The sequence below is a fragment of the Parus major genome, chromosome 5 (assembly GCF_001522545.3).
Source record: "Parus major isolate Abel chromosome 5, Parus_major1.1, whole genome shotgun sequence".
Taxonomy (NCBI): domain Eukaryota; kingdom Metazoa; phylum Chordata; class Aves; order Passeriformes; family Paridae; genus Parus; species Parus major.
The window spans coordinates 57,778,736-57,849,243 of NC_031774.1; the positions used below are offsets into that span (position 1 = coordinate 57,778,736).

General features: G+C 42.4%; 2 protein-coding genes and 1 long non-coding RNA gene across 7 annotated transcripts; 1 reads left to right on the forward strand and 2 right to left on the reverse strand.

Moving 5' to 3' along the window:
- Positions 1-13,988: 13,988 nt before the first annotated feature.
- AP5M1 (adaptor related protein complex 5 subunit mu 1) lies at positions 13,989-25,982 on the reverse strand. Of its 3 annotated transcripts, none has more exons than XM_015632304.3 (8): positions 25,827-25,981; positions 21,490-22,135; positions 19,937-20,164; positions 19,325-19,464; positions 18,505-18,590; positions 18,287-18,402; positions 17,211-17,307; positions 13,989-16,143 (listed from the first exon to the last, which is right to left on the reverse strand). In XM_015632304.3, exons 1-8 carry the CDS (start codon positions 25,892-25,894, stop codon positions 16,070-16,072), a joined length of 1,455 nt encoding a protein of 484 aa, XP_015487790.1. In that variant the 5' UTR covers positions 25,895-25,981; the 3' UTR covers positions 13,989-16,069. The 3 variants fall into 3 exon arrangements, with proteins under 3 accessions (XP_015487790.1, XP_015487789.1, XP_015487791.1); XM_015632303.3 differs by lacking the exon at positions 13,989-16,143 and adding an exon at positions 16,332-16,526 and having other exon boundaries at positions 25,827-25,980; XM_015632305.3 differs by lacking the exon at positions 13,989-16,143 and having other exon boundaries at positions 17,216-17,307; positions 18,287-18,421; positions 25,827-25,982.
- Positions 25,983-26,051: 69 nt separating this feature from the next.
- Positions 26,052-52,252, forward strand: EXOC5 (exocyst complex component 5). 2 transcript variants are annotated; one of them, XM_015631810.2, is made up of 19 exons: positions 26,052-26,179; positions 30,706-30,797; positions 33,067-33,214; positions 33,602-33,796; positions 37,904-37,968; positions 38,411-38,439; positions 38,586-38,695; positions 39,169-39,213; positions 39,322-39,462; positions 40,545-40,627; positions 41,075-41,284; positions 41,534-41,569; positions 42,451-42,598; positions 44,788-44,896; positions 45,579-45,699; positions 46,121-46,207; positions 48,468-48,576; positions 49,513-49,728; positions 49,878-52,252. In XM_015631810.2, the coding sequence occupies exons 1-19, from the start codon at positions 26,153-26,155 to the stop codon at positions 50,064-50,066; spliced, it is 2,160 nt and encodes a 719-aa protein (XP_015487296.1). In that variant the 5' UTR covers positions 26,052-26,152; the 3' UTR covers positions 50,067-52,252. The 2 variants fall into 2 exon arrangements, with proteins under 2 accessions (XP_015487296.1, XP_015487297.1); XM_015631811.3 differs by lacking the exon at positions 41,534-41,569.
- Positions 35,066-37,577, reverse strand: LOC117244529. Of its 2 annotated transcripts, XR_004497811.1 has the most exons (4): positions 36,993-37,577; positions 36,626-36,734; positions 35,730-35,833; positions 35,066-35,565 (listed from the first exon to the last, which is right to left on the reverse strand). It is a non-coding gene; the product is annotated as an uncharacterized LOC117244529 (long non-coding RNA). The 2 variants fall into 2 exon arrangements; XR_004497810.1 differs by having other exon boundaries at positions 36,626-37,577.
- Positions 52,253-70,508: the final 18,256 nt, after the last annotated feature.

Sequence of the window (70,508 nt, forward strand, 5' to 3'; positions counted from 1 at the left end):
GCACAAAGTGGCATTTGCAGGTGACAATGAAGGTTTGTCACCACTGAGGCCTGGGAAGTGCCACGGGTGCTGCGGATTTGGTGTTAAAATGTAAAAAAAGGGCTCTTGGGAGCTCTGGGGTGAGGAGAAACCATGTGGAGATGGCTTAAACCCCCTCTATTTAACACAGAGGAAAGAGTTACTGCTGCATTTCCTCATTAGCCCGAGGAAAGGATGGAATTCTCTGGTGTCCAGGCCTGGTGAGAGCCCCAGAGGAGAAAAAAGAAGAAAGATGGACTTTGGGAGTAGCAATAGGAAATACAAAAAATATCTTGCTGGATTGATATTGGCAAAAGGACAACCTGAGCCTGGCTGACAACACCCACTGGCCATGCCAAGAGCTGCTTCATTTCTCCTGGGGTGGTTTGGTCAGTGCAGCCCAGTATTTACCAAGGTTTCCTGGAATATTGCTGTTCCCAGGACTTTTTAAGGGAAGAGAAAGACTGATATCTTGAAAACCTGCCCAGAGCAAGCATTAGGTATTCTGATGTTTGATGGTGGCTCCTGAGGTGTGTTGCAAAGACACAGATCAAGTTTCAGATCAAAAGTTCTGGACTAAAATTCCAAACCCACGCTAGCAGGGACCCAGGCCTGCTCTTCAAACTCCTCATTTCTGCTGTTGCCTCTGTGTCAAGTTGATACGAGCTTGAGGATCACAGTCAGGAGCCAGATTGGCATCTGGCTGGGGGATTTGGCCTGGGATGGGAATTGGCTTTATTTCCACACCCCATAAAATGTGAGAAGGGAAAAATCTGTTTTCAGACCTCACACAGACTCGTGTTGTTGGAGTATCTCAACATCGCTCGGGCTGTAACAGAATTATCCTCAAAAAGCCCTTCTGTAGGGGATGTCAGGACCTTCTGGGGATCACTTACAGATCCCTCCCTCAGGGGAGCACCAGCTACACCTTTCCTGAGGGGCTCCTGCCAGGCAGATTTGGTCTGGAAGCCACACCCTGGAGCAGGAGCAAGGGCAGGGGCAGGAGCAGAACAAGGAGCAGGGGCAGGAGAAGGAGCAGGAACAGGGACAGGGACAGGGGCAGGAACAGGGACAGGAACAGGAACAGGAGCAGGGACAGGAGCAGGAGCAGGAACAGGGACAGGAGCAGGAGCAGGGGCAGGAGAAGGAGAAGGAGAAGGAGCAGGAACAGGGACAGGAGCAGGAGAAGGAGAAGGAGCAGGGGCAGGAGAAGGAGCAGGAACAGGAACAGGGACAGGAGCAGGAGCAGGAGCAGGGGCAGGAGAAGGAGAAGGAGAAGGAGCAGGAACAGGGACAGGAGCAGGAGCAGGAGCAGGAGCAGGGGCAGGAGAAGGAGCAGGAACAGGGACAGGAGCAGGAGCAGGAGAAGGAGCAGGGGCAGGAGAAGGAGAAGGAGCAGGGGCAGGAGAAGGAGCAGGAACAGGGACAGGAACAGGGACAGGAGCAGGAGCAGGAGCAGGGGCAGGAGAAGGAGCAGGAGCAGGGGCAGGAATGCCCATATCCATACACTTGTTTTGGGGTTATGGGGTGTTCTCTCTGCAGCTGCCCCTGTTCCATCTGTGCAGGACTATGTGCACCTGCCCCACATCCCAGGAGGGTTTGTAGCACCGTCCCAGCACACATTTTTAAGCTGGGAGGGTCAGCTGAACCATCCCATCTCTGCCATAGGAGGGGCTGTAAAGGCAGGAAAAGGAGCCCCTTGTGCTTGAGCTGGGCATGGTTCCCAAGGATCCCGTGGTTCCCAAGGATCCCTGGAGTCTCCCTGTGGGACCCTGGGGCCCCTTCAGTTCCATCCAGGGACTGGGATGTGCAGATCCAACCTCTTCCTCTCCAGGGTTGAGGAGCTCCCCCGAGATGGCTCCTGCCTTGCCATTCTGGGGAGCAGCCATGGACTAAGCCGTGCTAATTCCCTTGTACAGCTTTAGATCATCCTCCCTCAAGCTGCACTGGACCACACTTTTCCAAACTTGCTGCTCAGCAAAAGGGCAAAAAGCAGGTTTTGCCATGCCTACAAACACAAAAAGGCTCTCCATCCCTCTCCTTGCCTTTCCCACTGCGAGCTCTCTGCCTTCTGAGATGTCACTCATCACTGCCACAGATTTACTTTATGTTCAGTAACTCGTTTCTGAGTCTCAAAAGGAACTTGGCATCCATTTATTTGTGTGGCATTGGGAATGAGAAGCAGGGTGGGAGTCTCAAAGCCACCAGGGAGGTTTGGAAGCACAAAGGAATGATGGCTAAATCCTAATTACCTGCTCAGAGAGGGTGTCCTGGCACAGCCCCTGGATGATTTATTGCCACAGTGATGCTGGGGCAGGAGGAAGATGATGGCTCTGAGCTCTCCAGAGAATCCTTTCCCTGAGTTAGAGGTGGTGGGGCTAAAAACTTCACTGCTCTGAGTGATTTGTGTGGTAATTTCAGAGCTGACATGCACTACATGGCAAATCTGATTTCTACTTTTAGCCCTGTTAAGAGATAAGGAACAGTGATTATTATAATTACGATGTGGTTACTTTATTGGTTAAATTAACATTTCGTTGTTGGGGTTGCTGTGCAATATACAATATTATTTTACCTACTGTGCCTTCAAAGTCATCTTGTCACAGCAACAGCATGGCAGCATGGAAAAAGCCTTTTAACAAGTAGGTAAATACATGCCTTTGGGGGAGGCAGAGCGATAATTATGTCAGCTTCAATACATTTGAGAGTGGAAAAAAAACCCCAAAAAACTAAAAATAAGTTGCATCAAAAATGAGAGAAAATATTGAATGCTTGAAGTAAGGCCACTGGAATTAAAAAGGTGCAAAGTATTTAATACAGTGGCCTTGCTCTTTGGATCAGGTGTCAGTAGTCCAACTACTCAGAGTGCTGGGTTGCTTTAGGTTTACAAGGGTGTGTAAAGAGATCCTACAGCCCTTCTCTGGGGATAAAGGAAGATTTATTGGAAATCCCACCTAGAATTGAACAGGTATAGAATCACAGAATGGTTTGGACAGGGACACCTTCCACTGTCCCAGGTTGCTCCAATCCCCATCCAACCTGGCCTTGGACAATTCCAGGGATGGGGCAGCCACAGCTGCTCTGGGCAACCTGTGCCAGGGCCTCACCACCCTCACAGGGAAGAATTTGTTTTGTATATTTGACTTAAATTTCTCCTTTTTCAGTCTTAACCCATTTCTCCTACAGTTCCTGGCAGGAGTCCCTCTCCAGTGAGCTCATTTTGTTCCATACGTGGTCATGAATAAAAGAAAACCAGGGGACACCTTTCCTCTCCATCCTTTCTTAGTGCATGATGATGCTCCAAGTTTTCCTGCAGAGTTCAATGCAGCTGGGCAGGGACAGGAGCAGATTTTCACTTGAGCAAGTTGTTTAAGGTGGGGCTTTTGTGGAATTCGATGGCAGCACTGTGCCAGACACAAAGCAAAGATGGGGAAGAGATAACTTGGGAGGAAAATGACAGAAAGGATGTTTCATGGAAGTTTTTTGCTTTCAGGAGGAAAACAAAGCAATATTTCTCTGTAGGCACATGAGTGTTGCAGCAGAAGCTTTGCTGGCTGGAGTGGCCTCGTTGCAACTCAAGCTGGTGCAGCTTTGGAGATCAAATGGACCTTGGTCATCATCCAAGGGCTGGCTGGGTGTGGCACCAACCCCCCAGCATGGGCTGGAGTTGTTATGGTTCATTCTTTTCTTCCTGGGAAGAGCCAGAGTGAAGATCCAGAGTTTGCTGCAGGGCTCACCTTGCTGTGTGCTTGGGATTTACCCTCCTGCTGCTTCTGGAGTGTGGGGCAGGAGAGATTTCGTGGCCCATGGAATGCTCCAGTTTGGGATCTACAGGCAAAAGATCATCCCCAAAAAGCTCTTGCCTTTCTAGAGAGAGGTGGCCAAGAGCAGTCAGCACACAAATCCTACCCCTGGGACCAACACTCTCCTTGCTGATGGTCTCCCTGGTCTTTCCTTCCACTCCACCCCTAAATACCAAAGGGAAGAGAAGGAAAACACTGAAAAAAATAGGAAAATTCTTTCTGTGAACAAGCACTCCCTCAGCTCTTGTCTGTGGGCCAGCAGGCACGAGCAGCAGCAGAGAGTAAAGGGATTTGGGGCTTAGCTTTCCCAAATAATTGACAAGGACAGAGCTGGATTTGAGGTCGTTACTGTGGAAAGCATCAACACCAGCCCTGCTCTCTGCTGTGTCACACGAGAGCCAAGGAGGACAGGATTGTCCCCTTGGATCAGCTGCCCCAAGACTTTCAGGGCAGAGTTCTGGAGGACAGGATTGTCCCCTTGGATCAGCTGCCCCAAGACTTTCAGGGCAGAGCTCTGGAGATGGTGCACCCCACTGGGACATCCCCAGACACAGGAGCCTCCGTGGGACCAGCACTGCCAAGAGAGGAACTCGATCACTGGGATTGTTCTTCCAGTTCAAACCATTCACTCAGGTCCCAGCTGGGCATTTGCCCCTTTCTTTTCCCCAGCATTTTATCCTACAGGTACATTGGTGCTTTTTTATCTATTTTATTTATTATAAAATAAAGTCTGGGGCATAATTCATCAGAAGGATGTCTCATGATGTTCTTATGATTTCTTGCTTGTGTCCATTCCCCCAGCACAAATTCCTCTCCCTCTCCTTCTCCACAGCTCATTGAAAGTCAAAAAGGTTTGGTGAAATTGCAGCTGTGAACTTGGAATTATTCTTTGTACAAACTAATGAGTTTTCCACCAATATGGGGCTACAATACCACACACAATTAAACAATGCCCACGGACAAGTTTGCATCTGTACAAAATTGGGCATTTTTATATCTGGACAATATTGGACAAAATAATTTGAATGAATTATTTTCCATGAAGGAAAGCAGCAGGACTTTTGCATGAAGCACATGGCAAGTCAGGCATATACCTAAAATGACATTGTTTTTGAAGATAACTTAATCTGGAATCAGAAAAAATCCCCCATAATGGGCTTTTTTTTCTTAAAAAGGGGTCCTTGGGGACAAAAGCTTTCTCCTGAAGGTAATCTTCAAAATCTGACTATCCTTTCCTTAGGCTGGGAGCAGGAAATATGATTTTATTGTTTTTTTTCCCCCACAATAAAATGCTTGTTCCCACTACTCTCCTCTCTAAACGATGCAGCCCATCCCGAGCAGCCGAAGATGAGACTAATCTACCTCCAATACACCAATAAATAAAATGTAAATGTTTGTCATAAGAATGCCTCCATTGTCAGCACCATCCCAGGATTTTCCAACCTTTGACTCCCAGCAGTGACCGGCTGAGTAGCAACAGCCGAGTGCTGAAAGAATTTTTCAACAGCAATTTGCTTGTTCCAATTTGCTTTTCAGGGCTGCTGCTCAGGATTGCTGGCTGGGGCTGTAAAAGGATCTCGTCCTATTAATTTGGCCCAGCTTCCCCTCTTGTTCTCGTCATATTCAGTTTCTCTGGGAGTTCCAGTGAGTAAGTTAATTGAATTGGAAGTGCCACCAGGCGCTGGCCGGCGGATCTACGGTTTCATGTAGGAAAAGCAGCTCCCGCCGGCCACAGAAACAGATACGGGCACCTGTTGAGGAGGTGAAGAAATGTCTGGAGATGATTTATTCCCATGGCAATCCCCACTTCTGCTCTCAGACTGGTCAGACAATACAACTCCCTTCATCTGGCATGGTTCATTCTCCAGCCTGATCCCTGGACAAGCACGGAGGAGGCTGAGGAGCAGGGTGGATGTGTTGGTGCAGGGATTGGGAGCGCAGTGATTTTGTAGGGAAGGGCTGATGTCCGCTGCATTCTGCCTGTTCTCTCGGTGGCTCCAAGCCAAATGTGACTATTTTAGCAATGCAAAGTGTTATTTTTCCTAATTGCCCAGTCTGCAATCCCAGCTCACCCTCTGGATTTGATAAATACAACCAGCCTGACAATGATTCTACAGGCATCCAGTAAAGCTCAGGGATAAGTGTGGACACACTTTTCCTGCCAGGAAGTAGAAAAATGGAAGCAAAAATCAGTTCATGATTGCTATAGCACTTTTAGTGAGGTTTAGGGGTGAAAGGTGCATAATATTGCACTCCCAAATCAATATTGCACTCCCAAGCCTTGCAATTGGGAAAATTCTTCCGAAAACTGGAAGAAGCCTGGGAGAAGTTCCTTCAGTGGCAAAGTGATTCTGCAGAAATTTGTGAATCTAATCCTGAGTCTATTTCCAACCTTTGTTCAGATTGTTGTAGCCACTGGAGGTTTTCCCAGAGTGAGGCACCTGTGCTCCCCTGGGCCATCCCAGGGAGCTGCCGTGGCCTGGGATGAGGCTGGATCTGCTCCAGGCTCGGAGGAGACAGGAGCTGCTGTGGCAATGACCCTAAATTCTTGTGAAGGCCAAGCTGGGATTACAAAGTTATTCCCAACCTTCTCCCATCCCCAGAATGAAGCCAGACTCTGAGAAGTGTCTGCCTGGATGAGAAGCACATGAGAGAATAAAATAAAAGTGGGTGAGACCGAGGCTGGCTGAGCTGGAGGAGCAGAGTGAAGATGTTTGCAGTGCTCACGCCATGGAAGATTGCAGCAAACCCATCACACCAGCAAATCACAGAATCACAAGAAGGGACATTAAAGCTCATCCAGTTCCAACCCCTGCCATGGGCAGGGACACCTTCCACTATCCCAGGTTGCTCCAAACCCCATCCAACCTGGCCTGGAACTCTTCCAGGGATGGGGCAGCCACAGCTCCTCTGGGCACCCTGTGCCAGGGCCTCAGCACCTCACAGGGAAGAATTCCTTCCCAATATCCCACCCATCCCTGCCCTCTGCCAGTCTGAATCCATCCCCTCTTACCCTGTCACTCCAAACCCTTTGTAAAATGTCCTTCCCCTCAAAATGAAGTGACCTGGTGACCCTCAGGCAGCCCAGACCCCACAGCAATAAATGTCAGCTCCATCCCCATCCCTTGCTGGGGGCAGGTTTGGGGCTGCAGCTCTGGTTTGGTGCCACCACAGGGGGGCAGGAACGGCCTTTGGAGAGCATCAGCCTTTCCTGGGAATCTGCAGCAGCGCTGGAGCCAGGAAAGTTCCGCATTTATTAATGTATCCCTGCCCTTTATTGAAATTGGGAGGTTGACCTGCTGCACACTGCGTTTAAAGCAGAGCTCTGGGAGGTGGTTTGGGGAATTTCTCCTCTAGAAATAGGAGAAATTATATAGGAGAAATAGAAATATTTTTCAGCTGAGGGCTGAAAAATAGAAATTATCCATATTTCAGAGGTGTTGGAGATGCCTTCTAGTTTTGAACAAAACCCTGTTTATTAAGCAATTAACCATCAAATTACTATAACTAATAAGTAAACAGTTTTTAATGTAATCATCATAGAATATCATCCTATATTATGTATTTGATGATTTTTTTTTATTGCTCAAGTTGGGAAAAACAGCCAACAAAACTGATAAATGCCATTCAGCTGTTTTGCCTTATTTCCCATCTTATTTATGTACTTTTGTATGTATTTATTGTATAGACATGAAAACAGACTCACACAAATATCACAAAGCAGCAACACCCCCTCCCCACTTTTCTTTTTGCTTTAAACAGGAGAGAACATTTTCTGAATCTCATAGAGATACAACCCGTTTTTCTAAATGCTTTAATGCAAATGAAATTTTCTAAAATTATTTTCCAAATGATTTAATTTAGCTAAACCAAGTCATCAATTATCTGTCACTGATGAGGCACTACAGAGACCAGCATGAGGTTTGTGGCTCTTTGCTTTGCCTGCTTGCAGTCCCCCCATATTTATTATGCAGACAACAATTTGGGTTTATTTTCAAATATAAATTTCTTTCCCTCACTGGCTCATTGCAGAGTTCATGTAGTCAAGAAAGCAAATACAGAAAATATTTTAAAACCTTCCCATCTTATTTTTTTCCTGACTTGTTAAGTGGGTAAACTTCCCTTGGAAAGCACATGTAACATTATATTTGCCAGAAAGACCCTAAAGCCTTACAGACTATCACGTTACTCCAGAGTCTGGCATTTCTTAAAAGGGATTTCTTTCTTAAAGCCACTACACTGTAATGGCTCTTGAGAAGCTGTTACTGTCTTGAGTGCAAATCCTTCTTAGTTTGTGTATTATTGACCTGATCAAGTGTGATGGGGGCCTTCGATGAGCCTTCGGGGGGATTTGGAGGCTGTGGAATCCCACGAGGAAATTTTCATTGGAAATTAAAATGTCCCTGCCCGTGGCTGGCAGGGGGTTGGGACTGGATGATCCTTAAGGTCTCTTCCAACCCAAAGCATTCCAGGATTCTGTGATTCTATAAAATGGGAATAAATGAGAAGGGGATGCAGCTGGGATGGGGGGACCCCAGGGCAGGCTCCAGCCCCTTCGTGTGGAAGAGCTCACCCTGCAGAGCAGCTTTTAAAAAATTCCAACTATTTCACATAAGGGAGTAAAAAAATAACAGCACAAAGGAAGGATGGTTTACAATTCACCAGTGGAGTGGAGAAATCCCCAAATACAGCCCCACCTCTGCAAGGACTAATGAGCACGGTTATGCTTTAGGAAGTTGATTTTAACAGATCCTACTGACGAGGAATTTGTTTAAACAACTGCCTGATATCTCAGGATGGGTAAAAGTGGAACAAGATCATTTTCCTCCCCTCTCTCAACCCTATTTCCATACAAACAACCCCCCTAAAATGGACGAGTTCTGAGTGGAAATCCCGGCAGCCACTTTCACCACGGGGAGAATCCCACAAATGATATTGTTCCGCCTTTCCCCTCGGAGAGGGAAACGCAGCTTTGTGCCCAATCCCGTAATCAGCTTCTCACGGGCTGACCCAGCTAAGCCCCGGATCAGGACCGCGCTCCCGCGGTCGCTGCAGCGTTTTTGGAGTTGATGCTGCTACAAAATGATGTCATAATTCAGCAAAAAGGGAAAACGTATCGGTGAATGAACAAGCAGAGTAAAAAATGCTTTATTTCAGATGGCAGGCAGCCACAGAGTAGTTAACTGATTTTTTTTTTATTTTAGGGGATGATTCTGTCATCTGTAGTGATGTATTTTCCTTCATGAATAGGTTTTGGCACAAAAATTTTACACCACGCCTACTGGTGGTATAAATATGTGTCCAGCCATGTAAATCTGTCCCAAAATGATCCCAAAGAGCCCTGGGAATGGCAGCAGGGAAGACCTGGTGTCCCTAAGACAAAGGTCAAATAAAAAAGGGGTGATAATAAACAGCCCTCCAGTTAAAAATGAGGGGTTTTGGGTTTTTTTTTAAAGATTACATCTTAAATTCTAACAAATCAAGTTTAGGAGTAACTGAAAGTGAGGCTGGTCCATCCCTCAGCAAAACTTCATTGTTCTGATGTAATTTGGGTGGTTGGATCTATTATCAGTTTTCAAAATATATGCATTTATTATAAATGTAATGTTCATTTATCTATTATATCTATTATAAATGAATAAATATATATACACGCTGGAGAAGTGCAAAAGGGTTTTTTTTTTAGCAAAAATGAAGAAACAATAGCTCAAAATTGGGAAATACCCTCTTTTCCCAAAAGCAAAGGTCTTTTCCACAGTGCCCCACGCCGATCAGAAATAACGAGGCAGCTCTGGAAGAGTGAAAACCTGGCTGAAAGCGGGGTCAGAACAAAAAATATCCCAAGGAACGGGAAAATCTGGGGTCGGGAGCTGCCGCTCGCTCAGGACCAAGCCCCACTTGGTATTCAATTGACTTTCTAACTCGGGAGACAGGACTTTCCATCTTCAAATAGTGGGAATAGATTGCATTCCTGGCCCTTCCCTTTGAACGGCTGGGGAGAATAAACGCACACCCCGGCCGTGTTCTGGTGATCTCCCTAATCTCGGTTGCACTTTGTCAGGACGAGGTAACTGGTAGTTAAGTGAAATACCTTAGATCAAAGGGGGATTAATCGCCAACTGAATCCTTGCTGAATAAACCTGTCATTCAAGAAAATTATTTCCACTGAACTTAGCAGAGGATTGAAGGTATTTGCATAACAGGGACCCCACCGTACTTCAGCCAGGTTAAAAGGTTCAGAATTCAGGCAGTGTTTAGCTTTTTGGCTCCTTTTCCTTTCAGCGGCCCTGTACAATGGTTTTTAATCTGATAATGCAGCTAACTATCTAAATGATGTCAGAACAGGAAAGTATTGCAAAGTTTGGCTGAGGGATGGATCAATTTCACTTTCAGTAACTCCTAAATCTGATTTGTTGGAATTTAAGATGTAATCCTTAAAAAAAAAAAAAAAAAAAAAGGAAGGAAAAAAGTCCCTTTAAACTGGAGGGCTGTTTATTAACATCTTTTTTTTATTTGACCTTTGTCTTAGGAACACCAGCTCTCGCCTGCTGCCGTTCTGGGGCTCTTTGGGATCATTTTGGGCAGGTTTAGACCATCAGTGATGCCCAAAAATCCGTGTGCCAGAGATCAGGTGGATCTGGGCAAACACACAAACAGATTTTCAGGCTTTTTGCTTTTTTTTTTTTCCTTTCTAAGCCCATCTTTTGGAGGTCATGCTGAATTTGAATGTAAGTGAGAGGGAGATAATTAAATAACGGGACCCAATAGGCTCCCATCATTTTCTAGGATCAGCCCTCAGAGATTTAAACACCACAGCCTCGCTCGGGGTTTGTTGTGGGGTTGTGGCAATAATTTTAAACCTCATGAATTACCCCTGTTTTATGGCAGCTGCTTTTGGCTGTGACTTTTCATTGGGAATTCATTTCTCCAAGAGTGAAGAGGGGCCCTTCCAGGACTGGAAGGCAATGGCTTTTTAATCTGTGCTATAAAAATTGGGGAAAACTGTTAAAAAAGATATCTATTTCTGGAGAATGCTTTATGCCATCTCCCTCCCTCCTAGGGTTCATTTGCAAGAGCTTCCACCTGTCCTTCCTTTGGGGCATGTGGAATGATGTCAAGCTACATGGAGGACATCAGGTTTCATAATCAGATTTTGACAATAAATGGAATTTAGGCACTTCTGCATCCAGCCCGAGCCTGACACCATTCATTCTTTCGGTGGGCGCAGTTCATATTCATCACAAACTCAAAGCATCTTTCAAGTTAAAAAAATCACAAAGAATGGTTATCAAAGAAAATGAATAAAATCCATATTGAGATAATTTTTTAGAAAATGATTGAAGTTTTAACCCAAGAAAGGACTCTTAGAGTTTCTTATAGCTTAGAATAAGAACATGTCAATCACGATTAAGCTTCTGGAATTGGAATCCCTTTGAAATGCAGCTGTTTCTTCTTTAATTGTGGCAGCGGACTCAAAAGAAAAGAAAGGTCCAGCCTTAAAGATGAGTAAGGAATACAAAATAGCTCAGGATTAGTTGTGGAGTTCAAAGGTCGCTAATTACACTAAGGAGTTCCCAGACACAGGGAAAACATTAAACAGGTCACCTACCAAACGGGAAACAGACTTTGACTTCAAAAAAATAAAGAAAAAGGAAAAATAAAGGTCCTGAAGAGATAGGTTTCTAGAGAAAATCAAAAGCGACCAGCTGATCTCATTGGGGAGAAAATGGGTTGGGTTTAGTTCTCTGCTCTTACGTGTTTCTACAAATGGCATCAGGCTATAAAAAATTACCTAGAACTCCACCAGGTTTCTTGGAGGCCTGGTAAAAGCAAGAGGGAGAAAAGGGGGCAGGCCTGTGGCTTAAAATATCTGATTTTCAGTTGCACTGTGGGTCAGGAATCCTTAGGAAAAAATCATCCCTGAGGGCTGAGAGCTCCCTGTAGCATCTGGCTTGATTTGTTGAGGGTGTGGCATCCTGGGGGACAGGTGGATCTTTATGGGGAGCCTTTGGGAGAGCCCCCCGGCCCCTTTGAGGGCAGTGGGGTTTGTTGGGGGAGCAATGGGCCATCCCAACCCCTGGGAGAAGCACAGCTCCTCTGTTTTCCAGCTCCTTCCTGGCCCCCTTGGCTTGGGATAGGCTGTGGCACTGCTGTCCTCCCACACATGCAGCATTCCAGTTCCAAGGATGCTGGTTTCCTTGGAAAGCCTCTTGGGAATACTGGCTGGGTGTCCTGCCTGCTGCAGGGCTGCAGTAAGCAATGACCCTGTGGTCCTTCAGATCTGGGTGTGGGTGAAGAGACAATGCTCTAACACAAGAGAGAGAATCCCCATTTTTAGGGGAAAAGAGCCTTTTTTTCTCTCAGGTCCTGCTCCCCTGCAGGGAGAATTACCACCTTATTAAATTACCACCTTATTAAATTACCACCTTATTAAATTACCACCTCATTAAATTACCACCTCATTCCTCCAAAAATCAGCAAATTGGTGCATCTTGGTGCAACACAAGATTTGGGGGAATAAGGAAGAGGAATTTTAGGTGGTCAATGAGTGGCACCTCTCCCCATGCTGGGGTCCTTCTTGTGCCCCAGGATGTCCAGGGTAGTCACAGCCAGAGTTAAATCACTGTTCTCTGCACCTGAATTGTTGCATTGGGTTTGTGTGGCAAGATTTTGGTAACAAGAGGGGGATAGAGGCATGGGATTGAAATTTAGAAGCAACCCCAAGGTGCCCCTGTGGGATTCCCACTGACAGCCATACAGAGCTACAGCAGCTCTCCCAGAGAAGCTTGTACTTCCCAAATTAGGATCTACAAAATTCTCATTTAATGCCTCCTTCGGGATCGAGGGCTGCAGAGATTTTCCACCGTCTCAGAATGCATTCAGCTTTGTGTGGGCTTGGCTTTCCCCTCTGTAAAAGGTGTTGGAAGTATCTTTTATTTTGTCTGTCCCCTAAGGATGAGAGAACAGGGAGGTGGTGGTGAGGGAGTCAGCAGAAGTAGAGAGGGACAAACATGGACTTACAAACTCCCTCCTGGCTTAAATCTCAGCAGGGCTTGTACAAACAGCACAAAGTGTGGCCAGTTCCTAGGACAGCAGGAATAAACAGGGGACAACCATGGAATGTTTAATGCCTTGTTGTTTCAGTGTTTACTGGTTACAAATGGCCACAGCAGCTAACCCTGGTAAAAACAGCAAAAAAATGCAGAGGTGGCAAGGGCTGAATTATGTGAAAAAAGTGACTGCTTCCAAATTACCTGAAGGAACAGGATTTACCCCAAAGATCTTGAGGAACTGGTATAAACCATCTTGGAGCTGTCACCAAATACCTTGGTGGGAGGAAAGGGCTTCCAGAAAATTGGAAAAGCATCAAATTGCTGAGTAGTGCTCAGTGACAGACTTGACAACGTGGAACTGTGTTAGGGGGACTCGTTCCCTTCTGTGCTGAGAGGAACAGGAATTGCAGCTTCTCAGCCTCTGGGAACCTCGGTGTAAATTCCACATTTCCTTCCACACCTTCCACAAGCGTTAAACAAAACAGCTGGGCTCTGAAACATGTTTAATGAGGGTTCCCTAACACCACTGGATTGAGAAATCTCAGCCATTTTTGCTGTGTTTAGTGGGTTATACATGGGTTTTGCATTGTTTTAATTTCTTAGAGGTCTGTTACATCAATTCTCATTGTCAATTAATGTTCAGTCTCACCTCAAAAGCTTTGATTGTGTGCATTTGCTTTAAATTAATTTTAATTGCTGTTTCTTACACTACTCCCAAATTTTAATGAAATGAAACAAATTAATTTCATTAATGAAGTGAGTTCCATATTAACACTTCAATATTTATACCCAGTATTTTTTTTTTGTGAGTGGGGGGGAAAATGTCAGGTTTGCAACCCATTATTTAAGTCCTTACATTTATTGTTTTCAGTTCTTTGCATCTTTGTTTTCTCCTGGCCCTCTGAAACACAACACAAAGTCTGGAGAACTCTTTGGCCACTTCTTTAGGAAAATCTTTGTGCAAAGTTACCTTCACAAAGATATAATCCATGCCTGTGACAAAATTACAAATAGAAGCACTTCAAGCAGCAAACACTCTGGTAGAAGAAACAGCACTCTGTACCAAAAGACAATTTTTGTTTTTTTTCCCTTTAACACGTTTTTAAAGAAACTGTTGGATTAAAAACTTGTTTATTTTATTAAAGAGTTAAAGGAACACCACTGAACTTGATCACCTTTAGAGCTCACCAGAACCTCTCTTAGGTACCAGCTCTGCCCTGGGAGTCCTCAGGCTCATGTGAGCTCTACATCAGATCTTCCTGATTTAGGTTTTGAAGGGCTTTTCTCCTTTCAGAAAACAGGACAAGTGGTCAGAGCACATAAAGAAACAGTGAAATTATCTGGCCAACTAGAGCAAACAGAGAAATACAGAAAATTTTGTCATTTGTCACTCCTTGAACTCTTCCAGTGTTATCTACCCAGAGTCCCCTAATTTAGTGAGTTTACTACTAAGCTTACTACTTAATAACTTATTAATATTTATGGAGGATCCATGAGCATGGGCCCTTCCAAAGGCCAGGAGAAGCTCTCCCTCTGGCTTCTCCCCCAGCCTGGGTGTCCCACAGGGGTTGCACAAGGCTGGCTGAAGCTGTGTGCTGGTGTGTTTTTCTGCCTTCCCTGTTCCTGGTGCTTTCCAAAGAACAAGGTGTGCTGCACACTCACATCTGCAGAGAGATCTCAGCCACTCTTAAAAAAGGCAGACAGGGCTCCTTCCCCCACTTTTCTCACTGCAGAGCTGTCCCTGAGCAGAGCACTGCAGCAATTATGGAGCAAACCTTGATAACAAATCAAAACAGGTGATGGCTGATGTGAGGTTGTGAAAAACTGCTCAGGGCTAGAAGGGAAATGTCACCTCCCCCTCCCTCCCTCCAAACCTGCCCTTCTGGGTGTGTGCAAAACAGTTCATACATCCAGTTCATCATTTCAATTCACAGCTTCTGTAAAATAAATGGCATTTTTAGCTTATCAAAGCCAGAGCCCTCCATTTCTGAGCACCACAACTCATGAAATTTTCAACCATGAAAGAGTCAGACATGGGCAAGAGGAAACAAAGGATCAGGATTTAGAAGAATTCCCTTCTATTAAGTGCAAAGGATCTCCTAAGATACCATGAATTTAGGTAGTGCCATTGCTTCCCAGAATTTACTGGGGGGTATTTGAGTAAAAAAATCCACTCCTGCAGAGTGCTGCTGTGCAGAGCAGAGCTCCCACCTTTCTCATGGGTAGGTGGAAGCCAAACACCGTGGCCTGGTGTCCAGAACATGCTCTAAACCCTTCCTGCAGAGAGAGCTCCTCTTCCCACTCACACTGTGGTGTCCAGGCACGTGGACAACTCCAGCAGGGAGGGGCTGGGTCCTGGGCAAAATCACAAACTCCCCTTTTGCTGCTGAACAGAACAGACACATCACCTGTGTGAAACTGGGCACAGAGCATAGCTCTGTTTGCTAAGTTTGCACAGCAGTTTCAGCTCAGCTGTGTTTCACAGGAACAAATCCACCCTCTAGAACACTTAACTAACCCATCAGATTACTCTGATGATCAATTTAAGTATTTTTCAGATTATAGCTTAAAACTCCCCTCCTTGCACAATCCCTAATCTGATTTACCCCACAGAGCACAGTGAAACACGAGGCAGGGCAGGAGCAGCTCTGTTAGGACTCAGCATCCTCTGCTTTTGTGCTGCTCTCCAGGTTCTGGCAGCTCCTCACCAGCCCTTCAGAATCTGCACATTTCCTGATAACTTTCCTAAAGTCCATTTCCTGTGTTCCTGCAGATTTCAAAATCCAAGGTTTGCATCTGTAAATTGAAACTTTTTCCGCCAACTTTTCCTGGAAAAACTCATTGATGGTTTCTGGAATCTCCTCAAGCTTGGCTGATTTTGTCTCCTCAGAACTGGTCTTGTGAGCTGAAAAACACAGTTCACACCTCTGCTTTCACAGCAAGCAGTTCACAGACATGTCTGCAAGGTAACTCACCACTTCTACTGGCAGAAGCAATAAAGATTCCTTAATTAAACTTGCCTCCACTTTCAGAAGTGCTGCTCATGCCAGACTCATCCTCTTGGAAGTCCTTGTAAACTATTGACTGGTGTGTATTCTGTATACATCTTGTACAAATAAAGAATTTCTGCTTTGAACTGGTCTCTGAATCTGGAGCTGGATGAGATTCTTGTCACTTCAGGACAGGAATAGGATGCTAAAACCTTTCCCATCCTGCAATGGGAAACCAGTGAAGTAACTGGGAGTAACTGGAGATCTCAATGTCTGTACCTGTCACACCAGGGACATTATTTTGTACCAGTTAAATTTAGAAGAGAAAGTAAAACCAGCCACAGCAAGTACATTTCAAATTGTCCTCTCTAGGCTGTGAGCCAGAACTCAACAATTTAAACCCAACTCATGTTTTTAAGACAAGTGACCTCTTGTTTTCCATCAACAGAAATTTTTAAGAACACATAGAAAGCAAAAGTGCTGAAGAATATTTATTTTACTGTATCATTACATAAATCTCATTAACACTGTGCTTTGTTTAAATATAAAAATTATTAGTACATTAATGTACTATGTGCATTAGTCAAGTAAGGGTTTGTACACCATAGGTGCTGGTGCTTTGGAATTCCAGATATAGTAATCAGAAGAAATCAGTTCCCGGGCTAAAGGGAAAAAAACAGGCAAGAAAAATAAGCATTACAGGGTGCCTTACAATCAGACATTCCTTCATCCAAGTTAAGTGACTACTAATCCATCCTTACCAGTTTACAGAAAAGGTATAATGGCTCTTTAAACTGTAAGACTCTTACTATTATTTGAAAATCGTTTCTGATAATGAGACATTTAAAGTCTCAGCTTCAATTACCTTTACTAATGTATCAGTCATGAGCTTAAAATTCAAACAGAGGTTAAGTCAAAAGCAGGTGGATGGCTTGGAATTTGTTCAATGAATATAAATTGCATGCTCAATATAAAACATTAAAAAGCTGTTTTTTCTGTGTTACAATTTAGGGCTGAGTGTAACCTGTCACAAAATTAACAGTGTAGACCCAAAATGTCTATGACAAAAGTGTCCTAAACAAGGGGCCAGATTAGAGAGGATCATTCCCTGTGTCACCCAAAAAAAGTTCTGCCATTATGGAGAGCATAGGAACCAGCACAGGGCAGAGGGGGGAGCCCCAGAGAGAGGCTGACTTGGTAAGAGATCTCATCTCAAAGGGAGAGGCCAGTCCCTACTCCAGGGATGCTCTAAACATCACAAAAAAAACCCCAACTCAAAAGCAGAGAACCAAAGTCCAACTTCAGTTAGGTAATTTCATAATTTCAATTCAATTTTAGCAACTCACATGCAGTAATTTTGGGCTTCCCTGGAACAAAGATCTGAACAGAATGCTGGTCTACGTAACATCCAGTAAGTGTAAAGTCTGGGATCCTAAAATACAGCTGAAAAAAGAGAGGGAAAACACAATCAGATACATATTGTCACCCTTGCTGTGCAAATCCTGGCAATCTAGGTGTACAAGGGTGTTGGAGTCTGAAACACAGAGCTTGTGCACTTGTCTCTAATGCCTGGCTCTGAGATCCAGAAGAACACTGAATTTCATATAACATGAAATTTATGAGCATGTTTTCATGGTGTTACATGGAAACAACTGTTAAAGTTAGATACAATAAAAGTGTAAGTGTGTAGATTAGAAAGTTTTCTTAAGTCACTGGGTGAAAAAGTTAGTTTAAAGTTAGCTTAGAAAGCAGAAGACAAGATGGAGGATTTAGAATATTGTTTCTTTTCCTTCTTTCTTCTTCATGTTCTTCTTCTAGAGGTTTTGGGTAATAATAGGTGATTGGATAGAAAATGTTGCAGTGCAGTACACAGAGAATGGGTCATTGAGTCATTAAGAAAAATAATATACGTGTCTATTATTAATTGGATACAAATGAATATAAAGATAAAAGAACTGCGTAGTTCAGGGCCATTTTAGACCATCAGAACAAAATGAGCCAGATTGCAGTGAACTGAACTTGTGTAGAAAGTCTGGAGAGACCTGCCAAGTTTTGTGATAACATCCTAATAAATACAAGAAACAAGATCCTAACAAGCTTTAGAGTTTTTGTCCTAACCTGCAGAACTGAAATAAGTGGGACTCCCCGTGAAGGAATATCCCCAAAGAGCTCAGCTCAGAGAAGCTGAGAAATCCAAGAGTGAAGAGAAGTGCAGAAAAAGCACAGCAGAATCAAGAGAAAAAAGAAACAAGAATTAAAAAGAGTTATACGAGGGTACTCCAAAGTGACAGGATGTCAAATCCTCTAGGAAGGAAAGCAAAAGTCCATGGTGAGAATATGAGATTTTAGATCAATGTATCTCCAATTGAAGACAATAAAAAAGTGACTACTAAGGCCTCTTTTCCCAGAACCTGTGACTTACTTTTACATAAGCAGTGTTCCCAGTGCACACGTAATCAGTCGGGTGCTCTTTGCCTGCGGTGCCAAAAGACACAGTTCCAGTCAGGGAAACTTCCAAAGACTTGGGGAACTTCTGTCCTAAAGGCAGAGACAGCATCTGTAAGAAGTGACACAGCTGTGCCCAGGCTGCAGAGAAGGGGCTGGGGGAGATAGGGGCAGTCACAGGGGTGAGGTCCTTACCAATGACCCAAACCAGGAGGCTCTTTTCCCGGGATAAATCCAGTTGGCCATAACTAACTTTGGACTCTAACTGAGCAATGGGGCCCCTGCGTGTGAGAGAGGAGAAATAAAACCACTGGAATTACTATCATTCAGCACTTGTTAATGCCTGTTTTGTTACAGAAAGCCAGGAAATGCACACAGACATTATTTGTGCACATACAGACAAATCACACCTATCTGAGCTCACTGCTAATTTATGAGAAGAAATTACAGAGCAGGAGGAAATTACCATGCTGTCAGCCAGGTAATCACAAAGACGTTGTTGATGTTTTAGTTCACTGATAGTGTTTTACTAACACTGTGATCAGCATCAGTAACTTTGTATCATTCCATCTTTGAATTTTCATGATAATTACATGGCAGCATGGTTGTGGCAGCACTGTCATGGCAGATGTCAGAGAGGCTTAGATGAAAACTATTGTTTTAATTTGAAATAACTGTATTTTTGATAAGCTGATCTGTAGCTAGGATTAGCAGTCTTAAGGAACAGGTAACCCTGGGTTGGGAGTGATCTCCAGCTTAATCCACCTGGGGGATTGTGGCAGTATTTCACATGAGAAAATACCACAGGGAAACAGGATGAGCAACATAAGTGTTTGGAATGTTACCAAATATTCTAGCATAATTCTATATTCTGGAAATTAAAGGAATTCCAATGTTGGTGTTAACTGGTAGCACCCTGATGGAGCACAATTTGTTATAATGATTCCTGACAAGTTCATTTTGGGAAGACAACAGAGAAATGGAAGAAACTGATTTAGGCTTTCCTTAGTCTTACCTGTTGAAGAAAGGTATACGAGCTTCACAGTACTCAAAAGAATTCTTTATGCTTTCATGGAGCTTTAAATTAACCGTTATTTTTATCTGTGATCCCTCTTCAACGAGTTGGTAACATCCCAAAATTGGTGGAACAGGAACCTGGAAAAAACTATATTCATTCTCAAGCTGTATTAACACCATCATCACAAGATCAGTTATATACTGTTTTCATTGTTAAAGCACTTTAAAATAGACCACAGACATATATTAATTACTTAGTGACTGTGCTAAACTTTTCAGGCTCCTTGTGATGCAGAGACTGGCCACGGGGGCCATTGGGGGGCATGCACTTGACATCTCAGCCTGGATATATTTTGTCTAATTCAAGCACTTGAGGGGATGACTTAAAGTAAGAACAGTGTTGCCAAACAAAGATACAGTAATTTCCGAATGTGACTCAGACAACTCAAGTCCTTAAGTGCCTTCCAAGCAGATTATTATATAAAAACCATTATATAAAATCTTTTATTATCTATATTGGACTCAAACTCACTCCAGCATGCCCAGCAACACAGGTGTTTTTATTTCTGTTTGAACACTCAAAACCAGCAAGGGTCAGGGGTGTTGTTACCTGGGAAGTGTAGTAACAGAGGTTGAAGGAATCTGAAGGAGGAATGAAAGGGAATTTGTAAGGCCCATTGTAGACAGAATCATGCAGAGGCTCGACACTGGTGGACATCAGCATGGCAGGGTCCACAGAAGTCACACAGTGATGGACCACGATGTCTTGGAGCGGGGGCGCGTTTGTGGGGAGGGTCAGGCTGAGGGTGACGTTTGGTGCAGATCCCTCTATGTCACACTTGGGAAAAGGAAGTCAAGACATTATCCTAAAATATCTGAACCAATTCACAGTGAGATGTTAAAAAATAAAACACACTTATAGCAATAAAAATAAATAAAATCGCTACCAATTTTCAGTTGGCTTCCATCATTAGTACTAACCACCAGTACTAAGACATCAGACTCACACACAATTTAATTAATTAGGTTGCTTTTACAACATCCACTTAATGGATTCCAGCATGCTCTGGATGGCTTCTGTGATCCCATACCAGCTCTGTCACAGCAGAGTGTCCTTTGTTTTGACCCTCCCTGTGCCAGTTCAGCAGGCCATGTTCTCACCTGGGCTTTCTTCTTGTGTAAGGCCAACCACCTACCCTGCAGAACACCCTGGGAATTGTCCCTCTGAGAGCAGGAAGCTGCTCACCCACACAGTCCCTACCAGCATGGCAGGTGGGAAATGACCCAGGCTTTGCAAATGCAGCATTTAGGTCAGCCTCCTTTGGACATGAGTATCCCACTTCACGCAAATAATTAAATTACCACTTTATTAGCAGGTCTCTCTCCTTGTAAAACACTGGCAGTAGTTACAAATGCAGTGTGCCAAGATAATATTGTGTGCTTCCTAAGCATAATTCAGAGCAAAGAATAAATTATAGTACAAATTACAGTTACAAATCTTAATATATTTCATAATTATTACGGATGTATTTGGTCAATAGTCCTCAGTTTGCAATATTAAACAATGAGATATTTTAATATTAAACAATGCCCAGGGAAGCCCATCCCTGGAAGTGTTCAAGGCCTGGCTGGACAGGGTTTAGAGCAACCTGGTCTAGTGGAAGGAATCCCTTCCTATGGCAGGGCGTTGGAATGAGATGAGCTTTGAGGTCCCTTCCAACCCAAACCACTCTGGGATTCTACAGTGAAAACCACTGTCACATTCAAACCATCAAAAAAAATTATATATCCAGTTTCTTTCACCAGGTTCTTTATCAACTACTCTTATGTTATGGAACACCAGCATTTGTGGGATCAAAACGTTGTAGAACCATAAGGAAGAAGATTAAACTTTCATTTGGCAGGAAAAATAATTAAAAATGCTCAGGTAGACACTTGTAGAAGACATTTAGACATCTCAGCCTGGACATATTTTGTCAAATTCAGGCATTTCAGTGGTTCATTTAGAGTAAGGGCCACGTGGCCAAGCAGTCAAAAGTACCAGTAACCTCTGAACGTGACTCAGAAGACAAAATCAGGAGAATTTTCAGCTCAGTATATCATTTTACATCGAATGAGCACTGATTTTGCACAGAAACTACTTTGCACATCAAACGCTCTCACCTTGCAGTTCACAGTTCCATAAACTTGCCACGTGTCCACCACATCCCTCTGGTCATACTGCATACACTTGACCTTCTCAGTGATGCAGACATTAACCTGAGGTTTGCCCTTGTAGGTGCTGGATCTCCAGGCTGGCTGATCCTTATCCGCAGGCATCTCCTGGATGTCCTCGAAGGAGCTGCTCAGGCTGCGGATGTTGGTGTTCAGGGGGGTGCCCAGGGGACAGGCCTGGACCAGCAGATTTCGGAGCTGCCCGATCTTTGCGTTCAGCTCAGCCTCGTTTTTCCGGCTGGGAGAGACGTAGTCCACGATGCCCAACAACAGAGCCAGTCCCTGCGAGAGCCCGCTGACGGTGAGGAGGGGTGGCCGTGGCTCCAGGGTCCCCTCCACCAGCGGGACACAGGCGTAGATGAGGCCGCTCTTGTGGAAGGCCAGCACGGGCCACAGCTCCCCCGCGGCGGTGGACACGGAATGCACGCAGGAATGGTTGATCCGGGTGCAGGTGTCCCGCTGCTCCACGAAAACGTGCTCGTCCACCAGCCTCAGCTCGAAGAGCAGGGCCTTGAGGAAGGCGCTGTCCGAGGGGACAGGGACGTGTGTGGAGCCGTTGAAGGTCTCGGCGCGCAGCTCAACCGTGGGGTAGCGCCTGCGGGGAGGGAACGGGAACAGCTCAGTGCCACCTGAAATATCATCCCAAAACAGAGCTTCCAGGGACAGAACCACCCAAGCCCTCTCCTGGCTGCAAAAGCATTATGAAAATCTTTGGATTATTGATATTGAGTTTCTCTTCATTATTCAAACAGCTCCCCAAAGCCCACTGGGCCTAAAAATAACCTCGTGTACATGGAAGCCTTGACAGAAGCAGTGCTGGGATCAGAACAAAAAACACTGCCAAAAAAACATTTCATGAGCAGTTAGGATTCTTTCTAGCGAATCTAAAATTTGAGTAAATACATTCTCATGAGTAAATACATATTTTTTATAACAAAATGTGGATCTGCCCTTCTGTGCTGGCTGTCACACAAAGGTACAGGATGTTTGTACCACACTAAGGAATGACTCCCACCAGTGCAGAACTTTCAAATATTTTTAAGATGTTAGATTATACTGAAGACAGGTTCTCAGATATTTACAAAAATGGATGTTCTATGTGATAAAATGCAACTACAACAGCTTTTTGCCTGGATAGAGCATACTAGTGCTACAGCTTTGCTGCTATAACTACAATAACAATAATAATAACAATAACAACAACAAAACAACAACAACAATAATTCCAATAATAATAATAATTCCACACTGCACATGCAATATATGTGACTTAAAGCTTTTATGACTTTTTCATCATTTCATTTTATCAAGTATTTAAGATGTAACGGTAATGTCATAGACAGAGGTTTTGTACAATTTAGAATTGCTATGTTGTACCAATACATATAATTAATTCCAAATTTTCTAGAGATAATATTTGAGGAATATCATATTAACTGTTTAAAACTAAATCTGGGATTTTTTGTCCTGCAGCAGTATTGTTTTTTTAAAGGGAAGTGGGACAAATTTCAAGGTAACCTAAATCCATCAGGAGGAATTGTCATTTAATATATAGCTGAGAAAATAAAAAAATATTACTTCCATTAATGCACTGATTTTGCCCTGCTTTGGAACTGTAGACTCCCCTGAGTGTCTCTTACATGAAGTTTGCTGACAGCCTGCCCTTCCCACATTCTGTTTTGTGGATTTCCTTAGTAGTTATCCACAGACCCTCAAAGTGCCCATCGCCGGTCACACACGCAAAATTAAAATCACTTTATGGATCATCTTGAAGCAGATGTTCTCAGATGTTTGTTTTGCACTCAGATCCATGCTTGCACACCAACATGGGAGAAAAAAAAAATGCAGAGATATATAAATGTCCTCATTTGGTGTCCTTTTTACACCATCTTTTTAAGGACACATTGACAGCTTGCTTCTTAAATTACCATCCCAGAAAGGTGAGACTTTGTTATATCTATGACCTCCATCTGTAGCACTTCCCTCCTGCTCCTGAGCACTTCCATGGATCTTATCCGTTGCCTCTAAGTCCCACCTACATCATCTTTTCTTAACTGAGTAGCTGGAGACAGCTACACTTCCTCAGGCTTATTTTCAGTGACTGTGCTTTTTTTCCTTTGATTCTTAATCAGGCATCCAGGGCTTTTGGGGTTGGGTTTTTTTTTGGTAAGGGAAAAGCAAACACAGAGCAAAGCCAGGCTGCAAAATTTGTAAACAGGATACAGATGACAGCAAAACACCTCCCCCTGTGGTCTCACATTTTATTCTGAAGGGCAAAGAAACAAAGTAGGTTTACAGCTCTAAAATTTATGAGGCTTTGCAGAGCCAGGGTGTTGATAAGAGGCATGTGCAACCTTGTTGAACAGCTCTTATTTTTGGCCAACATTTCCAAAACAAGGGAAGAGGAGATATTTCAGTCTGGTTCTATCTTAGTCCCAGTCTCTCTGCTCCATTTGCTGAAGCTGTCCCCACACCACAGCAGCCTCCTCCTCCTCCCACTGAATTTTACCAGCTGGGTCATTAGATCATTAGTCAGCCCTTCAGAGCCCAGTTTTTCAGTATTCCCTTCTAGAAAGTGATGCAAACTTAAAAAAAAAAAAAAAAAACCAAGATGAAAGTTTTCAGGGATGAATGAGCTTTGGTGACTCAAGAGATAGACCATCCTTGTTGCCTGAATTAAGTTATGATTAGCTAAAAAAAGAAAGGTGGGGGGGAATGCTTTGATGTCCCCGATGTCTTCCCTGAGGTTAAAGATCAGGGCTCACGTATCTCCAGCTGAGTGCCTAAGTCCTGAAACCAACAGTTTCCATGTGATCCGGGCATTCTTTATATTGTCTGCGCGCTTTGTTGAATTTAAGGTCAGTTAGGAGGATAAATTTGGGGCTTCCACAGCCCTATTATTTCCTCTGGGAACTTGAAAGATCTAAGTCTGGAAATCACTTGAAGCATCAAGGATAGTTTGCCCTTTTCAAAGGAGTGCTACTCCTTGTCTCTGCCGCTCACTGTGTGACAAGTCACTTCAGACATCCCTGTCACCAGCCCCCCCTGCTCCGTGGTGATTACACTCTCCGAGGTTTTGGGACAAGGCTTTCTCTTTATCTGTGTTTGTAGAGGGGAGGCCTCATCTCTAGTCCTGTAGGTAATACAAGGACCATAATACTAATCCTAAAACAATCAGAGGAGTGTCCAATGGAGAGATCTGTCTGCACCTGAAGATGGAAGATAGTCTACTTATTTTTTTGGTTTTGTTTTTTTTTTTACTACTAGGTTCTCTTTTGGTTTTACTGAATTCAGACTAGGGCTGTATGTCACTTTTATTTTTCTTCTCATTGTCTGGATTTCTCTGAAGCCACAGAAGAAAAAAAAAAAATAGGTAACAAATCTTGCCAGCTCAACAAAAGTAACCTGCCTATCCCAAAGTCTTACTTTATACCTGCAAGAATTCAGAATAAAAACTCTCCCTCTGGAGGACTCTTAAGTGTCCAATAACTTAAAAGTCCTGCAATAACTTTAGAAAAGGGTATTTATATGCAAAAATTAGCATGAAATAGAAAGCTGAATTTCTGTCTGAAAGTACTCTAATTTTTGTACAGCTACAGAACAACATGAAAAGAGTATAAGTAAAATACAAGAAATAATATATGCTTTCTACTCTGTCCATTTTGTTAATCTGACAGTATTGCACAATCACTGCCCTGTCCTTTTCCATGTTAGGATGGAGAGGAGCTGGGCAAAATGCTTACAGTGACACACAAGAAAGAGGAACAGAGCTAGGAAACTCAACTGCAAAATGCAGAAGCTGTGAAAAAGCCCCCATATTTAGTTAAAAGCACATTTCGTGAACGTGATTCTGAACTTTTGGAAATCGGGGTCAGAAACGCACAGCATCCAGCGCCGCTAGGCCGAGATGAGGGATTTATTCACAGTCAGACGGTTTTGGTGTTTTTACATCTGTTCTGGGGGCCGAAGCCCGGCCCCACAGGGCAGCAGTGTCCCCCAGGACACCCAGACCCCTCAGGGCACCAGGATTTCCTCCAGGGCATCCAGACCCCCTCAGGAACATCCGCGCCCCCTGAGGGCATCCGCTCCCCCCATGGCGCCCGGTTCCCTCCACAGCACCCGGACCCCAAGAGCATCCAGTTCCCCCAAGAACACCCGGTCCCCCCAGAATCCCTCAGAGCACCTGGATCCCTTCTAGATCACCCGGATCCCCCAGGGCACCCAGCCCGACCCTCGGACCTGCCCAGCCCGCCGTGCCCGCGCCCCCTCCCCGGTACCGTGGCTACCTGGAGAAGAGCACGGCGCCACCGGCCGCCGGGTCGTGCCTGAGGAGCCACAGCGCCCGCAAGGCCATGCCGATGGAGCCGATGGTGCCGATGGTGGCGGCGGTGCCGATGGCGGCGGTGATGCCGCCGGTGCCGATGGCGGCCGGGGAGGAGCCGCGGCCGCGCCGTGACCGCCCGGCGCAGCCCCATTTCCGGCGGGCGGAGGCGGCGCCGCGGCCGCCGCTGCTGCTGCCGGGGCGGGGGACACAATGGGCGGCAGCGGCGGGGCGGCGGCGGCGAAGGGGCGCTGAGGGGTCGCCACCCTCCTTCCCTCCCTCCCTGTGGCCATGGCCACCACGGCCGAGCTCTTCGAGGTGGGTGCGGGCCCCGCGGGCCGGGGCGCGGGCGGCGCTGCCGGGCCGGCTCGCTGAGGGGATGCGGCGGCCTCTCCCTGGGGAAGGGCGGGCGGGCGGTGTGTGGGGCTGGGGAAGCAGGGGAGCCCCGGTGCCGCCCCGCGGGTGCGGTGCTCGCCTTGCCCCGCTGCAGGGCCTCCCTCCCGGCCGGCTGCTGGCAGCGGACGGGTGACAGGGCCACACCAGGCCCGGCCCCGCACTCCTTCTTCCGAGGGCACCCCCTTGGCTGAGCGGTGCTGTCAGTGGGGCTGGAATGGAATAAGGAAATGACTTTGCCCTCCCTTTACCCGCGGTGGAAGCGAGGCACGGAAAGAGAATGGCTCTGCCAAGGCCACGCAGGAGCAGGGCAGGAATAGCAGGAGTCTGTTAGATTCTTCCCGTGGAATTGCAGAATGCCCTAAGTTGGAAGAGACGCATGAGTATCGTTTCCCTCCTGAAGGGAGCCCACAAGAAGGATGGAGGGGGGACTTCCTACAGGACTGTTTAGTGACAGGACAGAGGAAATGGCTTCAAACTAAGAGTAGGTTTAGGTTAGATATTGGGAAGAATAATGTCACTATCTCAACTTTGGAGGTGGTAAGGCCCTGGCACAGAGAAGCTGTGGCTGCCCCTGGATCCTTGGCAGTGTCCAAGGCCAGACTGGATGGGGCTTGGAGCACCCTGGGATAGGGGAAGGTGTCCCTGCCCATGGCATGGGATTGGAACGAGTTGATCCTTGAGATCTCTTCCAGCCCAAACCTGTCTGTAATTCTGTGGCTCCAGCTTGTGGCCTGGACCATGAGCTCTCATGATATGACCTGTGGTAAACAAAAAGTGTGTGGTGTCCCCACTTCCTCTCCACAGGCACATGGTGCCATCCCCAGGTGTCCTGGATTTGGTCTCCAAGTCGCTCAAGAGCTGGTTGTTCTTCTGGTGGGTTATGATTGGGACTCGCTTTGCCCAACCTTCAGGAAAGGCTCTTCCTGTTTCTCTGGAAGATCCTATATTTGGGGTTTATGTAAATGCATTGTGTGCATTTGAATTTGTGAATCACTGTGATGGCACACGAATGTTATGACTCACATCTTTTGGTTTGCATAGCTTTAAAAAAATAGCAGGACTAAAATACTGTGTTCCTGTAGCTGCATGCCAGGTTTTGTTCCCTCCCTACACCACTCTAGGAGCCCCTTGATTTCTCAACATGATGACAGTGCCCTTCTGCTCATTGTGGGGTGTTGAGTGTGAGGTAGCTTGAATATGGAAAGAAAACTGTATGTTTTGGCTGCTTTGGGTCGTGCAATAACTTCTTCCATTTCACAATAACAATAAAGACGAAATTGCAAATTAGGTGAGACTTTTGCCTGGACATTGGGGCTAGAAATTATATTTTCCAACATGGAATCCAGATTTCTCTCTCTCCTGCTTTCACTTCTCTTTCACTCCTAAGGCAAGAGAGTTTTTGTTGTCCACTAATTTACTGTTGCCTACTTGGTTAGTCTGAATTTGCTGCCTTAACATAAAATTGTGCTTGTTATGGGAGTAGCCCTTAGCTGTCTGCTGAGGGTGGAATTTGATTACCATATTTTCATGAGTGTGTGTTCTTAAGTAAATTTCAGTACAGATATGGGAAATTGTATACCAGGATCTGTCCTGAAAATGGACACAACAAGGACTGAATTCATCCTCACATAAGTTAAAGCATAATTTAACAGTGGATACTTCTAAACTGGTTTTTAATTTGACTGGGTCCAGTGTAGTTTCATTTGTAAACCCCAGATCAAACCAGGTTATCACCCACTTCAGGCATATCTCATATTAAATCAGGAGTATTGCCTGAATGGATGGGATCACATTAATTCATCTGGAGCCAGAGGGAAGTTCAAAGCTGAAGAAATTGACTGTTGGGGCTCATCTGATAACAGGCAAAGGACTTGCAAATGACATTTGTAATAGCTGATTTTCAGCAATTTCTGCAGAACAGGATAGGAGACTTAAAATAGGAATTAGGCTGTCAGCTATGAGTAACCCTGCTATCAAGATAGCATTTAAAAAAGTAAATGTGTATGGAAGATACAAACTAAAGTAAAAACTTTTGGATCTGCAGTGGAACCTGGAAAAACATGTCTTAGAAAGATACTGTTAAACCTCATTTATTCCTTATAAATCAAATAGATTATTTTTAGCACAGCCTCTGTGGAAAATTGGAAGAAAAGGCTCATTTTATTTCTCTGTTGATCAATATCTTGCAGTAATATCCGTGGCAGTTAACTGAAGGACAGATCTCCTGTGTAAGTGTTCTTGAAAAAACAGGTATTTTCCAGGAAGGGAGCTGTCTGTGTACCTGTGCACTCAAGGAATATTTAGAGGTGTATGGAGGCATGAAGGGTGGAGAAAGATTTGCCTTCTAATATTTTTGGGGGTTCTGAGGCATCTACATCAGATTTCTTTAGGAGAAGAGGCTTGCAGAAAAACTTTGTAAATTGCTGTTTTACAAAAATGAAAAAATATTTGAAGCCATTGTATGTGTGTAGGTGAATTATCTTTTAGTGAGCATCTGGGGAAGGGAGAAATGTAGAAAATTTTATCTACATAACACATAGACACAGAGGATGTCAGAAAACCCTTTATTCAGGATTCTTTCATACTTGGCTTTAGTTTCCTTGTAACCAGAGTGGTGCTGCAGCTGAATTACAGGATCTTCAGAGGAAAAATTGTGGATTTTCATATAAAGGTGGAGTCCTTCAAAGAGCTCTAAGGTAATTGGGAAGCTGGAGGCCTCCCCTGAAGAGAATGTTACTGCATTGAATGACTCATTTAATCTATGATTAAATTACAAAAGTGTTCCCAGACTTTCATTTAGCAAGATGGCATAAGGAGGGAATTTACACTTGGCATGAAAATGTGGCATTGTGGCTTTTGATGAAAAGGATTCTTGTAAAGGAAACTTCACGCTCTCTATCAGGAAGGACTTGGTTAAAGAGATGAGTGACTTGTAGGGAAATTGTTTTTATGTGGTATCAGCCAGTTATTTTTGAAGTTTAGCCAAGGAGGCTGAGCACAACACAGTTACTTGAGTCAGTCTGTGGATGAGGAGTTACTGAGTGATAAAATTTCTGCCCTGTCTATCAGGATTCAGCATGTAACAAAGTATATTTAAAAACCTTTTATCCTCCTGGTTAGTGGCTGGGCCTGACTGGATAGGGCATAATTTGTTTCTGAGGAAACAGACCTTGAACTGGCAATATTTGCTTTTCAACCCTTGGTTTTACTTATGAAACTAACTCTCTAATGCTGTTTTTCCCCTCCTTATTCCTCATGACAAAGTTTCAGATATATTGATACAGTAACTAATGTAATCCCTGTTGAGATCTGTTTATTTTTTTTTTTTTCAACCCAGTTTTATCAAAAGCAATGGTAGCATATTCAATTGTATCAAATAGCCCTTCTAGCCAGAGCCAGTCCCTGCTGTGGTTTGGGTTGTTTCACACTAAAACATGTGTTGTTTCACACATAAAAAACTGTTGTTGCTTATAATTCAAAAGCTTCCTATAAAATCCTGGTGGTTGTGAGGATACTTTTCTTACTGGTCTTAGAAGTGCTGATGTTAGCGCCGAATCACTGCTGCTGAAGTGATAAATATTGTTTTTATTAATGATAGAAATTGGACTGTGTTTAGAGTAATTTAGTATAAGCTACATAATAAAGTGTTTGAGCTGGTAAAGTATTAGGCCAGCTAAAATAGGAGTTCTTGGGTTTATAAATGAGGCCTCTGCCTTCAGAAATTGTTGTTGGGTGGAGAAATAAGCTTAACAAACTGTGTTTTTATGGAAGAACCAGCAAATGTTATGGAAGAAACTTGTGTAACCTTGAGTTTTAGTATCACACATGCCCTGTTTTTTCTACTTGTGTAAATGGAATTCATCCTCTGTTTTTATGCCTTTTTTCCTCATTTTTATCTGCTCTGTTTGTGCAGTTGCAGTTTGATGTTGGGTTGTGTGCTGTGGCAGCTGAGTTTTTTGGGCTGGGTTTTTTGGTCAGTTCTGTATGTGATGGCATGGTGTGACAGAGAGCTGAACAGCTCCAAAAAACCCCTTATTTTGTCACGTAATTTTTGTAGGCAGATGAATTCTCTGGTGTGTTTTGCTGTGCAGCTGATGGCTGGCTCGGGTGGTGTAACCTCCCAAATCAGCTGCAGGGTTCAGACACTTTGGAATGACAAACCACGAGCTCAGCTGCAAATAAAGTCATTTAGAGCCAGCTCCTCACAGACCTGCACCACATTCTTTGCAAGCAGTCTGATAATATCTAAACTTGATGTTCCAACTCACCATATGAAAGGCAGTGTTCTCAACAATAAATATGTAAGCCCAAGAGGTGATGGAGTAATTGTCAATGCTGTACCTTTGATTATAATAAAGCTTCTGAATGCTTTCAAAATGAGGTGTGAGCACCTGCTGAAGGAGCAACCTGCTGTGGCACATTGTAAAGGGTTTTTCTTCTGTGGCCAGGAGCCTTTTGTGGCAGATGAATACATTGAACGCCTGGCATGGAGAACACCTGGGGGAGGTTCCAGAGGTGGAGAAGCTTTCGATCCGAAAAGGTAAAAATCAAACTGCACAATGGTCAGAGTGGATGTATCTCTAATTGTAGTGTTTTATTCCACATATAACAACATGCCTGTGTGTAGTGGTACTGTGTGTCCAAGGAGGCTTTCATGTGGGAGAACTGCTAACATTTGTGGCCATGAGCCGATTATTCAGAACTAATTATTCAGTAATTAGAGTAGGGAAAGTCACTTTCTGATTGAGACCTTTTGAGTGAAGGAGAATTGATGTTGTTTGTGCTTGTCAGACATGAATATTCCTAAGTACTGGAGTTGCTGAATTCAAGTATAATATGAGGCTTCACTGCTATGATAGTTAAGCCAATTTAATGAGTTTCTTACTTTTAGTTTCCTGAGCCTTGTTTTAAGACACAATAGTTTGCAAATAAAAGGCACAAAAAGGTAGAATGGCAGGAAAGGCAGCTCTGGGGATGAGATCTCATGATAAACTAATCTGACTTAATAAAATGTCAGAAAATTAACCTGATATAGTCAAAGGACATTTCTTCTGGAGCACTCTGGCTCTTTGGAGGCATGTGAGAAGAGAAAGGATATTCTTGAAATTCTATCAAGATGCTGAACCTTTGACACTCAGTCTGGGGCCTGTATCCTTAGCAGAGCTTCACTATGATTTAAGCAGGAAGAAGCCTGGAAATACACAACATTCTTCCCTGGAGCTCTTTCTCCATGCTTGTACACAGTATATAATTAAGGTAGTTCATGATTTGTACCAATTCCTACTCAGTTTAACAGATATTCTGTATTTCTGCTGGTTTGCTTGTGTGAACTTCCGTGAGGTACTTCCATATTTTTCAGGACGAGCAGGCAAAACATGCAACAATAAATATTTTTCTTGTGGCATCTTCTAGTATTAGGCAGGGTGCCAAAATGAATATTGAAAAAGAAACAGATCTTTTGGTGTCTATTTTTTGCTTTTCTGTTTTTAGAAGATGCTGCTTTTGTCAGTTTGAAAGAGTATTGGAGTCTTTCTCTTCTGAAAACCTGACCACCAGCTGCCTCTTCTGTTTCTTTCCTTTCTCAATATATTGGGCATTGTTGCTGAATAAGTACTGAGTTGACACAAGACCTGTTTAAAAAACAAACCCCAGCCTGAATCAGTTTGCTAAAATTAATAGAGACTGCCTGCATTTCTCTAGGCTTTTGTTTGAAAGAATGTTTTGTGTCACTGTTGTTTAAATTTGTCTGTAAACTTAGATGTGTTCCTTGTGGTTTTCTGTGGAATCTGCTGCAATGTGCTTGCTCTTGGGCTTCTGGCATGCAGAGAGGAGTCACCAACATCTGCCTCAGTCCAGTTTTCTTTAAGAAGTTGTGCCTTCAAGTTACTGACTGGGCTAAAAGCCTCTTCTGACATTAAACCTGGACAGGAAAGTTCTGAAATGTTTCAGATGTTTTCAGTTCTTAGCTTGAGTTTTATGGCAATGTAAGATCTGAGAATAATCCATTTCTGGATCAGTGACTGGAATATTTAGAAAAGAGATGAAAGTATGACTGAAATGGGACAGAATGGACAAATACAGGAATGAGAAAGAGATGTTGAGAATAGAATGAAGAAAACAGAAGGAATTCAAGGATGCATTCACATGTACTGTGATTGGGGGAGTAAAATGTGAGTCTGAAATAAAAGTTAATGATGGGAAAGAACAGAAAAAACCCTATAAAATGGGTTTAGAAAGAAGTGAAGTCAGAGCAACATTATGAAATTATGGCTGTATCAGTTACTTATTTACTTATTGTAATGCTGATTTCCAACTTTACAGTAACATGAAGAATAAGGAATATTTTTCTGTTGTGTCCCTTACACTGAAGGGATGTAGTGGCCTCAGCTTTCTTTTTCCATATGTGAGTTATTTAAGGAAGATGGGGATGAAGGGATTTCTGTATCTGTGGCATAGCCATGTTCTTGAGTGTTTGATATTTTGGTGTTCCTCTCTGCTTTGGCCCACCATACACAGAGCTTTTATGTTGTCATAGAGTTGTACACCACCAGGGTGATGTAGTTTAAAACAATTTTTTTCTAAAATACTTTATATTGTATATTATAATAATAATAATAAAATTTTCTAAAATATTTAAATATAAAATTTAAATTGGTTTATTTAAATCTACAATCTAAAAACATTTCTAAGTTGGACATGGTTAGATCAGCCTTGTATGCAAGTTGCTTTTTTTTGAGGTGTTTAAAACTCTTCAGAAGACAGCATCTTTCAAACTAAAGTCTGTTTTCCTGTATTTTATTCTAAATCAGATTATTGGAAGAATTTGTAAATCATATCCAAGAATTACAGGTAATGGATGAAAGGATTCAGAGGAAAGTGGAGAAACTAGAACAACAGTGCCAGAAGGAAGCAAAGGAATTTGCCAAGAAAGTACAAGAGCTGCAGAAAAGCAACCAGGTAAATCCAAAGGGCAGAGTCAGTGGGAAGCTGTGCAAGTTTTCAAAGCATCCTGTGCTCCTTTAAGTTTTCTTAGTTACAGGGTGTTGCTGTTTGAGATAAGAATAAAGAGGGTTTGATCACAATTTCTCCTGTCAAATGAGGCTTATCTGCATGGTCCATTAATGAGTGTTAGCAATGCTGAAAGTGGGGAGTCTTCACAATAATTTAAAGGAAGACACTAAACTTTATTTGGGTTGTGTGTAATTAATTAATTAGCAGTTCTGAGTAGCTCTGTGGTTCTGAGATGCAGCACCTGCATTCACCAGGCTTCTTCCTGAAGGAAATCTTGTGTTTCCTGAAGTGCATGAAATGGAAATCATGAGTTTAGTGTCTGTGTTCTCCCAGGTTGCCTTCCAACATTTCCAAGAACTGGATGAGCACATCAGCTATGTAGCAACTAAGGTCTGTCACCTTGGCGACCAGCTGGAGGGGGTAAACACGCCACGGCAACGGGCTGTGGAGGCTCAGAAGCTGATGAAATACTTTAATGAGTTTCTGGATGGAGAGCTGAAGTCTGATGTTTTTACAAACTCTGAAAAGGTAAGAGCTGTCAGCGGGATGAAAGCAGTTCAAAGCAATAAGCGGGACTGCCCTAATTACAAGCTGCTACCATGACTTACCATGGTCAGACTTCAAACCACTGAGTGACTGACTTGTTAAAGTTTCATTGTTCTGAAATGTAAATTAACAACACTGGGCTGCAGATTGCTGATAAAGCATTTGTATTCAGTGATGCTTAATGTGGCAATGTTGGCATTTTTCATTTTATGAAATTATCGGAGATTTGGGAAACGCTGGGAGGGCAACTTTGGAGTGCAATACAATATCTGCCTCTTTCCTTTGAACCCCTTGCCTCAGATCCATCCTGTAAAGCAGAACGTTTCTGAATGCAACTTCTTTGTGCAACTTTGCTCTGTTGGGTCAGTCCACTGGCCTTGGATACCTTTTTGTCACAGCATGCCTTTGGGCTTTGTATAGTCCTGTGGTTATGTCTCCACCCTTGGAATTTAGAGGAACCAGGCAGGAAAACTTCAAAGAAATGTTCAAGCATTTTGTTTTTCTTGTGCTTCAAGAGTACGTTCATGAAGCAAATACAATCTGAGTGGTATGACAAACAGAAATAAACTGAAGGAAAAGAATCCAGCTCCAAGCAAAAGGACACATTGGATTTCCCAATGCAGTTTAAGTAATGTTGTTGGCTTGGGTTTATGTTTTTTTGTGTGGTGTATCCTGAAGAATCTTCCTTCCCTCCTTAAATTCTGTGCAGTGGAATGGTTGTAGTCAGGAAAAAAATTATAATATGTGGAAACAGCAAAAACTTGATTTGCACATTCAGCAAAAAATATGTGCTTGAAATGCAGCTCATGGAAGACCTGAGAACAGGTTAATAGTCACCCCTCTCCACTGAGCTGGATGGATCTCTCAGGGAAATGAAAAGCTAATCATTTTATATAGTTGTATTCCCAAGGAGTCACTTGCACAGTGACTTTTGATTCATGGTCTGTGGATATATGGTAATTACCAGTTGATAGCTTGCCCTAATTCAAGGGGGAGCAGAGAAAAAATTCCCTGATTTCCAAGGGAAACAGAAAGGTTTCAGCATACTGGAAGTTCTATGGACAGCCATTACCAGGGCTGCATTTTTTTTTCCTTTCTTTTTTTCCTAAGGAGTAATAAAACATGCATTTTACAAATATTTAAAGGCAGCGTGGTGAAAACGTAAGTTAGAGAATAATGTCTTGTCTGCTCAAGAGGCTCAAAGAATTCAACTTCCATTTTATTTGTAAATTAAAGTTTCATGATACATCCTACATTTCCAGCTAGATAAATAGGGTAAACCTGGAAATTTGTAAACAAATGAATCTCAGTAAATTAAGAATAATAAAATACTCATCCACTCTGGAGGAAGACAAATGTAAAGGCCTTGTCTTGTTCCAGTCTTCCAGGGGAGGGTGTGGGAGCACAAACAAGAATTTCTGGATACAAGTTATCTTACTCAGGCTGATTTCAGCCAGGTGGATTCTTTAACTTTTTGCCTCCTCATTTAAACAATAACTTGAAGAAGTGTTTGTGAAAGAGCCTGCCTGGACAGGAGCTGTTACATCTTAATGCATCTTTGTACTAAAAATACCTCTAAAGTATGAGATGGTAACAAATATTCTTAAATGTGAATCCTCAGTGCTTTGTCAATGTCTTCTGATCTTCAAACTGATGGGGCTTTTAGATAATGTCATGGAGGATGTTATGATTTTTTTGTGCTCTGCCAGCCCTCATAAGTGTGGAGTTTTCTTTGAGACATTGAGGGGATACTGTGAAAGGAGAGGCACGAAAAATAATATACCACACTTATGTTCTCATTGATACTTTTTTCAATAGTGGCTTTTCTTAAAATCTGTTGGATTCCTTTATTTCCCTACACTCCATTTGTTGCTTCCCACTTTTTCCCAGCCATACTGAACAATTTCTGACTTACCTCTGTGAAGGTTTTCCTTTCTGGCTTGTCCCTTTCTGTGCATTGTGTCTTCATCCTCTGAATCCTTATAATTTTCCTCGTGTTGCTACTAACCAGTCCTTCTCCTGTATTGAAGATTCTTGAAGTGAGATAATGACTCCATCCAACACAATTAAACTATCAAAATGATCAGCAGCTCACTTGTTTATCATACAATAACATTTTCCTGCTTAATATGTTTACTATTATTATGTCCATTTCTCTGTTCATGTTCTGTACTTAATACTATTTCATTATGCCTTTTCACTTGTGCATGTTTTGTGTTAAAATTTTCCCTTGCCATTATTCCTCCATGATTTTTCAGTTGTTTTTTTCCCAGATACATTATAGCCTTTAAGTTGTATTTTACAAAATCGATATTTGTTTTGGTTTTATTGGTTTACAGAAACCTGATTCAATTAAAAATTAAAGATGTCTGGGTTTAAGCAGAAATGGTGGAGAATTGATTTGTCATGGCTTCTCTTGTGCATAGAAAAAGTCCTGAATTCAACAAAATCTAAGTTAGTAAACAGCTATTGTGTGAAGAGGAAACAAAGAAAATGTTGTGTTTGTGGGATTTCTTGGTTGTTTTTTTGTTTGTTTGTTTTGATTTTGTAGCTTTGGTGAATAACTGCTAATATATAGACAATTCTATTGATCCCAGTTGTTAGGTATTAGTGTTGCTGCAAGCTAATAGAAATGACTGCTCTTTCATTGGATTTATTTGAGGAGTGTAGCAGCTTCTGCCTTAAGAGGCTATTGTAAGCTGACAGTTCAAAACATAAGCTGCTCTTAATAGTCAGAATGGATACACTTGGAGTGCCCCTATTTTTGCTGAACAACCAGCCTGGTGTGATGCCTGTGCTCTCTATTCTTACCTGTGTGTCTGCTTCTATTCTTGAAAAGTTTTAATCCAGCCTGCTCTAAGTGATGGCAGAATAGGATTTTATTACTTCCTTTCCTCTCGCTTCAGTTCCTGAATCATCACTAATTGGAAGAACAAGATAAACAGCATTTTCTCCATTGTGTCAGCTTATAAAGCTTTTAGTCATCAAATAATCCAGGTTGCAAGAGACCTCTGAGACCCTCAAGCTCAACCATTCCCCCAGCACTGCCAATGCCACCACTAACCCCTGTCACCAAGTGCCACATCCTCATGGCTTTTAAATCCCTCCAGGGATGGGGACTCCAACACTGCCTTGGGCAGCTGTGCCAGTGACAGCACCTTCCATGAAGGATCCAAACCTCTCATGGGACAACTTGAGGTTGTATCCTCTTGTCCTGTCCCTTGTTCCCTGGGAGCAGGAAACCTCCCTCTCCTGTCAGGGAGTTGTGCAGAGCCAGAAGGTTCTCCCTGAGCCTTCTTTTCTCCAGACTGAGCCCCTTTCCAGCTCCCTCAGCTGCTCCTCATCAGATGTGCTCCAGCTGTGTCAGTTTTGGCCCACTCAGCACTGCTTAAATTCACTCAAGTTCAGTTGCAACCAGCTGCCTTTCCCACACATTGAAATCTGTGTTTTCCATCATTCTGTTCACCCTAACCAAGCAGTCACTGAGCACTGCATAGATGCACTTCCTGTGCTGACTGATGGTGGAAGAATAATTGATAAAAGGTCCTGCTGTCCAGAAGAGAGCACAGATTTGCATTCTGTGTTACCTACTTATTAACTTTTGTATTCATGCAGCTCTTCTTATTTTGTAGCTGTGTAATTACCTGACTTCCATCTTGATTTTTGTTTTTACATCAGAATTTATAATTTCTAATAGATCTTACATTTCTCCTTCTTAGGGAGAATGCTCTGCTTTGATCCCCTTTTCCCCCTTCCTTCTCCTCTCCATGCCAAGCACAGTTATGGCTTTTTTTCTGGTATGGGCTGTTTGTCCACACAGCTCTCACACCTCCACAGACATGGCAACATGTAATGTGACTTTTCATCATATTTTGACCTATATTACTTTATGTTAAGGAAAAATACCTTAAGCATCTTAAAAGAACATATGGGAACTTGAAGGGCTTGATCTCTTCTGCGGGTATGTCAACTCAACCAGCTTTAGAGATAGGAACTTTGTGTATGAAAATTGGACAGTGCAGGGGGAGGAAAGGAACAGCCCAAAATCAGATTTTCTTTAATGACTCTGTCATGTTTTCCTCTCACCAGATTAAAGAGGCAGCTGATATTATTCAGAAACTGCATTTGATTGCACAGGAACTGCCTTTTGACAGGTAAAAATCTATCAGAACATCTTTTTAAGAAAGTAAATCTTGGCACAGCTATGATTTTTCTGATGCTTCCCTTGTTTCCCCTTTTGGTGCTGTGCTTAGTGATTCATGGAGCTTTTGAGCTGGATTGTGTGCTTATTTCTCTCTCCTCTATTCTCAAATTTGTGTTCACGCACTCATGTTGCAGGATCATCTTTACATACACATCCTAAACTGCTTAACAGACTTTTAATGGGATAATTTTGCTTTGCTGACTTAATGCTAGATTTGAATTAGATGCTTGTAGGTTTTTAGGGATATAAAGTGGGGAACTTTTCTGTCGTCTTTGTGCTGCATGTTTTCATTTTTAAGCAGAGTGCCTGCTGTTCATGATCCAGGATGCCTGTGATTTCTCATGTGATGTGGATTTGAACTTAATCATGCTATTTTTTTTTGTTGTTAACAGGTTTTCTGAAGTAAAATCAAAGATAGCAAGTAAGTTATCTATCCAGTTCAATCCATATTGCTGTATTTGAATTGTTAAAGATGATTAAAGAAGTAAGCAATACTGTCAGTATTACGGTTTTTGCCTGAATTACGCAGCCTGATGGGTTTTTGTTGTTATCCCCTTTCCTCTCCAGGTAAGTACCATGATTTAGAGTGCCAGTTAATTCAAGAGTTTACCAGTGCTCAGCGCAGAGGAGAAATCTCCAGAATGAGAGAAGTAGCAGCAGTTTTGCTTCACTTTAAGGTAAAAACTGAGGGGTTTAATTTAAATACGTGAATAAAACCGACCCACGGTACAGAAAGTGCCTGTTTTGAGTGAGTGTATTTGTGTGGGCACAACCCTCATGTCAGATAACGTGTAACTTCAGGACTGAGGTGTTCAATCTGAAATCAAGTGCAGGGAGGCTGATGAGAGGGATTGGGGGCAGCATCAGTGGAGAACTTTCCAAGATAATCTCTTCTTGCCTTCTGACTTTCATGCTTGAGAAAGAATGTTGAAACGTGAGGTATAGATCCACGTAGAGTGATGGGAAGTGGAGTTATGTTAGATATGTGACAAAAATGGCTTTGGAAAAGTCTGTGCTTTAAATTAATTCTGTTTGTCTTTTTTTTTTTTTTAAGTAACTTTTTCACAAGCATTGTATTGTCTTGATTTCATTTCGTACTGGAAGCATGAACAACCTGCTCTTACACTGGGTTGTTTTGCTCCTTCCACAGGGCTATTCCCACTGTGTTGATGTGTACATAAAACAGTGTCAAGAGGTAATGCAGTTTGTTTTACATCATTTCTTTATTTACATTATATTATTGATTTATTTTATCTTACAGGTTGTTGTAAATATATTCTAAAATGTGATTCTCAATCTCTAGGGTGCATTCCTGAGGAATGATGTCTTTGAAGATGCAGCCATTCTCTGCCAGAGAGTGAATAAGCAAGTTGGAGAAATCTTTAGCAATCCAGAGACTGTGCTAGCCAAACTCATTCAAAATATCTTTGAAGTTAAACTTCAGGTATTTCAAATTTTAACATGTTGAAGCTCATTGAGGAACCTCTTTATAAAAATTATTTTATCTAGTTATAGCAATTAATGAGAATTTACAGTATTTGTAATCTTTGTATAAGGGTGTAGAATCAACTCATTGCTCTGTAACAATTCAGACAGATAATCAAGCCCATATCAAATAAATCTGCTTGTGCTCTGAATACAGGGTGACTGCAACTACTCAATATGTAAAATTATTAGGGAATTGCTGTTTTCATTGGGTAATTCATGAGATGTCATACATGAGTTTGATTTCTTCTCTGTGCCCCCTACCAAGATTATGTCAGGAAAAGAAATTCCACATTTCATATCTTTAATTTGCTCATTCTTGGATTTGGGTGTCATGTGTGAGGTTAGCATTGAATAAGTGAAAATAATTTATGTTGTGAATTCTGTCTTGCAGCTAATGTGATATTTATGAAAATCTAGAATAATTGAAAATACCAAGTTTTTCATCCTGCAAATACACTCACTTAAGTTCTTAAAGTCAACATCTTGACTTTCCTTGCAAAAAGCAATTTCCTTGTAGATGTTTTTCTTATAGTGTGGAGATTGAACTCGTGTTTCAACCCCAATTTTGTGTGTCAATTTTGAATTAGTATTTTATGGGAAATAATTTTTTTGTCCAAATGTTCAGTGGTAAGAAGGCTCTAAACTTGTACCTGCATTGTGTATGTATTATGATAAGCAAATATGTAACTGTCTCCTTTCCCTACTGTCAACTGCAGAAATGCCCTGAGGCCTCTGGTGCTTTTGATTCTTAAAGTGAGGGGATTTTGTATTAGTTGGTTGAACATATTTTCAAAGCCATCTTTGTCTTTGTCTTTGCTTCACACATTACTGTTTGGTATTATTAAATCACTTTCTTCCACAAATGTGTTTAACCCTCTCTGTAGCTAATGCAGGAAGTATAAATTAGAGATTTAATAACAAAGAAGAGATGAATTTCCAATAAATAAGATCTACACTTTGCAGGAAATTCCATGTAATACAGGGAGTAGTGAGTGTGGTTGTCAGTTCATCTTCTAACAGATGTACCAAATTTTGCAGAGTTATGTGAAGGACCAGCTGGAAGAACACAGGAAATCAGATGCAGAACAGTATCTTAAGAATCTCTATGATCTATATACAAGGTATTTATATATCAATGATGAAATTATTGGATTGAAGCTACTAGAAAATAAACAGATTTATTGTCAAGAAAAAGAAGCCAAAAATGTCAACTTCTCATAAAAGCTGAAAATTTTTTATGTCTATTAACATTTCCAGTGATGGGTTTCCTAAGGAAAATTTTAAATGGCCATTATTATTTTCAATGGGTATTATTGTGATCTTCAGGAGTAATTTTAAAACTGTGCAAAAGCCAGTCCTCCCCATCTCACTGGCAACTTGATTGCAGTAGTGCTGTGTGTAATTAAACATGAATTATGTGAAATTCTTTACTTAAATGCAAAACTGCTCCAAGTCTTAATCACCATCAGGGTTCTGTTGTGTTGTGTACTTTACAAACGTGTAATGCTGTAATTCATCCACATTCAACCTTTTCCTCCCCTTCCCTTCTTTGTTTCTTTTGCATAAAGAACCACTAATCTGTCAAGCAAATTGATGGAATTTAACTTGGGTACTGATAAGCAGACTTTCTTGTCTAAGCTTATCAAGGCCATTTTCATTTCCTACTTGGAGAATTACATTGAGGTGGAAATTGGCTATTTGAAAAGTAGGAGTGCTATGATTCTGCAGCGCTATTATGATTCCAAAAACCACCAGAAGAGGTCCATTGGCACTGGAGGGTAAGTTCCTTTTGGGAAGTTTTGTAATTTTGAAGTGGAAGGGAGGTGGTGAGGGGAGAAAGGCTGTATTTGCCATGTCAGATGCACAGGGATGAACTGCCAAAGACCTACAGCTTTTTATAATTTGCTTTTTACTTTATGTTCTCCTCAAAAGTGTGTTGCTCTCAGTACATGTGAAATGTACTCAGTGCATGGTATTTGTACATACTGGAAATGAAAAATACCAGTAAAACCTATGTTTCAACTTAGGATCCAGATCCACAAAAGGACTGAAGCAAAACTAAGGTACCTAAAGCATGTATATGTGTGTATCTAAAAGCATACATTTTTTTTCACCTGCCCAGGTCTTGTCCCCTCCCAAGACCTAGGAAGGGGAAAAGACCATAGCAATGTCAGTGAGAAAGCTCTTAGTGAGCCCAGAAGATGCAATGGACTTAGAGAAAGGTAAAACAAGACTTCATTATCCTCAGGGTAGAAAAAAACTAATGAAGGAGTAGTGAGAAGTGGGATAGGAAGTATTAAAACTTGTGTGAAGCAGAGGTGCTAAGGCTACTGCACCTTTCAAAGAGCTGCTGAGTTCAGTGTATTAGGAATGAGGAATGATATGGAAAAAGCAGCAGTGAAGTAATTTTTAAAAAAAAGCAAAGATGAAAATTTAATTTTCTTGGGGAAAATTAAATTTACTGTAGTGTGTAACTGTATGGGTTGTTTTATGCATGGAAATGTGTCGAAGCATGCTTGACTAAATAAAGAACTGCTGAGATAATGGATGAGGATGAGAGGATTTGTGGGTGTGGATGAGATAGGAAGCTCTCATTAGTGTTTGGAAAGTGCTGTGTGACAGAGTGGATGGAAGCTAAATTTGTGCACAGAGCAGAAGTGCTGTAGGATTCCAGTGAGATCCCACAAGGGGAATAGCTGCTCCCATGTGTGAACATGCCATTCCAGAACACAGTTGGCCATGGAATCAGAGGTGGTAGTTTTACTTCTACTGGCAATTTTTGTTTTGAAAGCTTGCAAGGCTTGTCTTAATGCTTGCACATCCTAAACTGTGTCTTGGGTCCTGTTTTTTGACTTAACAACTAAAAAAATCCTAAATTGTCGTTGAGTTTGAGTACCAGAATTCCCACCAGGTGAAATCTTCTTGGGGTCTATCTTTGTTCCAGTATTCAAGACCTCAAAGAGAGATTAAGGCAACGAACAAATTTACCCCTGGGGCCAAGCATTGACACACATGGGGAAACTTTCCTGTCTCAAGATGTGGTGGTTAACCTTTTGCAAGAAACCAAACAAGCTTTTGAAAGATGTCACAGGGTAAGTTTGCTTCCTGTGATCTCCCTTAGTGATATCATTTTGTGTGTGAGATTAAGTTTTGAGCTTAAGTTTTTGGTTGAGGTGTGACAGGAGGAGGAAAAGACTTTGTCAAATTGTCTCTTGTGGCTTTCATGGAAATGGAGCCACAGTGGAGGCTGAGGGTTTGTTTTTCCATGTGGATCTAGTTGCAATTTGTGAGTATTAATGCTGCCTGGTTTTGGAAGAAGTGGGGATGGTTAAACTTACTGGCTGCATTGCTTTTCTTACTAAATTAGACCCAATACCTGAGAAATCTTTAGTGTGGTTTTCTTTTCCTGCTTTAAAAAAACACTGAATAGTTCAACAGTTGTTTTCCTGTCTCGAGTGTAATTTCTTCTTACATTAGTGAATGATCACCAATAAAATGCTGGGAGGAATAGTCTTAAACATTATTTACCTTGGTAACCCTCTACAGTTCTTTAAATGCTTAAGTCTAACACAAAAAAGATATTTTACTTCTGATTAAATTGCTGGTTTTACTGCCTGCCAATCATATTTGTCTGGTAAATGTGTAAATGAAAATCCTTGAAATTTAATTGCAGACTCAAATGTGGGGGTTTTTTTTATTAGCTAAACACTCTGATTTCTAGGAAATTTTAATTCCTTTAGCATTCTCAATGAGCTTAGGATAGAAAAACTTGATATTTAGATGTTTTAATACTTTATAAACTTAGTGAGGCCAGACAGAACGGGGTACAGACCCAGGACTTACCTGCACACCCTTGGGATCACCACTTTCCTCAGGGTGAGAATCAGTGACTGTAAGGCAAGCAGGTAAATCATTATTTTTCTCAATATCATAGTTACTAGAAGAAGTTGCTAAATTTATGATACAAACTGTTTATTTTACACATTGGCAGAAACAAAAGGTTGTGCATTTCTGTTGGGATCAGATTTAATATAAATGATTTTAAAATAATGGATCTCGGCATTTTAGGAGATTCCCAGAATTAGGGTTTCAGAATTTAGGGGTTTGTGGTCAAAGGCACTCACTGTGCAAAAGATAAGTTAGTCTCTGGCTAACAAATTGTGGTATTTATGTCACGTAACAGATGTGTGCAGGGTTCTGCCAGCTGTGACTGCCTTAGGAAAAATAATTTGCTAATTTTGATGTGGACACACAGTGAAACATTTCACTGTTTGGGAGTTTCTGTTGTTGGGTTTTTGATTTTTTTGGGGGAGGAAATACAGTGGAAATGTTTGTGAGTATTGTGTAAATTACCTGGAGTTGCAGTAGTAATCTTTCCTCCTCAAAGCTTTATAAAAGTCTTCACCTAATTCCTTAGGAACCAAAGCTGTTTTTCCTAGGTACAAAAGCTCTGTCACGTTTTTCTTTAGAAAAGGGATTTACTGACAGGTTGCTGTCCAAAATCCCACGTTGCTTACAGCTCATCAAAGTCCAGATTCTGAGTGTAAATGTGGGCATTGCTGCACTTAATAAAAGTCTTCATGCTCCATTGACTCCAGCTGAACTGTGCTAAATGTGGCCCAGGTTCAGCTGCATTATTTTTGCTCCAGTGATAAAAGAACACAAACTGGAGCTCCAGCTCACCCAGTGTCCTGCTTCTCACTTTGGCCATTGCCAGGACAGTATTAAAAGAATAAAAATACAGAGTATGCATTGAGTAATCTCTTCTGCATGCAATCTCCCAGCCTCCAGTGGCATGCAGCTTAGGTACTTCCTGAAACTGCATCTGGAAAACTGTTGTAAGAACTATTAAATTATTATTATTATTATTATTATTATTATTATTATTATTATTATTATTATTATTATTATTATTATTATTATTATTATTATTATTATTATTATTATTATTATTGTTGTTATTATTATTATTATTATTATTATTTTAAATTACTATTATCATTGTTGTTGTTGTTATTATTATTACTATTATTATTATTTAATGGTTATTGTAGCATCCTGTGCCAGCTTCAGTTTTCTTGTAAATGCTGAAGGGTTTATTGATCTTATAGGCTGTTCCTGAATAATTCTCTGTATGGATACTTTTCACTTTGAGTAAAATTCCAATTATTCTGGGAAACTTGTTACATTTTAAGCTTATCCCCTATGCAATATCCAATAAACTTTCAAATCTATGTTGAACTGACCTTTAGGATATTTTTTTTTTGCTTTTTCTTTAAAGCTCTCTGATCCCTCTGACTTACCCAAGAATGCTTTCAGAATTTTTTCTATGCTTGTAGAGTTCTTATGTACTGAACACATCGATTATGCATTAGAAACAGGCCTTGCTGGTGAGTACAGTATTTCCTGAGCATTTCATCTCCTTGGCCTTTCTGTGCAGATGATCTTTGCTGTGCCTTATTGATTGGCCTTGTTCAGGATGTGTTGGTTAAAATAAATCTCTTGTGTGTGTTTGGGGCTCGACATTTAATGGCTTCTGAAGTGTAACTTTCATTTGGGGAATTAATGCACAGATGGAAACGTGATTCTGTCTTTAGAAACGTTTTTGTCACAGAAATTGGGACATCAGCATTCCCTACCTCTGTATTCTGTGCCATAACAGGAGAATATTTGTATATTAAATATTAATGTTTATAGGAATTCCGTGCTTGTTTGTATATTTGTGTGCTTAGAGTGACAGTAAATAAGAAAACTCCTTGTTTAAGGAAGTTAAAATTTTGACAGTGAACCTCTGTCTTGTAAGATAGTATCAGACTCATTCTGAAGGAGTTTTTGAATTGACTGCTCTATTTTGCTTTCAGAAATGTTACCAGTAAGGTATTTCTGTGCTTATGCTTGTCACCAATATAGCTACGAAAAGAATTCTATATATGGCACCGTGGTAAATTTTTGAAACTCTAAGCCTGTGATTTAAGCATTCATGGAAAAAAAATCTGCATATTTAAAAAGTCATCATGCTAATTATAAGAACTGCATATCGTTACAATTCTAATGAAACCTCCTTTGCTTTAGGCATTCCCTCTTCTGATTCAAAGAACGCAAATCTTTATTTCTTGGATGTTGTCCACCAGGCCAATACTATCTTCCATTTATTTGACAAGCAGTTCAATGATCATCTGATGCCATTGATCAGGTACCTTTGTTTTGATTAACATTTCCTCTGGTCTTTTTTTTTTTTTTTGGTGAAGAAAGCATTTTTTTCTTTATTTCTCATCTCTGTTAAGAGGAGTTTATGCTTGGAGTAGTTCAAGTTGATACTGTGGCAGATAAAATACTATTGTGGGAGGGGGAAGAAGGAAATTTTAAACAAATTGGTTCCTTTGGAAACAAATGGGAGAGGGTGAGCTCCAGGAATATTGATAGGAAGGAAAGACATGTTGCTCCTTGGAGATTCTGCTGCTGCATTCCAGGTGGGACTCAGGGTGGGGTTTGTGGCTGTGCCCTTTTCCTGCTGGGGTGGGAAATCTTTCTAGATCCTGTTGGAAGCAGCAAACCCAGCAGACAGATTAATTTTCATATTTTAACACTGTCACACATCTTCTGTACTGTTGCAGTTCTTCTCCTAAATTATCTGAATGCCTTCAGAAGAAAAAGGATATCATAGAACAAATGGAAGTGAAGCTGGATATTGGCATTGATAGGCAAGTAGAGATTAAAACTTTCTCTTAATCTTTTAAACCACACCTTTGTGATTTTTGTTGACTGGCCTTTGAAGCATGGATTATTCCTGAACTCAATATTGATATTTTAATTTATTTTTTTTAAACAGATAAACATGCATTATTGTGCATAGGAAATTTAGATTTTGTGTGGTTAGAGGGTCATGTTTTCCATGGCAGATTTCTGACCCATAAATGCTTCTGGAAGGACATTAAAGGATTTTGCTTATGTTGAAAGATTGCAATAATTCACTGTTACCTTATTGTCTAAAACTGGTGTTTTTCTACTTTGAAAGAGGAAGAAATGATGATTGAAATAGGTTAAACACTTGCAGGATTTCCATTAGGAGCAAGGTTTGACAAAAATAGGTTAAATGATTTGCTGGGATCTGTGCAGTGCTATGGATTAGACCGAGTCGTGGAAGTCTGGAGACCTGAAATAATTTTGATTCTGACATTGATTTGCTTTGAGGTTGTGACTCATTTAATCTTTTTTCTATTTCTCAGAATAAAAATGAGGGGATAGCTATAAAAATTGCAAATTAAAATCACAGCTGTTTTGCAGTAGAGGAAAATAATAAACTAATGAGCTTAGTATTAGGAAATGGAGCTGTTGTGTTATGCCCTACTTTTGATTTGGTGTATTATTTTCTGCAAGTGCAAGAAGAAAGGTGGAAATAGGGGATGTAAGGTGGCAATTGAGATTTTAGCTGCTCCTGCTGCAGGTGACCTTAGAGTTTTAAACACAGAGTTGGAAATAGTTGAAGCCCTGAGGCCATAAGCTCAGATCTAGACAGGTACATGTCAGTCATCAGTAGTGCAGTGGTTTGTATCTGTGTTCAATAATTCATCCCTTAAAGACTTAGGTGAACAAGTTCTTGTCTGAAGACAGTACATTCAAAGGTTTGTGGATGAGAAATTTAAAAAAAATTGTGCTTCAGCACATAAAAAAGAGAGATTAGTTTTGAGATGAGCATTACATGTAAAATGTGTTTGTGGGGCTGTGTTTCATGCTGCTTTGTGGTGCCACTGATGCTGTTGAGAATTGATTGTCTTGCTTAAAGAAATGAGTTTAATAAATAAAGCAAATTTTCAAAATGTTGATGGTTTCAGCTTTATCCAATCTGGAAAAGTGCAAGTGCAGCTTTTTGAAACCATTCACAGCAATTATCTACCTCAGTAAAAGTGTTTTATTAGCCAAACAGAATTAGTTCAACTGGTTTTCTCTCAGTATCTATTTTGTGTAAACAGCCTTCTGGGGAGTATTTATTCCAAATGGAAATTGAGGAGAAAGCAGGATATTATTTCTTTAAATTTCTGTTGGTACGTGGATTGTGGAACGAAGTGAATCTGAAATACAAGCCTGAGCTCTATGCATAGGAAAAAAAAGGAGTTTTTCCCCTCTTTGGATACATGAATTCTTCTCCACCCCACCCCAGCTTGAATCCTTCAAGGCCTGGAATGTCCTTGACAGTTTTCTTTGGGAAGGTTGTGGGGATGAGGGGGGTGAAGGAAAGGAGAAGAGAGCCAGGGGGATGTTCCTGGCCAAGGTGGGTACTGGGAGAGGTTTGCAGCCTCTGTTGCTGTTTTGCTGTTTGACCTTTGCTTTGGACTCGAAGGAAAGCAGGGCCTTGACCTCAGATAATGTTCTGAACAGATAAATCCTATAAAGGAGAAATAATTGATGCTGTAAAGCTCCATTAGGTTTCTGGGAACAAGAGAAATACCAAGCTCTGGCAAAGGAAGAAGTTTCTTCTTCCCCCTCACCCTTCCTTCATTTTCCAAGTGTTTTCTGATGCTTGTTTCTGACTGATATGCAATGTGATCTAATTCTGCTAAACTCCTTGGAATGCTTCCTCTGGATTCTCTCTGCATTGAAGGATGCTACCCAATTTCTCTGAAGAGCTGGATTTGAATGGATTACCTCACAATTAATGTGTCCCTTTTAAAAGCAGCAGGCCAGTGGGCTGCATGCTCTGCTCCAAGACACTGAACTTGGAGGAAAGAGATTTTAGGTTGGTTTTTTTTTGTTTTTTTTTTTTTGGCTGATGCTCCTTTTTCTAACTGCTTACATAAAATCAAGCAGATCTTCCCTATAGAAAAATGTTAGATGAGGGTTTTTTCCCCTCACTGCTTTATGCTGCTCAATTTTGTCCAGAATGGTGTGAGTATATATAAATATAAAAGCCAAGGAAATGAAAAAGTTCTCTTCAAAACCCAATCTGTATTTGTAACTTTAAAGGACACTGAATTGTATGATTGGACAGATGAAGCACATCTTGGCTGCAGAGCAAAAGAAGACAGATTTCAAACCAGAAGATGAAAACAATGTTTTGATTCAATATACAAATGTAAGTAACCAAAGTCCCCACTAATGACTGTTATCAGGTACAAGATTAGACATTAGACAACGTGTATTTACTTCATTTACTTCCATTTTGCACCAAGCACCTCCAAACTCTGTTGTGGACTATTTTCTCAAGCTGAAAAGGAACATGAGTAGTTTTGATCTAGTGTCAGACACAAATCAGTGGGTGTTGGAGGAAACTGGCACACGCTTTCCCCTCCCAAGAAACCCATGTTTGGAACAAGGCTTTTAGCTGATAATTAGCTTTAAGCTATCAGTTTCAGAAAATCAATTATCAGGTACTCTCCAGTTGCTGGGTGCTTTTTTCCTCTCAGAATGGCAGGAACATGGCAAAGCATCACAGGTACAGCATGAACATTTTGCTGCACAGTTGTGTTTGTCCAGTGAGGTGTCTGAATCCCAGCCTAGGGGGGGCTGCTGGCGTGGCTCACATTGGGGGAAAAAGGCAGGGAGGAGTAGGGAACAAACTCAGTGGGAAGAAGTGAGAGCATTCCCTGAATGCAGCCAGGTGGGAATGGGGGAAGTGTAGCAGTGGGACATAGTGTGGTACTCTGTGAGAAGGGTGAAAATCCCTGTATGGCTGTTAATTTGGATTTTTAATTGTGACTTACAGGAGGTTTTTAATCATGCACCCCTTTGGTGGATCACTGAGTTAAAAGTCCAAATTTAGAAGTTTTGTTCTGAAATGATATGAACTATAACTTAACTGAATATTTTCTTGCATTCATCTTTCTACTTGCATTTTTGCATCTTTGTGCGGCAAATAAAAAGAAATGTGGAAAATTATTAATTGGAGAATAAACTTTTACAACACATCATTGAGATTAATCCAAGTTAGTAACTGATGTTCAGTTTATGATGTGGAAAAAAGGAGATTACCTAATTCTCATGTACTTCTTTTTATTTTTTATTAATCTAGGCTTGTGTTAAAGTCTGTGGCTATGTTAGAAAACAGGTGGAAAAGATCAGGAATTCCATGGATGGGAAGAATGTGGACACGGTTTTGATGGAGCTCGGGGTTCGTTTCCATCGCCTCATCTATGAACACCTACAGCAATATTCCTACAGCTGCATGGGAGGAATGCTGGCCATCTGTGACGTGGCTGAGTACAGGAAGTGTGCCAAAGACTTCAAGGTGAGCCTGTCCATCAAGAGGGAAGTGATGGTTGTAAATCCTCTCTTGGGAGGGAGAGTTTTGAAGATGTAGATGGATATTCTGTTAGAAGAATTCAAGTAACTCTAATTATTCCTGTTTTTTTTTCCTTTGTTTCCTCTTGCCCACAGATTGCGCTGGTCTTACAGCTCTTTGATACCCTGCATGCACTTTGCAACCTTCTGGTTGTAGCCCCAGATAATTTGAAGCAGGTTTGCTCAGGAGAACAACTTGCTAACCTGGACAAGAACATCCTTCACTCCTTTGTCCAGCTGCGTGTCGACTACAGGTCTGCTCGTCTGGCTCGCCACTTCAGCTGAGAGCATGGCAGGAAACCTTGCACCTTTGGGCAGCCTCAGTTCTTAGAAAGCACAGGGAATTATTTCTTACCAACCATGGGTGTAACTTTTGTGGGACAGTGACTGTTCAGGATAAAGCAGCAGCCATATTTAAACCTGACCATGTAGGAGGCGAGCAGGTAAAAATCTGGATGATGTTTCATGCTAGCTCAAGTTCTCCCAGTGAAGAATTTCACAAATCTACTTGCTACTGATTTTTTTTTTTTTTTATTGGAAACATGTTGGTGTAGGAGAGCAAATGGTGCATTGAAAGTATTTTAGTCTTCAATATTGAATTATCAGATACCATTTGTTAGACTTGAACTACAGAGCATAGCGTAGGTAATGGATTACATAGAATAGACCAGTGTAAAAACATTCTTCATCAATTTTAATGACTTAGACTTCAGCACAGCTAATCATAATCAAATTATCTTTGATTGGTGTTTCTAAGTCATTTCTTTCATTTAAAACGTTATCCTGCTCAATGTAATTTCTTGCTCTAATTAATTAGCTTGGAATTTCTTTGAGATATAGGAGTAAAACACTATCCCAGAAAGAAGTAATTTATTCATTGTGTAGCATTCTAAACAAAACTAAAGTGGTAAAGAGTTTTGGGGTTTTTTTTTGTTTTTCTTTTTTAATTTTTGGTTGTTTGGCTTTGGCTTTTTTTTTTTTTTATGTAATAGTCAAGGGCCCACTGGAATGTACTGGCATTGTATGATCTGACATTATTGTTTCTGTTTGATACCAGCACACTGAATTTTATATATGCTCCTGAAGTAAATGCAGCTGCCTTGCCTAAGGCATCCTTATTACAAGTGAAGGTGCCCATTGTTGGGTTACTATAAAAGAACTTTTTCTCCTGTCTTATTTTGTATGTAAATAAATTCAAATTCTAACAAAGTGAAAAGATAAAATGTAGCCCAGTTTTTCCTGTGTGGCAGGAATGGCTCCAGCAAAAACCTAGAGTGGCAAATTCTCGTGCTGAAGAGAACTGATCCTCAGTGCCTGAGCAATATAAAATGTTGAAGTGTGTGCAAGCTGCTCTTCCACTGATCATAACTTTAATATTGGGCAGAGGCTACTCTGTGTCTGTTGTGCTCCAGGGTTTATTCAGGAGCTCCTGACATGCAGCCACAGTGTGCATGCAGTGAACTGAAGCAACAGCAGTGTTTGAAACATCTGGGGTGGCTTTTCCACAAGCAGCTGGAAATTGTTGTAAATAGATCTTTTTTTTTTTTCTGAATGGGCTCTTGTGGAAACCAGGTGGGAACTGCAATGAAACAAATCCTTTCTAACATGTTCCTTCTGTTGTGGGCTCAGCATGTTATGGAAACTTGTCTCCCATCTCCAGAGCAGCATTTCTATCCATTCACTTTATGCGTTGGTCAAAGAATTTGATTTTCCTCTTCTGTTAATGAATTTCCCCAGGTGGGGTCAATATTGACAAGACTTGTTGGAACTTCTCTTGTTTAGCTGGGGTTCTCCTGCTTCATTTTGGATTTAGGGGAGCATTCTGTCAGTAAACAAGGGAATGGATGCCAGCCTGGCTCACAGGATCCAGGGAATCTGGCTGGGCTGCTCTGCTCTGTTCCTTGCCATGACAAAGCCACAAAGGGGTTTGGACACTGGAGGAGGCACCTGCTTGTACTGCTGCCATTTTTGTTCCAAAAGCTCTGATGTGAATTCAGATGATACCTCTCTGTTACCTCTGTAACTGAAAGCCAACAATTTTAAGGCTGTGGTTTTATGAACCAATACAAAACCTTTCTAGAAAAAAAAAAAAAAGTGTCAATTTGCTAACACTTCAGAACAGTGAACATCATCTTGAGATTGCAGATCACAGAAGTGCTTCAGAATTTGTTGTATGACTGTTTGATTTTTTTTAAGGTTGTATGAAATGTATTTACCATATTCCTTGCTTTATTAGCTGTGTTTTCCATGCATATGCTCAGTGCAATATTTTCATTATGCCTGTTAACAGGAGGCAGCAAAAAGTAGGTGAACACTTAGATATGTAAACTCTTCCTCAATAAAAATAATTCCTTACAGATACTTTTTTCATTTCATTTCAATGTTCCTCAAAGATATTTATACTCAATTGTATAAGCCCTTCTATTTAAAAAAAAATAAAAAAATAAAAGTAATTTTACTGACCAAATTTATCACTGGTGTAAGCTTTCTCCTTCCTTTAAAAAAACCTCCCCATGCACACACTGAAAGTTTCTATTTCTGGAGAAGGCTGCATTGTCAGTAAGTTTATTTTATAATACAAGCTGGATTGGGATAGGGTGGGGGAACTATAATTTTCACACATTTTTAAGTTTAGAGCTCTTACAGCATATAATTTAGAAAAATATTTCCAGTGGCTTATGAATGCAGTAAAATAGTATCTAAAATACAAATATGCCTTTTAATGTTCATATAATGAGTTAAAGTATTGCCTGTCTAATGTTCCTTCCTACAACATAGGCATTTATTTATCAGGCTGGCAGCCAAACCTGGGAGGGGGAGAGTGTGTGTGTGTGTAATTATGTTGTCTACAATTGGTGAAAATGGCTTTGCAGTAAACTGTTGTAGGCTGGAAAAGAAGCTGTGTTTTTTCCAAGTCCTGTAATTTATTAAGGTCATTTGCTGTTTTGTTCTGTTTGCGTATGCACAGAGGGCAGGAAGGAAATCTGTAACAACCCTTCACAAATAATGCAAAAAAATGAGGAAACAGCAATGCTGGGAAATAGAGAAATTGAGGGTAAGAAGTGAAGAAGACACGAGCTGAGAAAGGCTATGGAGAAGGAGCAGCTTTAAGTGAAGGAGGAGATTAAAATAGGAATGCTGGAAACTTGACACACACATCAACCTGGGAGAAAAAGCAGGATTGGCATTGAATTTCCACAGCTACATCCCACCCTGAAATGAAATCAGCCTCCAGAGGAGGGGGGCTGGCTAAAATACTTGGCTGTGGAGCTGTTCCTTCATCTGGAGACTTGGATTCAACAGGAGGAGAATCCAAACCCAGTGTGAGCCTGCTGTGAAGGACAAGAAGTGATGTGTGAGTCTGCAAGGAGTGGAAATGCATCAGCAAGGTGCAGCCTCAGTGGAGGGAAGGAGGATTTGCCAGAGCTGAGCTTGTGATTCTCTTTGACAACCACAGTGAGCTGGAGGAAGGTGAGTGACTGCTGCAGTTGAGGGTGGTGTGATGCTGGCAGAGGCCAAGTCAGGCTATCCTGGCTATGGTAACAGGACTTGGGTTGGATTTGGGGTTTTGTTTTATTTTCCTCTTCACAAAGTCGTTGTAATTCATTGGTGGTGTGATGGAGGTTGCCTGAATTGACTGCTCTGTTTCTGTAGATTTTGAATCTTGCAAAGTGCCTTGGTGAGGGTGAAGCCCTACCTGGGCTGGGTACACCTTGTCCTCTCCTTCAGGACACAAAGTTCCAGGTTTCTCAATCCAATGGCAGTAAAAAACATTCTCTGTTCTGGATGGCACAACAAACTCCAGGAGATGACTCTTTGGACTAAGTTTTCATGGCAATAACTGTCTTAATTCAGATTAGCACTTGAACCACTCATGAGCAGGGAAACCAGTTTGAGGCTTTGATTTTTTTCTGTACAAAGGCAGCAGATATCTGAACAATTGCTTGTCTAAATGCAGGTAGCAGCCCTTCTTGTCCCAGGAACAGCAGGGAGGAGATGCCAGCCACCAGCTCTCTTCTAGAGGATAACAGAAAGACAGGAGCACCTTTCTTATCCTCATGTTCTGCTGGATTTTGGCTTCTGGGCATTATTTCCTTCCCCCCATGTCCTCTTTTGTAGCTGTAAATGGAGACAGATTTCTGTTTTGCTTCTGCATCAAGGCTCACAGGTTGTAGACTTTTTTCTTTCCTGGTGTTTCTACACCTGTTTTAAAGAGGGGAGGGAGGCAGATCTCCTGCCCAGTTATATTCAGTGCTTTGCTTGTCTATTTGCCTCCTCCATTCTCATTTCTTTTGGTGGTAGGTGATTTCTCTACCACAACTTCTGCTTATCTTGGAGTGGGGAAGCAGCTGTGTTTGCCTGTTGTCTTTTCTCTTGTGTGGGGCACAGCCTTGTGTCAATACAGCTCTGTGTGTGTGGAAACCTTGGTTTCTACTTTTATTCTATTAGCTTTATGTCCCTGTGCCCTGTTTTCTTTTCAGATCTCAGGACTGCACTAGCCCTTCCCCTCTGTTACCACTTTGCCAGAGAGGGAAAAACCTTTAGCTGTGCAGTGTGGCTTCTTGGAAACCTGTACTTATTATCTGGTGCTTCTTCATCCATGTAGGATGGAGGCTGGAGAAGTGTAGCTCCCTTCCCCCCTATCCCTCTACCTTCCCCAAACTCTCTTATCTCTGCAGGTCTTTTTCCATCTCCTCTCCCCTGACCTGTACATTATATTGAAATTCATGGAAGAGGCCAACCATGGGCAGGGGAAAACTGTCAGATATCTCAGGTTTAGCCTTTAGTCAACGTGCCAGGAAAGGAATATGAAAAGCAAAGTTGAGCCATTTCTAAAGAGTATCTCTGAGATCAGCTTAAATCAAAAGTACTTGTTTTGATACGTGATTGAAGTTTCCATAGTAATTTATTTATTTGTAACTTCAGTTCATCCTGATACAGTATGAAACTAAACCTGAGGCTTGCTTGTAGCAGTCCCAAATCCTGCTCATCTGCACTGCTGTTTTTCCTCTGGAGTGAGAAGACCTTGGAGCTGAGGCTGGAACACGGCTGAGCCACAGGCAATTCCCACCTTTGCCATGCCTTGCCTGTCCTGGTTCCAGCTGAGCAGCTCATCCCTGCTGTGAGGGGCCAGCCCCCATATTCTCTGCCTGCCCTGAGCTGCCTCCCCTCCAGTGAAAAACCTTTTCCTAATATCCAGTGTCCTTGTGGGGTCAGAGTTCTTCCACCCCACCAGTGTAATTTTAGAGCATCTCAAGAGAGCCACAGCTGGCACTGCTGGCTTGTCCTGCTGATATTCCAGCGTGCAACATTCTCTGAAAGTTGATGTTTTAAAATTTTCCTTCTTGAAGTGTTAAACCAACTCTCTCTCCTTCCACTGAAACCCAGAATCATCTGCAAGGCTGAATCCAGGGTGTGAAGGAAGAAGTGCTGGTTTGGGATCCCAGCACTGCAGCAGCAGTGGCTGCTGCTGAAAGCTCCTCATGCTGTGTTTTGTTGTTCTTAGAGCTGGGTTTAGCAAGAACAGAGGAGAGAACAGACTGAGGCCCTTTTCATTTGTCCCCTGTGTGTGCACAGTGGGGCTCTGTAAGTTTTGGGGCTGTTTCTCCTCCCCAAAGGAGTCTCCTCCCTTGAAATGGATTCACCTTAACCCCCCCCAGTCTGTTCTCAGGGCTGCTCTGCCCCTCCCAGCCCCATCCCGAGGGTTTATCCTGGCACAAAGAGCCCTGGCAGTGGCTTGGATGTGCAGCTGATTTTCCATGGTGGCCATCAATGTCCTGGGGACAGGAGCTGTGGTGTTATCAGAGTTCAGCCTCATTAAGGGCCCCTCTTTGCTTCAAAAGAAGGAGACTGGAGAGAAATGTGTCCAGAACCAATTCCAAGCTGCAGCTGTCAGGATACACAGCTCAGGTTCACCTGGGTTTCTGGTGATCACTGTGAACCCTCCACTGATCTTTACCTGATGTTTCAGCATTTGGGAGAAGCCAGTGAACACGAGCTTGCATTTGAAACATTTTTATAACATCCATTTTACTGTAAACAATTCATTAAAATGACTTGCTAAAGTCTTAGGCAAGTGGATTTTTGAAGGTTGCTCATTTTACTTATCCACCCAAAGTCAATTTGAGTATGAATATATAACATTTTACTCATAATAGCAAACAACTTCAGAGAAGAGACATTTATTCTGGAGGCAGAGATTCAAACTAGACAGCAATGATGCATTACAAATATATAATTATTTGCACTAATATTTGAGCAGGTGGAATGGATTAGTACATGGTCAACATTGTGCTGCTGATAACATGTATTTTTCTATATTAATATGTACTGTGCAACATGTATTAAAATTGTCAATAATTCATTTTAACAGAGATAGCAATATTTATATTGCTGTGTTCTACAGACAGCAGAGTGAATTGTTAAAATGTGTAAAGCTGGGCTAGATTTAACTTAACTTTGTTTCCCAGCATGTGTGGTTTTAATTTCTCATTAAGAAATAAAAAAATAACACCTTTCAACCTAGAAAGATTCTTGCTCTTCCATGGAATTTCTTATCCAAATCCTTTCCTTCTGCCTCCAGCCTGTTAGGAAAAAGCTAGAAATAAGATCTCCAAGACCCAGCCCAGCCCCTTGTAGTAGATGAATTCCTTCTGTGGATTTTCCTGAATTATGTGGAAATCAGCTGTTTTGGTTTTGGGGGTTTTTTTTTCTATTTTTAAGACCTATTTTGCCTTCTACTATGTTGCTTGTTGTTTTCCCTTCTTAATGCCTTTTTGGAAGCCCCTGAGGGTAAAGTTTAAGTGTTTTGTTTAACAGTGAATCCATCTCCTTTTACAAAGAAGGATCAAGAGGAGACATTCTGGGATAGGCAGGAAATGCTACATGGGGATGAGCCACTCAATTTTAGAGGAATATCTTAAAATGTCAGAGGACAGGGTTAAGTTCAATATTAGGAAAAAAATCACCCCTGTGAGGGTGGGGATGCCCTGGCACAGAGTGCCCAGAGAAGCTGTGGCTGCCCCTGGATCCCTGGAAGTGTTCCAGGCCAGGTTGGATGGAGCTTGGAGCAACCTGGGACAGTGGAAGGTGTCCCTGCTCATGGCAGGGGTGTGGAATGTGCTGATATTTAAAGTCCTTTCCAACTAAAATAATTCTGTAATCTTGGATCATGTTGTCTGCCAATGTTTCTTGACAATTGTTTTATTCTGACATGCACATCTGGGGTTGTATTTGGGGGAAAAAAATGGATTTTGCTAGTTTTTTCCTCCTGGGGAAAGGGAGGCAACTAAATTGCAGGCAGCAGCAGTTCAAAGCAGCAGAATCCCTGCATCCATCTGAAGACTTTAAAAGAATGTTCCTGACCAGCCAGACACAAGTTCAGCTGGGCTAGTGACCCTCTATCCATTTGTGTACCCTTTTTTTTTGTGTATGTGGGGTTTTTTTTGTATATATGCTGATATGTATCAATCTCAGAAGCAGCTGTGGGGATGGATTGCTCCTTCCTCTTGTCTAGGCAGCTCCTTTATTCTGAAATAGCATCTGACATTTGAAAAGCTTCTTTAAATGGGGAAAGACATCTTTCTTCAGTGTCAGAGCATCTGCCATAAGTGTCTGCGTGAACTGAGCCCCCAGTCGAGACTAAAGAAAAGTCTTGCTTAGCTCTTGAGCATCAACTTGCTGCTTTTTAATTTCCTTTTTTCTTCCTGCAACAGTGAGAGCCTTAAATAGTAATTTTGAGGCAGAGCCTCAAGTCCAGGTCTTCTGAAGGAGACCAGAAATAGCTGGCTTATATTTGCTCAACATATAGGGCACCATGCCAAATTCACTGCTGGTGTGAGCAGCTGAAACTTTGCCAGCTTCAATGGAAATATGAATTTTTAAAAGTCCATAAGCACGTTAGACACATACCTTTGTCTTCCCACAATTAGTTTTGTTGCCTGCATAGCATGAGGCTTTCTGTAGTACATAATCCAATGCCTAAATATAGTAATTCCAATGCACTTGAGATCAATTAGATTTGTACTTTTAAACTCAGTTTTGTCTATTAAGATAATGTTATGTTGCTGAAGGGATTTGGTATTTAAAGAGTCTGAACAAGTCTAAGTGGCTCTTGGGCATTATAATTTTTATTTAGCTGCTTTTAGCCCAATCACTAATCAAATTAAAACCTACCATGACTGGTGTATAACTCAGAGCAGACAGTGGAGCGTCTTTAGCTGATAGCACTGAATTTTTTGATGAGAGGGGTGCTAAGGTGGTGCTTTTGTTAGCAAGAAAAGACTCCTCTTTTCTGCAAATTGTAAAAGAGGTTAAAGTAACTTTGGGGAAACAAAATCACTTAGGTCCAAGGTTGTAGTAGTCCCTGCAATGATGGGCAAAGATCTCTTTGAAGCCTTTACACTGTGAAGGTGCTTTGCTTTAAAGGAAGTGCCTTTATTTGGTCTTTACAAACAACAATCCTGTAAGAATAATGCTGCTGGTTATGTGAAGGGAGGAGGAGGGGGGTAAGAAAGAGCTGCCAGCTTCTCTTTAGGACATTATTCCAGAAGGAACCCTCAGATCAGGCCACTGGAGGGACAGTTCCTTGTGCAGCAGTGATATGATCCAAAATGTGGTTTGTTTCCGTCGAGAAAGCCGGAGCCATCCTTTGTACAACGTGCAGTTCTCTCCCTGTTGGTGTTTTCCATCCACACCCACCATGTGAGGGGAGGAGCAGGAAGGTGGGCAGTTTTCTGCTTTGTTTAATGGGAAGATGGTACATTTAACAACGTGAGGGGCCAGGCTGAAAAAGAGAAGGCAGGAAATGATGATTCAATGGTAGCACTCAGTGCTTGGCTGTTCAGTCACATGGCAAAGGCAGAAATCAACAGTAATGTCAGCTAAAGAAGAGAGTTCATCCTGGGGTTTTATTTCCAGGACTCAGTGAAGTCCTAATCAGGCTCAGGAAATGTCTGCTCTTAGAAATTCCTAAGAGTCTGTCAACTTGATTTTAAAAAAAATGGCATGAGTGTCAATTGTGCTGTCACACACACTCTTACACTTGTCTCCAGCTTTGAGTTGGAGTGTACTTGCATTTAATTGTCAGTGCCAGAAAATTGCTTCATGCCAAAAAAGACAAATAGCTCTTCTTCTTGAGCATTCCCTGTACAAAATAGACCCAGAAAGAACTAGATGTGCTGAGGAAGCAATGGGAGGGTGACAGAACATTTTTAAAGTTTTTGTTTTAATTCAGTGGGTAGTTATTTTTTGGATGTTGAACGATGTGGATTCCAAGGGGAAATGGAATGGAGCCAGTTCTGTGATGGAACAAGATTGCAGAAGAGAACACAGCTACTCTGCACTGCCACACAAGACGGAACTGGAGCCAAAAGAAGCAAAAGTGGAGCAGTTCCCCAGGCATGGGAACAGTGTGGGGGACTGTGATCACCAAATTCCCATCATGTGGGTTGAAATGGGCACTGTGCTCGTTGTGCAGGCTCTCTGTATCATGGATTGAGAGAAGGGATCTCTTTCAAACTCTGATTCATCCTGGCGTGGAGCTAAAGTAGGACAGATGATTTGCTTCCTAGAAGAGTCTCAGTTCTTCATCACTTCTGAAGGGATGCAAACCACTTGTTTAAACCAGCTAAAATGAGATGCCTAATGAGTAAGATAACCTCACCTACTCCCAGAGGCCAAGAAAGCCGTGGCTACTTGTTAATTTGACCCCTGAAAGCTGTCTGTAATGAATTTGGCTTGTGTGGCTCATTGGATTTCATCTTCCCTGTTAACAGGAAGAACCTCGAGATGCCTTTGCTTCCCTGCTAAGTCTGGTGGTAGACTGCAGGGCAGAGAATTTGATAACAGGCAAATGCTTCCTTTCTGTGTGCAGGAATTGTCTTTTAGAAAAGTGCACAGCCCCTCTGGCTGCCCTGGCACTGCTCAGGGGTTTATCTCTCGTGGCAGTGCTGTGTGAAGGAGCACGTCAGGGTGGTGCAGCCATGAAAACTGCTTCCTGAACTGCTTTGATCTTGGTCTCTTTGGTGATCACAAAGCCAAGGGATGAGCCTCTTCTGGAGGAGCCATTCTGTTGTGACTGATGAAGAAAACAAGGAAATGGAGGAGCAAGAGGAAAACAGGTTAAACTGGACAAAAGGCTTGGACTGAAATCTGAAAAACGCTTCCTTTATTTCTCCTCGCTTTACTCTAAACAAGTCTTTGATTTCTTTAATCTGACACTGGCTAACTTCAAACAAAATGAGTTTTCTTCTAGCTTGGTTCCCTTCTGCTTGGCACCTCTCTCCTTGCACACCTGCTGGTCCTTGGCAGAGCAGAACAGGCCCCTCTCCCTCTGCTCCCCCTGGGTCCCAGCTCTGCCTGCCTGAGCAGCAGCTGCTGTCTGACCGTGGCTCCGCTCGTGGCTGGGCACAATGAGCTGCAAGTTAGACAATCTACAGATGCCATCCATCTGTTCCATCACTGGCTTCTGGGAGGAATGGGCTTTCTCCTGTTCTTGCAAGTCTCTATCCTGATTCTTTTCCCGCTGTGAACTTCCCTTTGTAGGTGGAGTTCTGCGATGCCAGGCCTGGTCTGAGTGGCTTCTCAGGTTTTTTGGTATTTCAGAGCTACTCAGGAGTGTGTTGGGGTGCACCTCTTCCTGCTTTCCTGCAGGGCTCTGCTTGTGACCTGCCCTCATACATCCTCACTGTTTTCACCCTTTTGTTTTCCAGGATCCATTTCCAGCTAAGGCTTTTCAGGTCATAACAGAAATGATGTCTGTTGCCCTTCCCAGTGCACCCGAAGAATTAAGAGGTTTTTTTGGGAAGGTTATTTCCAGCCATCCTATTTTCCCTTCTCTGTGTCATGAACTGTGAACCACAAAACATCTTTTTGCCCCATCAAAGGATCACTTGGGCTTCCTGATCCATTTATTTTTTTTTAAACCAGTTCCCTGAGTTAGTCTCTAAAGCTGAAGGCCAGAACCAACATCAAGGAGAAATTATTTATCTCCTTCTGAAGAAAATCCCAGGTTTGGCTGGACATTCTCCTGGATGCCTATCTCTCCCAGGGTGCTTCCATCTGACCTGCCATTCTCTTTCAACTCTGCCTTGGGTCTACCTTACCTGGAGGCAGTTCTGATCCTCAGCACTCCCTCCCCTCTCTTCATCCCTCCTCCCAAGCCACCACACACTCCTCAGCCAAGGCATTTTTGGCAGGATAGGCAGGAACTATTCCAAGAATAGGATCTTCACCAGTCAAACAGTTGCTTGTCATCTCGTCCCCTCCTGATTCGCAGGTGGCTTTGAGTTTCCCCGTCTGGCAACACAGGAAGCAACAGCCAGCAGAGCCTCGATGATTGAACTCACTGTAACAGCAGAATTTGGAATGACAGCATGAGACATCACCTTTTTGCACTGTGGTACCCTGAAGGCAGGCTTCTTATCCTGCAAAATCCTGGAAATTGTGGTTGACATCAGCCTTGATGGAATGAAATAGGTGTCACGACCAGCCCAAGGTTGCCTTGTTGTGTTCAGTGTTTGATTAGTTGGGGTTTGGCATCACTGTCTGCTCCTGTACCTGTTGAGGGTGTGATGTAGACTCACTGTGCCACTTTAGAATCTGTGAGTTTACTCTTTTCTCACTTGAATTTTTCTCTAGTGTAGCTTTTGCAGGTGGAAAATCCACCTATGGCTGTGCTTAGCTGCTTGTGTTCCCAGATGTAGGATAGACATGGGATAATTCAGCTTGAAAGGCACCTCGGGAAGTCACCTGGTCCTCCCACCCACACTTTCAAAGCAGGGTCAGCAGTGAATTCAGGTCATAAAGAATGCTGCATTCAACAGCCCCAAAAGAGGTGCAGAACCTGATTTACTGGCTGTGTGCATCTAAACCCTGTTTTTTCAGGGAGGCTGTTAATAACTTTTATTGTGTTGAACACTGGAGTAGACCAAGCCTGGTTTCCCAGGGAATGATGCCCAAAATGTTCCTCCCTCTGCTCAGTGCTCTCAGAGGTCTTTGCCACCCTAAATGATTCTGTGATTCTGACCTGCTTTAAATCCCTCTGGAGCACCCTCTGTGCTGTCCCACAGGTGATGAGTGGCTGTGTGTGCTGTGGATCCTTGTGAGACACACAGCATCTGGCACATCTCCTGTATATTGACATATGTTCTAACTGGACACCAGTTCACACATTTCAGCTGGCCAACAGATGGGATAAACAACAAACTGCTGCTGAGCTCACTCTGCAGCCTGCCTCTGGTCATGCACTGATTTGTATTTCTGACCTTTACATTGAACTTTTTCCATAAAATTTATAGGAGAATTTTATTTTTTTTTAATCTATGCCTTGGCCACTTTCAGCTAAAATAGAACAAATGTGCCAACCTGAGAAATTAATAGAATCCAAGAATGGTTTGGGTTGGAAGGGGCATTCAAGACCATCTTGTTCCAACCCCCTGCCGTGGACAGGGACACCTTCCACTATCCCAGGTTGCTCCAAGCCCTGTCCAACCTGGCCTGGGACACTGCCAGGGATGGGGCAGCCACAACCTCCCTAAACCACCTGTGCCAGGGCTTCACCACCCTCCCAGTAAATTCAGAGAGAAGAATCAGTTTGGATATATCCATGGTAACCCTGAGCTTACCTGCTGCTTTCAGTTTAGGAAAAAGCTTTAGGTTTTTAGCCTCTAATTTAGGGAATTGTGAAGTCACTTCCCACCTGCCATCACTGACATCTCACCTGGTTTAAAGCTCAGCTGGACAAGTCTGCTTCTAAGAGAGGTTCAGAGACTGCCTGAGACCCTTGGGGTTTGCTTGGCCAGATGAAACAGAGACACTGAGCTCCCCATGGAAAGTAATCCACGGTTATTCCTCTGCAGAAGCCCAAAGACATAAATCTGAAATCACTGGTCCCAAAGCTTGAGGGATTAATCTTTATTACAGTGTCCTGTAGCAGCACAGAGCTCAAGGTGGATTTGCTGTGCAGATTTTTGCCTGAAATTCTTCATGGGAGCCCTTTCCTCCCTGGGTACCCTCCCAAATGATATTTATGTTCCTCTTGTACCAACACAGAATACAAAGAACACTCCCTAAAATTCAAAGGGTGCCATGAACGAGGGGTTCATTTGGAGAGCAGTGAAAGATGGATTTGGGGACCACATCATGCAGAAAGGGAGGTGTTGTGGGGCTGCAGAGGGGCTCTGCCCTCTGGAAAGGTTCCTGTGGAAGCAGGGCACTGCTGGGAATGTCTCTTTCCTCCTTCTCCATGCCCAAGTGGGATTCAGTGCTTCTCTCCTGCTTTTCTCACTCAAGAAAGTGAGGTTTTCTTGGTCTGTCTTTGTGACATTCAGTTTGTACAGGAATAGAGAAATAGCTTTAGATCATATTTAGAGTAGTAAGTTCTCATTCTATGATGGAGACAAGTAATTTTTGAAGTTCCTAAGCAAGGATTGAAAATGTTAAATGCTTCCCCAAGCATTTTAGACACTTACATTCTTGATTCTCCAAGGAAAGCTTTTCCCTCCCCATGCCTCTGTGAAATTTGGGGTTTTTTTTGCAATGTGGCTGTCATTTAAGGTCAATACTCCAAGGAGAGAAGGTGCCTCACTCACAACCCAAGCAGAGAAACAGTTAAGCATCTTAAGCTGTGTAAGCAAAAAAAAGAGGGGAAAAAAGTTGCCAACATATTTTTTGACAAAAGACAGGAAAATGACAGGCTGTTTGGGGTATGCAAAAAATTTTTCCTTTCATACATATTGACAGCCAGAGGGGGGTTATTATTGAGAATATGGGTAAAGTTACTGCCAGTTTCTGCTGGTACTCATGTTTAAAAAGAAACTATGGAAACCAGGAGTAGGAATATTAATTAAGTTCAAATTTGGAATGCCTTTGCCAGGAGTGGCTGCATGAATTCAATGAAGGAGCCTGTTGGGTTGCAATTCACTATGTTGTTTGCAATTTAATAGAATGCTGAACTTTTCATAAATTAACATGTTGTTTCAATAATCTGATTAAAAGGTTATATGTTGATAAGATTATCCTTAGCTGAGTTTTTTCCCCTTCTTGCTTAAAGAACCAGTGTATATTTTCTTTAATCAGTTTGCAGCCATAAACTGCACCTTAGAGGCAAGATCTTTGATTCCTTTTGATTTTGGAAGTGAAGTTGGAGTCAATGGAGTTGTGAATTTACATCAGTGAGGGTATCACCCTTGCCCCCAGGTTCTGGTGACCATCTCAGTTATAAAGGTGGGATGTTGAAAAAGGTTTTGATTATGTGTGCAAGATGACTTAATGCTGTTTTTTATGGAACAGGATGGGATGTGTGCTGTCTCTGGTAACAGCCAAAGGAATGGGAACAGAGAATCCTGGCTGGGAATGCCTTCAAACAGAGCAAACAGGGCCTTGTTTGTGCAGGCAGGTTCCCTCTCTGCCCCATTCCTTGTGTGCTTTCCCTTCTGCCTGGGTCCAGTCCCAGAGCTGTTCATCCATGTCCAGGTACATCAGCTGGCACCACACTTGCTGGGCAGAAACAACCAAAAGCCAAATAATGACCAGAATTTTACATCAGATAAGGAAAAACACAAACCTGGCAAATCAGGCAATCAATTATGAGTCGGGGCCCAAGCAGCAACCACTTCTTTCAACTATTCCCATAAATTATTCCTGGTTTATGTCCCAGTCCTGAGCTCAGCTCACTGAGCTGACATACACACTCAATATTAATGTTTGTTGGCCAAATCTCTCTATCCCATGGTCTTTTCTGGCAGCCAAGGAGAGCCCTTCCAAGTGGCAACTCTCACCTTGTACAGTTTGTAGCTCATCCAGGGGGAAGGTGGGAACAGTGCTGGTTAAACAGAGCTGGAAGGCTCTGGAGCATGGATTGTCCAGCGTGCAGCAGGATGGGTGAGTTATCCAAGGGATGCTGCTCTGCTTTTTGGAGCACAACAAAATGCATTCCAAGTAATTGGAAATAAATGAATTAATTGATGATAAATAAATAAAAAACAAATAAATGAAATAATTCCTCAAAACCCTTCTCGAGGAAGTCTCTGGTTCAGGGAGGCTGCCAGCTCTGTGGAAGAACAGAGCAGCTGCTCTGGTTTTTAACTGCCTTACATCTTTGTGGTAAGAATGGGGACTGTGTTCAGAAAGCACTTATTAAACCAAAAATAACCCCCCATTTTTCTGTGAAAAGCGAGTTATAAATATAATCACAGTCAGCAGTAGATCTCAAATCTAAATTGCATGCTTTGCTGAGAGGTTTTTTTCCCCAAGCAGAGGTGAGGAGATGGCAGAGATGCACTTCCCGGACGTGGCAGAAGGGAGGCAGCCTTGTTTCAAGTAATGCTGCTTCTGGGCGATAATCCAAAATGCACAGTAGGCAGAAGTTAAAAGGAAGTGCTTGCTTTTAGGTTTTTAAACTATATCCCTTAATCCTGGGTGATGATTGACAATCATGATTTAGAGTATGAGGTGCCCCTTTCTAATCCGGCAAGTTTGATGTTATTTGCGTATCTAGTATGGCTTTATTCAACTAAAACTAAATGGGAGCCTGTGCAATTGATGCCACATTTCAGAGATGAGTCCTGGACTGGGAGTCTATTTACAGATTAGTGGATACACAGCTTCCATAGTAGTGGCCTTCTTTAATGCATGTGTGTGTGTGTCATTTAAAGACTCCAAAAGGCAAATTTACAATTAAAATGTTTCTTGCTGGGTAAGAATACTGGTGGGAGACTTTTTACATAATTTAATTCACCGTGAAGGGAAGCAGTATACAAGATTATATTAATCCTAGTTTGATAATTATAGTAAAATAAGAATACATGTTTGTATTTAATAGTGATAAAAAAGCTATCATTTATTGGCTTTGTGTTTTTTATTATAACACATGTGCTTGATCTCAGCTTCAGCAGAAATACTTCTCTTCTTGCTGAAGTTTGCAGCAAGTGAATGTAAAATGAAGATGACAAAACAATTAATGAGTATTTGCCCAGGGTTTGTTTTTTGTAAAGGTGAGCTGACACTTCTTATCTCCTGCCATCAGCACCTTTCAAATCAATTCTGCTTAAAGAAAACTAGTAATAAATCATGATACATTAGAAATGGCAAAGAGAGGAAGCATCTGGGGGGGAAAAAAAAAGCTGGATATAACTTAAGCATGTAAAGCTTTGCAGCATCTTCTGCATTTTCTAGGGTTTACTGTTGATTTACCAAATGCAGAGCAGCTAAGATGCACACTCTTGCTGATTGAAGCTTTGCATGTATGTTTAGCATTAATCACAAGCAGCTGTGGTGGAGGGAAACCTTCTTTCTAGCCAGCCAGATTATATTAGATTAAAATGATCCATATGTAAGGTGTTGCAATACCTACTACTGGGGCAGGAGGGAAATCACATTATACTTGCAACTAGATTAACACAGGGATTGAGCTGACAAATAATTCTCTCCTGCTTTTTATTTTGTCATGTGGGAGAAAAGAAAATGTTGCTAGACCAGTGAGCTGCCTCGGCAGGCACAGCTCTGCCATTGCTTTGGCCACACTTGGCAGCTCCTGGAGGTGACAGAGGATCCCAGAAGAGCCTGATGCCATGGGAATAATTTATTCACTTACATTGGAAAAGGCCTTGGAGGTCATTGAATCCAACTGTTAACCCAGCACTGCCAAGCCAGCACTATCCCCTGTCCCCAAGTGCCACATCCACAAAACTTTTAAGTCCCTGCAGGGATGGGGACCCCATCATTGCCCTGGGCAACTCTTTTGGTGAACAAATCTTTCCTACCATTGAATCTAAACCTCCTCTGGTGCAACTTGAAGCTATTTCACCTTGTTCTGTCCCTGTTCCCTGGGAGCAGAGCCTGAACCCCCCTGGCTGTCTCCTGCTGTCAGGGATTTGAGGAGTGCCAGAAGGTCCCCCCTGAGCCTCCTTTTCTCCAGGCTGAGCCCCCACAGCTCCAGTCCCTTCCCCAGCTCTGTTCTCTTCTCTGAACACACTACATCCCCTCAGCATCTTTCTCGTTGTGAGAGGCAAAAAATTGGCCCCAGGGTTGGAGGTGTGGCCAGCACAGGGAATGGTCACTGCCCTGCTCCTGCTGGACACTCTGGTCCAGGTCAGGTGCCACTGGCCTCTTGGCCACCTGGGCACACCTGGGCTCATGTTCAGCTGCAGCCACCCCCAGGCTCCTTCTCCCTGGGCACTTTCCAGCCACTCTCCCCCAGCCTGGAGCTGCAGGGGTTGTTGTGAGCCATGGGCAGGACCCAGCCCTTGGCCCTGCTGAACCTCACACCACTGGATCCAGCCTGAGCAGATCCCTCTGCAGAGCCTTCCCACAGAACCCCAGACTCAGAACCCCCTCTGCAGGGAGCACAGCTGCCTGTAAACCCCAACAGACCCATGGCTGGATGGGGTTGGGTGCACAGTTTTGCCCCTTGGTTGCTGGAGAAGCCAAGAGGCAGCTGGGAAGGGAATCCCAGTGCTGGGACAATGCCTGGGACAGCAGCAGCAGCTGGGCTGCCCTGGAGGGTGCCAGACCTTGTGGGGCTGTGGCACCAGCAGACGTGCTGTGTGCTTGCAGACCTCCTGCAAGGGATATTTTCCTTTGTGGCCTGAGGCTGTCAGCAGAGAAAAATACGTGATGTTTTCTCTACTGTCCTGGAGAAACAATAGCTCAATAAAATATTGCACAGAGCTGAGGAGTGGGGAGCAGGGGGGCTGGGCTGGATTTGCATAAGGCCAGTGTAGGAATTTGGCTGCCAGAGGGGCAGGGGGAAGCAGGGGGCTATAGAATTCACTCTCTTGATCGTGAATAGCACCGGGGGCTCCACGCTGAACTACTGGGATGGAGCCGTGGTGGGCCTGGGCATGCTTCCAGCACACTGCCACAGAGGAAATTCCTCCCTTCAGTAGTTTTGTCTGAGCAAAGAGGACAGGGCTGGGATCCTGATTATCTGGGACCCTTAAGGAACCATCTATATTGTCATCTTGTTACTGGGTTTTCTGATTGAAATTTTTTTTATTTTCACAGAGCCTCTAACAGCATCAGATTTTGGGACAGCACAGGGCACTCTGAAACAGGTTCTGTTCTGGCCTCCAATCATTCTTATGCTAAGATCACCTCCCTGATACTCTTCTGCATTGAGTGTGAAGCTCAGAGCAGGCTCCTGCACCCTGGAATTCCAATCTGGTGTCTCTTGCTGCCTGTTGCCCCTGCAGCTCTCCCACCTCATGAACCAGCTGTTGCCCCCTTCACCCTACAGCCACCTGCTTTCCTTTTTCTTCTTTTTGTTTGCTCTGCATCCCTCTCTCATGGTCCATCCACTTCCTTCATCCATCTGCTGCTCAGGTTTTCTTTTTCCACTCCATGAGATCTGGTGGTACAAGGAGTTTGAACCCTGCCACACTCAGAGAGCTGTCAGGAGAATTTGTACCTTTCTAACATAATTTGTTGTGTCTTTCAGAACCCTGGTAGGGTCTGAAGGTTGTTTTTATGCCTGCTGAGCTGGTGTGGTCTCCAAACAAATCCTGTGGGTGAAAAAGCTCCAAGAGGCATTTATTTTACCTTTAGTATTCTACACACTAATGGACTTACTTGATGTGCCCAAAATGTCTGGGTAGTTTTGATTGTTTCAGTTTCTTCAGGAGTTTGGTGTTTCAGTTCACTTACATATGAAAAATGCAGGGAATACTTTGGTTTATACAAGGACTTAGATGTCTGCAATTTTTTTGCTAGGCAGGGACTCCATTTTTTATGAGATCTTGGGCTGCATCTGCAGCTGAATGCTGCAGCATCATTGTTCTGTAACAGTGCTGCAGTTGAAGGCAAAACAGGGCAAGGACTGAAAATCACTCTCAGTGAGTCAGGAGTGGAGAGATCTGAAAGGCATCGAGGTTTGGACTCCTGATTCCACTCAGGAATCCTTGAAAATTAAATCTGTTGAGCTCAGTTAAACCCTTTCCTATTTAATGAGTACTCTGGATACCTGGAACACATGCCAGTGAACCTCAATAACATATTTCACATCTTATGCCTTCTTACTATCTTTCCTTGTATCCCAGAGAATGCCAGCACGCTGTTGTACCAAGGATCAGGTGGACAATGTTGGGGTAGCAGGACTGTTTAGGTGTGGAATCAGGAAAGCTGTGAAAGCTCTGTCCCTGCAGTCACCATCTCAAGATGTGTATTTCCCAAGATGAATTTTTTTGGGGAAAACCCCAACTTCCCAGTTTGAATTTGGGCTGGTTTTAGGGATTTGTCTGCCTGTAAAGCCACGTGTCTTCATGCCAGAGGTTCCAGAGGGTGGAAGATGACTACAAGTGTCCAGAGCAACTTCTACAGGTTATGATCTTCCATGTTCAGGAATCTGATCTCTCTGTGTTGGGAAAGGCAAATTCTGTGATGCTGAGCTGCTATTTTCTCCATATGTAGGTCACAACTTGAGCAGGACTTGTCACCACTCTGGGATTAAATGCTGCCACCATTCTTCTAGGATAACTCTGTTTTCCACCCATGTGCAAACCATCTGTTTCTTGTAAATTTGTAGATACAAACCGTGGCTGTTTGGACAATTGATGTCTTTAAAAGATGTCTTGTTCTGTACATCTCAATGAGATTTAAAAAATCAATCAAAGCCTGAAAACTATATACTTTCCCCAACCCTAATGAATGCATGTCTCTAAGCGAAATTGCAGCTTGTATTATATTTTGAATTAATTGGCAAACAGTTACATAAAGAGATCATATTAAGGTCTCAGAAGAAGGAAGCTGGGTTAAGAATGAGCTTTCATCTCTAAATCTGCTTTTTCTGACTTTTTAAAAGCTTGATTTGTCAAGATGTAGTTGACTTCTGTTTTGTGTATAGATTTTCTGTCTTTGTTTTTTCTTTTAAATAAAAGATGTCAAGGGGAAGCCAATATAACATCAAAGCACTAAAATAAAGAGCTTTAAGGGAAGGAAAAGAGAGATGTTAAGATTAGGTGTGAAGGAGGGAAGGCAAAGGTGTGGAGGAGATATAAATCAAGTAAATAAAGACATGGCAGTGAACTGCTCTAATGAGACGCAAGGCTAATTAAAGAAAAGGAACAGATTTAATTATTCTCAGATATTTTACAAGGCACATGAATGAGGTTAGCTGTAATCTCAGTCCTGCTGCAACTCCAAATTCTTTTGCTTTTGGTTTTTTTTAAATCTTCCCTTATGAAGGCACTGAAAGCCTCCCTGAGTTCTGGCCTCGTGGGTCATGTGCTATTTTCCTGCTGTTCCAAGGTGTAGTAATGTTTTCCTGGCCCTGCTTTCCACTTGATGCTCAGGGAATCGTATTTGAGACGTGGATCTCACACATATTCCTGGATGACCCTATTTTAGAACTCAAATTGTGGGCCATACCATGAATTCCCATTAATCCAAACTGACCTGAAAATGAAGTACAAATAGGACAGTGGAGCTGGGGAAGGGTCTGGAGCACCAGGAGCTGCTGAGGGAGCTGGGAAAGGGGCTCAGCCTGGGGAAAAGGAGTCTCAGGTGGGATCTTCTGGCTCTGCACAACTCCCTGGGTGCAGCCAGGTGGGGGTTCCCTGCTCCCAGAGAACCAGGGGCAGGACAAGGGGAAATGGCCTCAAGCTGTGCCAGAGGAGTTTTAGTTTGGAAAGTAGGAAAATTCTTCCCAGAAAGTGTTGGGCACAGCTGCCCAGGGCAGTGGTGGATCCCCATCCCTGGAGGGACTTAAAACTTTGTAGATGTGGCACTTGG

Excerpts from the sequence above, each read along its gene's own strand:
- AP5M1 (XM_015632303.3), bottom strand. The coding sequence starts at position 25,894 with ATGGCCTTGCGGGCGCTGTGGCTCCTCAGGCACGACCCGGCGGCCGGT. Across the intron at positions 18,403-18,504 it reads CCTCCTGGTTTGGGTCATTG|GACAGAAGTTCCCCAAGTCT; the intron begins GTAAGGACCTCA and ends CTCTGCCTTTAG. Across the intron at positions 16,527-17,210 it reads GAAGCCCAAAATTACTGCAT|CCCGGGAACTGATTTCTTCT; the intron begins GTGAGTTGCTAA and ends TTTTCCCTTTAG.
- EXOC5 (XM_015631810.2), top strand. The coding sequence starts at position 26,153 with ATGGCCACCACGGCCGAGCTCTTCGAG. Across the intron at positions 38,440-38,585 it reads AGTAAAATCAAAGATAGCAA|GTAAGTACCATGATTTAGAG; the intron begins GTAAGTTATCTA and ends TTTCCTCTCCAG. Across the intron at positions 46,208-48,467 it reads CTGGATATTGGCATTGATAG|GACACTGAATTGTATGATTG; the intron begins GCAAGTAGAGAT and ends GTAACTTTAAAG.